The sequence below is a fragment of the Elaeis guineensis genome, chromosome 6, assembly GCF_000442705.2.
Source record: "Elaeis guineensis isolate ETL-2024a chromosome 6, EG11, whole genome shotgun sequence".
In the NCBI taxonomy this organism is placed as follows: Eukaryota; Viridiplantae; Streptophyta; class Magnoliopsida; order Arecales; family Arecaceae; genus Elaeis; species Elaeis guineensis.
This window is the reverse complement of record NC_025998.2, coordinates 123,814,871-123,886,959: the sequence shown is the minus strand read 5'-3', so window position 1 is coordinate 123,886,959 and position 72,089 is coordinate 123,814,871. Positions and strand designations below refer to the sequence as shown.

General features: G+C 36.8%; 2 protein-coding genes, 1 non-coding gene and 1 pseudogene across 5 annotated transcripts; 3 read left to right on the top strand and 1 right to left on the bottom strand.

Moving 5' to 3' along the window:
• The first annotated feature begins 14,133 nt into the window (after positions 1 to 14,133).
• Positions 14,134 to 18,344, top strand: LOC140858836 (uncharacterized; annotated as a pseudogene).
• A 3,713-nt stretch (positions 18,345 to 22,057) lies between these two features.
• On the top strand, positions 22,058 to 49,394 carry LOC105060043 (protein DA1-related 1). Of its 3 annotated transcripts, XM_029260462.2 has the most exons (13): positions 22,073 to 22,213; positions 22,532 to 22,710; positions 23,955 to 24,108; positions 25,621 to 25,708; positions 32,728 to 32,860; positions 34,264 to 34,384; positions 34,458 to 34,541; positions 45,468 to 45,587; positions 45,829 to 46,041; positions 46,152 to 46,214; positions 46,334 to 46,452; positions 46,797 to 46,855; positions 48,759 to 49,394. In XM_029260462.2, the coding sequence occupies exons 3-13, from the start codon at positions 23,998 to 24,000 to the stop codon at positions 49,076 to 49,078; spliced, it is 1,431 nt and encodes a 476-aa protein (XP_029116295.1). In that variant the 5' UTR covers positions 22,073 to 22,213; positions 22,532 to 22,710; positions 23,955 to 23,997; the 3' UTR covers positions 49,079 to 49,394. The 3 variants fall into 3 exon arrangements, with proteins under 3 accessions (XP_010941928.1, XP_029116295.1, XP_010941932.1); XM_010943626.3 differs by lacking the exon at positions 22,532 to 22,710 and having other exon boundaries at positions 22,058 to 22,213; XM_010943630.4 differs by lacking the exons at positions 22,073 to 22,213; positions 22,532 to 22,710; positions 25,621 to 25,708 and having other exon boundaries at positions 23,969 to 24,108.
• LOC140859016 (small nucleolar RNA R71) lies at positions 42,056 to 42,161 on the top strand. Its single transcript, XR_012142416.1, has one exon. It is a non-coding gene; the product is annotated as a small nucleolar RNA R71 (small nucleolar RNA).
• Positions 49,395 to 51,382: 1,988 nt separating the features above from the next.
• LOC105060044 (protein DETOXIFICATION 33) lies at positions 51,383 to 56,748 on the bottom strand. The gene is made up of 8 exons (XM_010943631.3): positions 56,377 to 56,748; positions 53,593 to 54,134; positions 53,413 to 53,499; positions 53,149 to 53,205; positions 52,812 to 53,050; positions 52,568 to 52,686; positions 52,337 to 52,423; positions 51,383 to 51,761 (listed from the first exon to the last, which is right to left on the bottom strand). Exons 1-8 carry the CDS (start codon positions 56,572 to 56,574, stop codon positions 51,672 to 51,674), a joined length of 1,419 nt encoding a protein of 472 aa, XP_010941933.1. The 5' UTR covers positions 56,575 to 56,748; the 3' UTR covers positions 51,383 to 51,671.
• Positions 56,749 to 72,089: the final 15,341 nt, after the last annotated feature.

The following is a 72,089-nucleotide window of genomic DNA, read 5'->3' as shown; positions in this document are numbered from 1 at the left end:
TAGGTTCTTGAATATTACCTTACGATAATTCAACCTATCCAGACGTCGAAAACCATTACTAGATGGTAACTTCGATTAGTACAGAAAATGATTCCCATGCTATCGGCTTAGTGTTCGAACCTATGGAGTCACGCACAAAGTCAAGAGATATAGAAAAGAATTGACCTAAGTCTATATATTTAATTTGAAAGTATGTGACTTGATTGAATAAATAGATTAACTTAATTGAGAATTAAGTTATGGATCATACGGGATTGAACAGTTGATTATGTCTAGCTAGCACTAGACATGAGGTTCAGGTGCAATTTCGAGGATAAATGAGATTTGATCTTTGAAGGAGTCTATGAGAGATTGAATTTAAGTACTAATTAATTTTAAATTAGATTTAATTAGGTTTATAAATTCAAGTTAGACTTGATCCTAAATCCTAAGTAGTTTGGGATTGACAGTCTATTCGAAATTGGTTCGAATCAAATTTGAATTGAATTCGAATTTATCCATATTTGGATTAGATCCTTAGAGTTTACTTTTACTGAAACTCTCTCTCCTCATGGCCGATCAAGCAGTGATGGGGTGCTGGTTGTTACCGTCCCACCCTTAGGTACAGGCGTGGGTGCATGAGAGCGTCTAGTTAGGTGCTAATCCTTTCTCCTTTAGGACTCCTTTTTTGATAAGATATGGATTAATTCAAAGCTCGTTTGAATTAAGAATCCAAATCTTATGGATCATGAAAAATTATCTATAAATAGAGAGGATCTCTAACTATCATGGTATAACAATTAAATTGTGTGCTAAGGTAAGAAAGAGAGAAAGAGGAGGCATGAAGAAGAGTGGGCATCCCTTGGCGTGTTCCACCCTTGGCATCCCATCTTCCCTTAGCATGAAAAGTTCTTGGGCATCCTCTTACTGGTGTGAGGCATCACACCAAGAGCCTCTCTCCCCTCCCTTGGTGCCTTGTGAAGGTGCTTCAATCCGAGGCTTCATCTCACTTTTCTGTGAAGTTTGACGTGCGCGTGAAGTAAAGGGTTTGTAGATTCAAACCTATGTGAGACTTTGGATTCAGAATCTTTAAAATTTGATTCAAATTTTTCCTGCATGTCAGATAAAAATTTGATCTTTATCAAGTTGTTATAAAAAATTTTTAGATGCACTCTGGCTATTCGCTATATTTCCTCAAAGAAATAGAATTTTTTTTCTTCATCATGTTGATTGATCTTGATTTAATCTGTATTTTATAATCCCTTGGTTGAGTCACTTAGATCAGACCCTTGGCTAGGAGATCTTGAATTATCAGATGTCCGAATAGCCTGATGGACCAACCATTCAATCTACAATTTTCTTTTCTTATGACTACAATAAAAATGGCCATTAGTGGCATTTTTAAGTATCATTATAAGTCAAAAAGAATGGCACAAATATTTTTATCGATATTTTTATGATATTTTTTTTATATACCATCTTAAGATTTATCAATATTTTTAGAAAAATATCGATAAAAATTTTTATTTTAGCGGCATATATAAGTACCTTTAAAATTTTAATGCCGATATATATCCTAGAATGGGATTTGAACTAATGACCTTTTATTTGAATAGCAAGCTTTTAACCACCAAATAATAACTTATATTATTTATATATAATTATAATTTATTTAACTTATTAACATTTATTCGTGTCATTAAATAAGTAATGTTAAGAATATATATGTATAATAACATATTTTATGAGGTCCGCATGACTAAATCAAGTCCTATATAAAATGTAATAATTTAAAATTTAGCAATAATTTTTTAAAATCTCATAAATTATGATATTATTTATCAGCACATTAATTAAATTTTATAATAGTAATTTTAGCTTTCTGTACTTCAAGTAATATGCCATAAAATATAAATTTATAGTGACATTAAAATAAAATATCACTAATAAAAAAATATTTATTGAAAGATAGTGGCATTTTTACCAAAATATAGCAAAAAAAATAGATTTTAACGATATATAATAAGAAATACCATAAGCAATTTATCATCAAAAATTATTTTTATTATAGTATAATTAAATTTATCAAATAAAAATTAATTATATTTTTAATATATTAAATAGGTTCAATAAATTTATCTAGCAAAGTTTGAAGGGCTACAGAAAAAGTAATCCCGACACTTCTTACTTATTTTCAAATTATCGGATGCTTTTAATGCTTAAGACTTTATAAAACATAAAAAGAATAGTTGACATTGATGATTCTGTATTTTTTTAAATTAAAGATCAAACATATAATATTATTGAAATCATGCATTGTCATGAAAAATATGATTTTATAGATATCCTAGTATTGACTATTTGTTTATGAACTATAAACCCTATATTTATGAATATCTGTATAGTTGTTATGAAAACACTAGTTTCATGATTATTTCACTTTATAGATTATGAACTTTATAAAGTTATTAAGTATCTTTCAATTTATTTATTTATGATGTAAGAATATATATTTTAAAAAAATATTATTTAAGAAGTGACTATAGACTTTCAGATAGCTATGTACGGTTCCACCAGTGGGTTCTAATAGTTAGCATACTGGCCTCACTAGGAGCTTATATTAGCTCAAAATATGACCCTCGTCAGTGGATTATAGTAGCTCAGCACACAATCCTTGTCAGGAGATTATAGTAGTTTAGCATTTGGCCCTTGCCATGGGATTAAAGTGGCTCAGCATATGGACATATGATCTTTGTCAGTGGGTTATAGTAGTTGATATAATTAATTACGATTTTATCACAAATATAAAGTGATCTTAACATTTAATCTGAAAGAATTATTAAAAATTATGATGTGATAAAAAATGACAGATGATTTATTACTTTATCTATAAAGTTAACATGATTTATAAATCTATTTATGCTATATATTGAAAACTATGTTTATATAAATTGTATGATTTATACATATACAAAAGCATCATTGATTTATAATATATTGTTACTATAAAAAATTTCATATTCTAATGATAATCATCTTCTTTAAATAATTTATTGATGCATGTATAAATTTATGCTTGATTCGATAAGATAGTGTACGGTTTACTTACTAAGCTGGTATAACTCATATCTCTTCATTTATTTTTTTCTTTTACAGAAAAATAATGTTAGGAATAATAGAGGATTTAAGTTTAGAGATTTGCGTAGCAAGCTTCAGAATTTTGGAGCTAAAACCTAGTTTATTGGATGATCATGGATTTGTAGATAATTATTTATGAATTATGAGATATGGGTTTGATATTTGATTTTGGATTTAAATGCTTTGAATTTAATCTGAATTTAATTACTTGATGAATGATGAAATTGAATCTTTTATTATATTTTATTTATGATAAATTTTAGCTAACTATGATTGATTGTCTTCATGTTATTGAGATCGGTGCCCTTCGATAGCATGGCTGTGTTATGTTTGGGATATGATATTTTATGGTATCAGAGTAATAAATTTGATCATGGATAGAACTTAAAGTTAAGAAATGAATAATTAGGTCTCATTTAGCTAGATCGTGTTTAATTGAATGGGAGTAAACAAGTTTTCTTAAAGTTTTGTTGCTCATTTAAAAAAGCTAAGGTTGATGGAACTTGGTCTAAAGTATGGTATAGATAATATGAAGATTAAGTATCCTCATTTGTTTGAAAATGAAGGAATGATAAGTTTCGAGGATGAAACTTATTTAAGAGATGGAGAATGAAATAACCCATATTGGTCTAGTTTGCCCAACTGAGCCAATCCCAACCCGACGAACGACAGAGGAAAGAAGTCTCCCCGAAGGAGTCTTCTTCTTTTTCATTTTCATTGGAGAAAATAAAGATCTAAGGCAATTAAAACCCTAGATCTCCTCTATAAAGAGCTCTCACCCCCCCCCCTCCCCATAGGCTCCACCCAAAACAATCGGTCCTCCTCTCTCTTCTTTCTCCCTCTCTTTTTTCTATTGAAGTTATGGACTACCCTCACCGTGTCTACCTAAAATCATCATCGAAGATGTCATCGAAGCTCGAGATAAGTCCCAGCTCTTCTTCCTCTCCTTCTTTCCCTTCTTCCCATGCTATTGTGCACGGCCACCGACCGTCGAGTTCATCGAAAAACCCACAAAGATCGATGCTCTATTTTTTTTTATTTTGGTCGAGCCTTTTTCTCCTTCTTTCGGCCACTGATGCCATCATTCTTGGTGTCACACCTTTGGATCATGACCTTCGACCTTCCTACCATCATATTCTGATAAGATCACGGCCATCGGTGAGTGGCCAATGATCAAAAATCCAAGAAAGGGTTCGGATCCCCAGTTTTCAAATCTTTTCCCATGATTTTCTTGTTGGCTAACCATGTGCCGCCAGCCATACCCCTACCCTACCACCGCCAGCTGCTTGTGTTGCTGCCCATCATCAAGCTTCTGGCAACTAGCCACCACCCCCTTCCATCCTCTATTCAACCAAAGAAAGAAAGAAAGAAGAAAAGGAGAGAAGAAAAGGAAAAAAAAAGGAAAAAGAGAGAGAAGGATTTTTTCTCTGTTCTCCCTGTCTCCTCTCTTATGTCTCTCTCTACCCTCTCTCTTTCTCTCCCTATCTGATCCATGAACCCCACTATAAACTTGAGATGATCTTTTTAAAGAGGCTCAGAATCACTTTGATATCTATATAGTTTGCTGCACCCTATCCCAACCATGTCAAGTACCTTTGAAATTTATTATTGATGAATCCTGTAGATTGATCTTGATCTTGATTTAATCTAGGTTTCATGATTCTTTGATCAGGTCGCTTAAATCTGACCCTCGATTAGGAGACCTTGAATTGCCTCGATGCCCAGATAGCCTGCTGGACCGACCATCCACTCTACAGTTTTCTTTTCTTATAATTGAATTTATTAAATAAAAAATAATTATATTTTAAATATGTTAAATAACTTCGATAAATTCATTTAGCGAAGTTTGAAGAACTAGGATGGAAGAGATAAATAACCTCGACACTTCTTAATTATTTTTGAATTATCAGATACTTTCAATGCTTAAGACTTTATGAAATATAAAAAAATATTTGACATCGATGATTCTATATTTTTTAAAATTGAGGATCAAGCATATGATATTATATAATTATGTATTGTCATGAAAAGTATAGTTTTATAGATATTCTAATGTTAATGGTTTGTTTGTTAACTATAAACCCTATATTTATTAAAATCTATATAGTTGTTATGAAAACACTAATTTCATAATTATTTCACTTTATAGATTATAAACTCTATAAAATTATTACATATCTTTCAACTTATTTATTTATAACGTAGGAATACATATTTTAAAAAAATATAATTTAAGAAGTATGACTATAGACTCTTAGACAATTATGTATGGCCCTGCTAATGGGTTCTAGTAGTTGGCATATGATCCTTGTCAGTAGATTATAGTAGCTCGGCATATGACCCTCGTCAGTGGGTTGTAGTAGCTTGACACACGATCCTCATCAGTAAGTTATAGTAGCTCGACATACGATCCTCACTAGTAAGTCATAGTAGTTCGTCACATGACCCTCACCAGGAGATCATAGTAGCTCAGTACATGACCCTCGCTAGTAGATTACAGTAGATCAATATGCGGCCCTTGCCAGTGGGTTATAGTAGTTGATATGATTGATTACGACCTTGTCATGGGGATAAAGTGACCTTAACATTTGTCTGAGAGAATTATTAAAAATTATGATGTGACAAAATGACAGATGATTCATGACTTTATCTATAAAATTAACATGATTTATGAATTTATTTATATTATGTATTAGAAATTAAGTTTATGTAAATTACATGATTTATGCATATGCAAGACCATCATTGATTTATGATATATTATTACTATGAAAGTTTTATATTCTAATGATAATCATCTTCTATAAATAATTTATTGATGCATGCACAAACTTATGCTTGATTCGATAAAATAGTGTAATGTTTACTTACTAAGCTGGTGTATCTCATATCTTTTCATTTAATTTTTTTCTTTTGTAGAAGAATAAGTTTAGGAACAACAGAGGATCCAGACTTGAAGATCTGTGTGACAAGCTTAAAAATTTTATAACTGAAACTTAGTTTATTGGATGATCATAGATTTGTAGTCAATTACTTATGAATTATGAGACATGAGTTTGATGTTTAATTTTAGATTTAAATGCTCTAAATCAATATTCTTGATTTAATTACTTGATGAATGATGGAATCAAATACTTTATTATATTTTATTTACGATGAATTTTAACTGACTATGATTGATCGGCTTCATATTATCTAAGATGCATCTCTCGATAGTATAGTCATGCTATATACCAGATTTGGGGCGTAATACTTTTTTTTCTTATTTTCTTCTTCTTCTCCTCGTTGGCAAGAGGATGGGTTCTTGGTGTTTTGAACCAAGTCGACGAGAGCTGGTTGCAGTGGTGGCTACCATTTGGAGGACAGCGATAAGAGGCCACCAATAGTGGCAGCATTGACAAGACGGCCAACAACAGAAAGAAAAAAAAAAGAATAAATACAAATAAGAATTTCGGCCGTTGGCTTATTCACATGATTCCTAATGATGTGGCTCCAACCATGGCCAAGAGTAGCAAAGAGGAACAAGTCCCCATCTTTGGTGACAAGCACCAGCAATAAAGAAACTCGAAAAAAGGTGGAAATAATAATAGATTCTTGGATCTAAAAATAGGGGATTGAACAAATCCTTTTATTCTTCAATTTTTTCTGGCGAATTCTCAATTGATGGCAAGGCTTATGATCCAGGAAGTGGAGAGAAGAAGAATGAAAGGTCTTACCTGAGATTCTGGGAAGTGGTTCATTGTGATTTCTGACAGCCACAATGAGTCTAAGCAGTCGGCAAATTAAGAGAGAAACAAAAAAGAAGAAAATGGTGCGGCTTTGGTGGTTTCTGGTGTGGAGGAACTAGGGGTCTTGGGCCTTTAAATAGTAGTGGAGGCTAGGATTTTCTAGCCTCTGGCGGACTTAATGGTGGAGGAGGATATTTGAACGGGGTTATGTCCCGTTGTGGAGCAGGAAATGGGCCTTCAGGTTTTTAGTGGGCCATGAGACCAAGCTAAGGGCTGAGCCTCACACATCAACTTGTGCTTCCACAACATCCTCGCTAAGGAGTCGTTGACCCTCGCAACCATCTAGTCCAACTAACATGCTAGGTTAGCCAGCTTGCCGGTCGCTTGGTTGTTTTCATGAAAAATATGAAGAAGAGGTAGTATAATATATAATTTTTAAAAATATTCATATTTTTATGATTTTAAAAATTATAGAATGTATGAGACTCCTAGGCTAGGTACAAGGGAGTCAAGACGTCTCAATTCGAGTGGCCATGTATTATATAATTTTTTAAGTATTTATATTTATAGTGATATTATATATTTTTAAATTTATATAAGATGGGGGATAATTAGACCATTGATTTGATTGGCTAAACTAGGAGAGATGAGTTGTTGCACAAAGGAGCCATAAACTATGGAGAAAAAGTCTAATCATTTAATATAAAGCCTAAAACCAAATAGCTTAGGCTTTCAATGGATCAGTAGGTTGGTTACGAGGAGACATTCTTTATGCACCATGGGTGGTGTAGAAAATCTGACATAGAGCGCACTATCTTATCTGATTCATCCACATAGCTATTATTTTTCAATGCACATTTAATATCTGTAGTTTTACTTTTTTATTTAAAATTTTGAATGACAAAAATATTTCTACTTTTTAGAAAAAATTATAACATCTTATGTTCATATTATGATATCCTATGTATACAAAATCATAATTTGACGCAGGATGTCATAATATATCATAGGATGTCATAATTTTTTTTTAAAGAGTAGGGATATTTTTATCATTTCAAATTTTTAAATAAAAAAATAAAACTGTAGGTATTAAATACGTATTAAAAAATGATTGGACAAAAATATCTCTCCCATATTATGACATCCTGTGTCATACTATGACATTTTGCATACAGGAGATCATAATTTGATGCAAGATATCATAATATGCCATAGGATGTCATAATTTTTTTAAAAAAAAAAGATATTTTCGTCATTCAAAATTTTAAACGAAAAAATAAAACTACAGACATTAAATGCGCGTTAGAAAGTGATTGGACAAAAATACTCTTTTTATATTATGACATCCTGGGGCTAAATTATGACTTCCTGTGCATGGAAAGTCATAATTTGACTACATCATGTCATAATATACCATAAAATATCATAATTTTTTAAAAAAGAAGGGATATTTTCATTATTCAAAATTTCAAATAAAAAAGTGAAACTATAGCCATTAAATATACGTTGGAAAGTAGTGGCTATGTAGACTAATCGAGCAAGACGGTGCACTCCACGTCGGATTTTCTACACTGCCCATGGTGCATAAAAAATTTCTTTAGTTATAAGTTGGTGAGTTGGCCATGGGTATCAGCATTCATTCTTGACCTCCTAGAAGGCCGTATCAGGTCTTGTAGGCCTTGTGGGTTTGTGGGCTAGTTGGTGAGTTTGGATATGCCAGGCCTTGTGGGCCTTGACAAATGAGATTGCCCTCCCTTGTTAACTTGTAAAAGGGGAAATTCTTTCTACACCATATCTGATATAGAAAAAACACATCATCCCACCTGATTGGACCGTATATCCATCACTTTTACATACACATTTAATGCCTATGATTTAATTTTTTATTTAAAATTTTGAATGATGAAAATACCCTCTCTCTTCTGAAAAAATTATGACATTCTATAGCCATATTATGACATCCTATGATTAAATTATGACTTGCATAAGATGTCATAATTTTTTTTAAAAAAATTATAAAGAGTGAAGGATATTTTTATCATTGAAAAATTTACTAAATTTTTCAATGACAAAAATACCCCTCCATTCTTTATGATATCCTATGGACAAATTATAATATCCTGTGCAAGAAGTCATAATTTGACCATAGGATGTCATAATATGACCACAGAATGTCATAATTTTTCTGAAAAAGAAGAATATTTTTTTCATTCAAAATTTTAAATAAAAAAATAAAACTGTAGATATTAAATATGTATAGAAAAGTAATAGCTATGTGGTCCAATTAGATGGGATGATACATTTTTTCTATTCCGAGCATGGTGTACAAAGAATTTCTCCTTGTAAACGATGTGCGGGGCAGGGCTTAAGAGTCAATGGAGTCCCAGGACAGTTGTTATGATTTGAAAACTCTTATAAAAAAAACAACATCGTCTAAAACTTAGTAAATTATGGCAAATTAATAATTGGATCTTCAAAAAACAATCATCTTAATATCCCATATATAATATTCTCTTTAATATGATATTATATTAAATAAATTATATTATTTAAAATAAACTATAACAGGTCAGAGATAGCCTTATCAGTTTGGAAAACAAGATAGTTGATCCCAACTTTCAGCTTACTCTAAAATGTTTTGCAACTAAACAAAGCTGGCATAAATATCGGACATAGCTTTGCCACCTAACATAACTTTCCTTATTCCCATTTTCAATTGATGCTCGAACCAGACGGTACTGGGAGTCCAATATGGGAGAAATGTATGACAGATGATAGGGTCCTCTTGGACGAAAGAGTATCCTGAGAGCAGGATCTTACCTCCAATGTCTTATGAGTAGGGGGAGAGTTATGTTATAAAGATAGTATTTAGGATAGAAAAGAGAGGGTTGGAGTATATTTGGTTGGAGAGAGTTGAACTCTATAATTGAAATGGGGATATGTGGTTTTTATTTCGATCGGCTTCATTTTTATTTTGACTATAGAACAAATAGAAATTATACTCTAATCTTCCTAAATTTAATTTCTACTATTTTCTAATATTCAAATTTCATTTCGATTTCGGTCATGAACCAAATACATTAGTAGATATGATCATATTTTGATTTTCATTCCTATTTATTTTAATTCGAATCGCAAAGCACATGCATACTTGATTTATGCAGATCGTAGCCGAGATGTGATGGGCTTCACAGTTGAATATTTTAAAATTTTTCATAAATTCTTCAATTTTCTAGGAACAACCACTCCTGATGAACCCTCAGATAGCGTTTGGTTGCCCAATTTAAGGTGGAATAAGAGGTTATTCCGCCTTATTCCCCCAAACACCATCAAATCTGATGGTAGGCCATCCTGGTTTACTAATTTCAATCGATCGTCCTTAACCCTCGAATACAAATTCCATGGTGGATAGTGGAATTGGGTATTCTATGGTCTTTTGTTCTCGGGATAGCCATGTCATTTATGAAAAATAAAAAGGAGGAGGTGGGGGGGTGAAACCCTATCTACTCAACTATTTTTGCTCCTTTGTCTTCATGCCGCGACCATTGCTCGTGCCCTTTCATCTTCTCAGTTGGTCGATCTCCATCCGCAACCCTCCTCCCCTCCATCATTTGCTGCCTCTGTCCTTTTCTCATTCTGCTCCACTCCGATGATCCTTCTATTTTGCTACTACAACCTTCGGTGTAGCATTCATGTCCTTCTTGCTTGATTGTACTATTTTATTGTGAGTAGATGCTGCTTTATGTCTGTTAATAAGACTTATAAATGTTGCCCTATATTTTCCTTCTTGATTTTTTTGGAATGTTGCTGTCATTTTTTTTTTTTTTTTGTACTATCCTCTTCTTGCACAGTATTCGTTCCTTCTTTAATATGTTGTATACTAAGTTATGTTTTATTTTTCCAAGCCATTTTTTCTCCTGTGAGAGCCAATGTGACATTTTCCCATGAGGGCTCCTGTGGTAGCATCATGTTCCCTCTTTGCTTTTATTTCTTTCTTGACTTTGAACTTGTGTTATGTACCTATTTTTTCATCTATATTAACTTTTATACTACTTTCTTTTTATTTTATTTTGGTAATGATGATAGGCTGTCTTAAGATTAAATATGACTGGGACACAAGGTTTAACTATATCATTAGTTTTTATATCTTGTAGCCGTGATGCTCCAATAACATTAACTTCGCATGTCCTGAGCCACCTTCTAATATTTTTTTTATATTTATAAATATTTATTATTTATCTTATATGTTGAGTGGATGTCTGACCAGGATACCACCTCTCAAGACCTTTTCAGTACCGCGCGATGCAGCAGGAAGAAAGAAGAAACAAAACAAAGCAATCAAAATACGTGGATCGGTCACAAAAGGGCTCGCCTCCACGAGGCATGCAAACTTCACTATAAAAAAAAAATTACAAGAGGAGATCTCACCCTCAACCCTCGTACACTCAATTTCTCTCTCACTTGAAATTCTCCTCACAAAACTCTCTCTCTTGAAAGTCCCCCTGAACCCCTGAAGCGACCGATGATCGGCATCCACTGTCCAAGAGCCTCCTGCACCTTCTCTCTCAGCGCTTCCGTCTCTCTTTCTTTTCTCGATTTCCGTATAACTCCGTACGTGCGTCCTCCGACAAAACCAGACCACACACCTCCTTCTTCACTGTTCAGGCCCTTTTATAGAGCTAAAACTCAATTAGATTAGGTTTAAGAGTCCTAATCAAACCAAATTAAGGACCTGGACCATTGGATCGAGAACCAAATCAACCCACACCCTCCAATCACACTCCGATCCATGGAATAGTACCATGGACCATGAGAAACGCGCTCCGTCGGTCCGCCGCCAGCCGTCGGCAGTCCTCTATCACCTCGGATCTCGTACCGACTTCAAAAGCTCGTATCTCCTCCATCCGAGCTCCGTTTGGGATGATTTTGGTCTCGTTGGACTTCATTTTTCACTGCGAACCTCGCTGTAGGCTCAATATGGGTTGAATCTCAAGACATCAAATTCTAACAATCTCCACCTCGATTTGATATTCGGCCTCCTCCAAACTTCGAGAGCTTATGGATCTTCTCTCTCCCATGCCCTAGGGCAATCGCCTGCTGATCATGGATGGGCAAACATGGGAGTCAAACCAGACTGCTCGATCCCATCTCCGTCGTATGCTGTGCTCCTCCTGACCTAAGACCTACTCGGGGTATTGTCCTGTGGTAATATGAATCTCACCTTGTGACGTCACCTCTCGTCCTCCCAAGTCTCCTGTCTCGTGTCTGATCCGCCTCCTGGAGCTCCATCTCGCTCTGAGCTCCATCTGGCTCCCGAAGCTCCACCTCGCACTAGGCTTCCTGCCAGATAATAATGTCCTATGCTTTCCTTCTTTTCCTCCAGCACAATCCTATCGCCGCGTAGCACCCTCAGGATTTCTCCATCAGCTACCGTCCTGTAGTCTCTCGAATTCAGTCTGCTAAGTAAGATAAAATTCTGCCTGAAATTGGATATGTATCGGACCTCCCCCAATCTCCTCACTACACCATCATGTGTCCTCCAGCTGACCATCTCGATGCCTCTGATCACACAGCTCGATCTATCCGGTAGATATACAGTGCCCTCACTGTTCTCTAGGGAGTCAAACTACTCTTCTCTACAACATACATGATAGGGACATGCAGAATCTAATATCCACTGCTGGAAAGAAGTAGATACCTCATCAGATATCTCTAGGACATCTCCATCTGATTCGCTGCCGGCCATCGCTACAGCAGCCACCATTCGATTTTTGAGTTGAGGACAATCTCTGGCTAGATGCCCCAACTCCTCACATCGGTAACACCTGATTTTGCTCAAGTCCCTCCTGGACTTGGATCGCCCTCGTTGCGATCTTCTGTCGCTCCATCTACCACCTCCTGCTCCTCCAAAAACCACCAAAGCTGAGCTACCACCACTTGAGCTCGAAGCTGGATTCTCCCTCCTGAGAACCTCGTTCTGGAGTATCACCACGGTGACCTCATCCATCTTGATGGCGCTCTTCCCCACTAGAAGAGCAGTCATCAAGGACTCGTACGAAAGGGGAACGACGCCAGCAAAACCAATGCCCTGGTCTTCTCCTCAACATTCTCGCCAACGCTGAGGAGGTCGGTGAGGATCTTCTGGAAGTGGCACAGATGCTCCTGCACATTCTATCCCTCAGTCATCCACAGTTGGTAGAACTGCCTTCAGAGGAAAAGAGTGTTGATGAGAGACTTCACCATGTACAACTCCTCGAGGTTCGATCACAGCACCGTCGAAAAAGTCTCGCTCAGCACATGGATCACCATCTCATCCGCTAGGTACATGCAGATGGTACTCACCGCCTGCATCTGTAGCCGTTTTCAATCCCGCACCTCCATGGTGGTCGGCTTCTCATCGCACAAGAGAGCATCGATCAACCCCTGTTGGATGAGCACGTCCTTCACCCTTGCCTGCCATAAGGAGAAATTGCTCTTATCATCAAATTTATTGATCCCCATCTTGATTGATCATGTCTTCTCCATCTTCAGTCTTGCTCACCACCGCTGCAATCTGCGTCCTTGTACCGTCTTGCTCTGATATCACTTGTTGCATGGATGTCTGGCTAGGACACCACCTTCCAAGATCTTTTCAGTACCACGCGATGCAGTAGGAAGAAAGAAGAAACAAAACAAAGTAATCAAAATACGTGGATCAGCCATAAAAAGGCTTGCCTCCACGGGATATGCAAACTTCACTATAAAAAAAAAATTTTACAAGAGGAGATCTCACCCTCAACCCTCATACACCCAATTTCTCTCTCATCTGAAGTTCTTCTCACAAAAACTCTCTCTCTTGGAAGACCCCTTTGAACCTCTGAAGCGACTGACATCCACTGTCCAGGAGCCTCCTGCTCCTTCTCTCTCAGCACTTCCACCTCTCTTTCTTCTCTCGGGTTCTGTACGATTCCGTACGCGCGTCCTCCGACAAAACCAGACCACACACCTCCTTCTTCACTGTTCAAGCCCTTTTATAGGGCTAAAACTCAATTAGATTAGGTTTAAGAGTCCTAATCAAATCCAATTAAGAACCTGGATCGTTGGATCGAGAACCAGATCAACCCATGCCCTCCGATCATGCTTCCATTCACGGAATAGTACCATGGACCGCGCGAAACGCATGGAAAATGCCCACGCGATCCATAGGCCCAGCCTTGGACCGCCCGGTCCATGATGGACTGGGGTACAGGCCCAAGTAGGGCACCTGGGCCTGGGCCGTTCTGCGCGCGCGGGCCTGGGCCGCGCTCGCATGCGGGCCCGCGTGCGGGCCCACGCACGTTTGGACCGCACGCTCGCTTGGGCCGCGCGCTCGCCTGGGCCGTGCGCCTGCCTGGGCCGCCCACCTGCCTGGGCCGTGCGTCTAGGTCGTGCATCCCACACGTTGGCCCCGCTTGGGCCACGCGCCACCGCCTATGGCCACGCCGCCGCTGCTCCACCGGCGGTCCTCCGCCGCCTCGGATCTCGTACAGACTTCAAAAGCTTGTATCTCCTCCATCCGAGCTTCGTTTTGGGTGATCTTAGTCTCGTTGGACTCCATTTTTTGTCACGAACCTTGGTATAGGCTCAATATGGGCTGAATCTCTAGATGTCAAATCCTAACATTATACAATCAAATTATAAATACTAAGTAGTGCAGCCCATTTTATGCTAGCAATTGATTGTCTCATATTTTTTGGTATCTTTCTTTTATTCTGTTTTGGTAATAATGATGGGCTGCCTTAAGATTGAGCATGGCTGGGAGACATGGTCCATCTATATTATTAGTTTTTGTATTTTATAGCCACGATGCTCCAATGATATTAACTTCACGTATCCCGAGCCACCTTCTAATATTTTTCTTATACTTATAAATATTTATTATTTATCTTATATAATCAAATTACACATGCTAAGTAGTGCAGCCCATTTTATGCTAGCAATTGATTGTCTCATATTTTTTGGTATCTTTCTTTTATTTTTTTCGGCAATGATGATGGGCTACCTTAAGATTGAGCATGGCTGGGAGACAAGGTCCATTTATGTCAATAGTTTTGGTAGCTTGTAGCTGCGATGCTCCAATAACATTAATTTTGCATGTCCTGAGCCACCTTCTAATATTTTTCTTATGCTTATAAATGTTTATTATTTATCTTATGCTATGAATTTATTGAGGCATATTTTTTGATATTTTTATATTTGACGTCTTTTTTTTATATAATGAGTTATGTTTTATTATTTAACTGCCCTTTTATTCTTGCCATTAGGCAGCCCTAAATTGCAATCAATTGTATCTTAATCTTATATTTCTGAAGTTTGAGTTAACATGTAGTTAACATGTCGAAAGCCCATACGTCCGACAACTCTAAATGTGGGAGTGTAGTACCATCACATAGGAGGGCTTCTAATTAGATTGACGCCCTTGATCTGCTCATGCTTGCCTTGATGAGGTAAGAAGATGACCAAGGCAATTGTCAAAATGGTACCTTCTCCTAAAAAATATGAAAGAAGATGACGAATATATTTAACAAGCAAACGAGGAAGATCTTCACCTATAGAAATCTCAAGAATTGATTGAAGGTCCTGATGAAGACCTTCAACCTGTATTATAATTTAGTAAATCAATCTAGATGGGGATGGGACTCTGTGCTCAAAGTTCCTATCCCTAGGGATGAACAAATGTGGGAAGAGGTGATCTCGGTGAGTGTTGGATAGTTGTTAATATCATAGCTAGCAAGAATATCAGCATATGACCATACTTATTTATTTGTATTCATAACAGGTAAATATGGAGTATACTCGCATTAAGGGTAAGCCCTTCCCTATCTATAATGACATTGGTATCCTTTTCTCAAAGAACACAGCCACTGGTAGGCATGGAGACACATCTGCTCTTCTTGAGGGAGATTTTAACAATGAGTACTCTGAGGATGAGGCAAATCGGATTGATGTAGAGTTCTTGAGTGCTAGGAATGGGCAACCTTCACAACCTAGTGGTCGAGTATTTGACTTGTCTTTTGAACAGAGTATGTCTGATGTACCCCCAGCCCAACTACCTATGCTTTGACACTATCCATCGATTGTTTTTCAGATCCATGTCTATCCTCCTCCATCGGAAAGAGGTCTAGGTCAAGCTCCATGACTCATATGGCACATAGGACTAGAATGAATACTGATGCAACTGATGCTCTCCCAGATCTGGTGGATCAAGGGAGAAAAAGATTAAAAATTACCAATGAGATTCTTAAGAGAGATAAGCTTGCTAGGCCTACACTGTATTCTATTGATGAGTGCATGGCGAAGCTAGAGAAGCTTTCTAGTCTTATGCCTGAATGCATCTTTGTTGCAGGAAAGGTATTTAAAAATGAGATGAATCGATGGTTCTTCATGCATTACGAGGGGCCATTATTGGAAGCTTGGCTTCAGAGACAAATAGCTGACTTCTACCATATCCTACCACTTATGGCAACCCCATCCAGATCATATATATTTTTCAAAAATATCCCTAATATTTTCATGCCTTCTCCCATACATGGTGTGAATCAAGGTAGTCATAATCCTTTCATGGAACAGTCCTTCAGGACTAGCACTTATGGTAGCCTTTCTTAAGGTAGTACTCAGCCTTCTCATACTTTTATAAGTGCCTCCTCGCAAGATGGCCCCCAGACATTCATTCCAAGTTCAGCTATACCTCCAACCCAGCCTGATAACTTTTAAAGCCATGGCTAATCTACATTTGTTATTTTTAAGGAGTCCATTTTGATGTACTTGTACTCTATGTTTTATAGTGTCCCTATAAATATTTTGAGAATTATACTTTATATTTAATCTCTATAAAGGAGATAGGTATTTGAGGCAGCCCTATTTTGGTTGTATATGTGAACACCTTTGTTACCTTATTGGGATGTACCTGTATACAATTTATATTATGAAGTAATGATATACCTTCTGACAGCCTTATGAAGGTTGCATGTTCTGTGTTTGTAATTTTTCCTGTCTATGTAATTTCTTGCTTCCTTGCTACTGGTATTAATTTTCTTAATCAGATTGTAGGTCTATTGAGTTGATTGCATAGGTGTAATCATGATTTATTGTACTTTTTTTTAGATGGATACGTTGTGTGAGCTGACGAACTTTTTGATTGACGAGGATAATTATATGTCTGATGTGATAACCACACTCTTAAGTAGTGAAATCATTCATGTCGAGGATTGTAGCATGGTTTTGAAGATGCCTTGTCAGACTCGTCCTTTCTCTGATCATGATCTCATAACAGACATGCTGAGTGGCCATCTAGATAGGGGTTATGATTACTTTAGAATGACAAACATAATATTTCTCTAGCTAGAACAGTTGCTTGTGTCAAATGGCCTATTAGCTAGCACCCGCCATTTGACGGCGCAGGAGCAATTAGCCTATTTTCTATCCTACATAGATCATGGTTTCACGAATAAAATTTTAGCTGAAACTTTCCAGCACTCAGAAGAGATGATTTCACGGTACTTTAACAATGTACTGAAAGCCATGTGTTCATTGAAGTAGGAGTTTATAGTTCAACCCGATGAAGATATAGGTGTGCACCCACGCATCCGTGAAAACAACTTATTCCATCCTTACTTCATTGTACCTCTGAACTTTTCTATGCTTGTTCATTAATTTTCATCTCATAGTTGATGTCTCTAACAAACCTAGATCGTATTACAGAATACTATCGATATGGTTGATGGTACGTACGTACTTGTACTGATCAATAAGAGTAAACAACCCAGCTTTCGCAATCGAAAGGACACTATTTTTCAAAACGTTATGACTGCAGCTCCATTCGATCACTCATTCCTTTTTGTTTGTACTGGATGGGAGGAATCCACAGCCGATATAAGAGTTCTCCATTGGTGTGTCGAGTTGGAGGGGTTCAAAGTGCTGGAAGGTATCCATATTATCTTAATTTTAGGATTTCAAATGTTCTATTCATTTTTAAGTCATTTTCACTTTGCATGATAGGATACAGAAAAATATTATCTTGTTGACTTAAGATACGCCAACACAGACAAGTTTCTTGCCCCTTATTGGGGTAACAGGTATCACCTAAGTAGCTTCAATAATCCTCGGACACGGCGATATTTTAATTCTCATTATCTATACAATTATCGATATGCACAATTGTAGAATTGTGTAGAGAAGGCCTTTGGTATTCTGAAGAAGCGGTTTAAAATTTTGAGAAGTCCCATCTTGTACCCCTTCAAGGTGCAGAAGCATATTGTTATGACTTGTTGCATCATTCACAACTTCATAAGATGCAACAAAGACAATGATAAATATTTCAACATATCATTGGAACCCTTACCTATGCACCTGGAGGAGGACGACATCGACCCCTTTTTGATTGTAGGAGATGATGAAACATATAGAGGCGAAGAACTGCGTAGTTCGATAACTAATAAGCTATGGGTTGCTCATAACCAGTGGAGTACATTTCCTGATTAGGGCCATATAACGAAGTTCATGTGTATACTAATTGTAGCATAGTTTATGTTATTATGTATAATTCTTTTGGTACTTGATTGCACATAAATATAAAAAATCGAGGGGGCATTCAGTGAGTTGTAGTGATGTACTAGAAAAGATTCTATATAATTTTTGAAGGACGTATATGAGAGATTTATGACTCCTAGGTTGAGTGTCCGTCAGAGATCTCTGGGTATAAACATGTCGTATACAAGAAGTATCTGACCAAAGACGAGACCATTGCTGTACTTAATAGCTATCTACAATCTTTCAATAATTCCTCTCGCAAACACATGCATGCCAATACGTTTAAAAAGGATAAAAATCTTGTTGGCAGCCCCATAAATCTATGTGCACGTGATGGTACTCTGCTTCTGGTTGTAGTTGCCTTTGTTGTAGACTTTTTTTTGGGGCTTGTGGTTGGACATCTTTAATTTATCTTATGTTGGATATCTTTGATATTCGATGCCCTCTTTGTGGGCTTTTACTCAAAGTATTCTATACTTTATTATGATATTTTTGGATTGTGATTTTTTTCAAAATTAATGATATATTTACACTTTAACTTGTTGGCAATGGGATGTAGTATTTTGATCTAGTATTGTGGTATTGTGGTTTTTGGCAGCCCCTTATGTGCTTTATCTTTTGCTTCATACAAAAGATATATACCTACTTACACGGACGATGATGTATCTTTTTATCCCAGATGATGTGCTTGTGCAATTACATACTGATGGAAATGATCCCTGCAAAGGCTCAGGTAAGTCATTCTGCTTATGTTAACTGGCATATTTATATTTCAGTTGATTTGAGACTTTATGATCTGCTGTGCCTTCTTTTCCATTTGGTACATTTATACTTCAGCTGGCTAAGCAGCTTAGACCAAGTTGCTTATGCTTTCTGGTTCTCAGATAAGATTTTAACTGATGGGTTATGTTACTCTACTATTTCTTTCCATCTGTTATGGGCTGTTCTTTGGCAGTTTATTTTCTTTCCATATGATGTGAGCCCTATGGTTGATACTGATGGAAGTTGGTCCTTGAAATCAAGGGTTTGATTTTCCTTAATCTGATGATGGTTTAATTGATTGGTTATGTAGGTCTACTACTTCTAACCATTTGTTATGGGCTGTTTCTTGGTATTTTATATTCCTCCTATATGATATTTTTGGATTACAGTTTTTGGCAAACTGATGATATATTTTCACTTACATTGTTGGTAGCCTGATGAAGCGTTGGCTTTATATTGTGTAGGGATTGCTTTTATCCTTAATATGTTTAATGCTGTCTTATCCTTTGGCTGCTATTGGGATTTAACTTGTTGGCAGTCCATTCTTTGCTATATTTGTAGTGGTTGGCAGCCCCTTATCAATTTATTTATGCAGCCTCTTACCCATATGATGTTCTTACCAATGGGTGTGGTATAGATAGGCAATTATTATGCATCGGGTATAGCATTTATCCTATTTCTTGTTTATGCAGATGGACCTACTATTCTTATTTTCTCCCAAATGATGTTTTATTTCCATTACAAGTAGTTGATGGGAAGGGTCCAGTTTATGTTTGCTTTTGTGCCGGCCTCTTTTTTCTGATGCAGCATTGTTTTTGGTTATCTAGTTGTCCAACAGATTGGGACTCATTGTAACCCATATAATGCTTGTACTGATGGGATTGACATTGATTGTCTCATATTACGCAGACGAGGCATATATCTTGTAGTCCTAATTATTTATACGGATCTACTTGCTTTTTTCTAATTATTCCAAATTATTGTTTCAGATCAATTATTTATCTCAGATGGGGTGGGTATCATTAGTTATTACTGTCTTTATTTCAACCCAAACGATGGTTCATTGTATCATATGACATTTGATGGGAAGGTCCCTATTATTGTTATTATTATTATTTCATAGCTTGAGCCCTTATGATCAAATGTCAGTTGCATATGTTGGAGATGTATATTAAATTTCTGGAACTCTTGTGAACTTCTATATTTTTCAAATAACAAGAGAAAGAGAATATAGGCTTTATATTTGTAGGTTTTTCAAATTTTTAGAATTCTTGCAAACTCTTCTAAACTCTTGGGAATTTCTATGTAGTGTTTCACCTTGGCTCAATTTTGCACTTGATAACTTTTGGTGCTTTTTGGTTCTTTAATGCTTGTCCAACTAATGTTCAGTCTCTTGGATGACTTTGAAAGAAAAGGATATTAGCATTTGTTAATCATTACTGATGTTCACATGGATTCTTGCTGTTGGTGGCATTGCTTTATTTTATTGATGGAATAGTTTTGTTGGTGGCATGGTATAAGGGTTCTTGGCGGCATTATCTGTTACCACTTATTTATTACATCATTTATTGAATAGTTGGATAGAAAGTATGTATTTTCTCTTCTACCGGTTGCAGCAATCATCCTATTGTACACCTGGAATGTTACTAATAGTGCAATGTGGAATTTGTTGTATATTTTACAGTTATAGTTAGAATGTTTTCAAAGTTTGGTGCTTTCATTTTTGCAGCCTGATCTGATGTCCATGAGATTGTTTTTAACTATAATCTGTAGATGTAGAAAATGGGAGAAGTTTCAAATGAGCAGAAGCAGCATTTCACCATCATTATAGGGGTATTTACTAAACTATCCAAGGGGTTATTTATTGAGTAGGTTATCTCTCAACTGTTTCTTGGCCATTTGGAGACCTCAAGAGAAATTTGATAGAAATTTTTTTCTATTGCCTTTCTATCAAAAATAATCAATTTTCTATTTTTATATATTAAATTTGGTCAAGAGTATTTTTAAATTTTTTGAAAAATTCATCATCTATTCCTCATGGAAAAGAGGCTTATTCCTAAATCAACTAAACAGCAATTGGAATAACACTGCATTAATTGTACTAGAATATCAGATTTTCAATCAAATAAAAATCTGGAATAATAAAGATGAATAATAATTTTTTAAAAATTTATATTTTTGTTTCAGAAATAAATTTGAGTATCCAAATGCTAGAATTCAAACTTGCCGTTGATCGAGATTTCTCTTCGGACCTTCTGGCTTCCTAAGGGATTTATCCGAGAAAGAAATGCTAAGGGCTCAAGGAATCCTTTTAATCGTTCCCCTACTCTTTATCTCAAGAGCTCCACGGTAATTTCTTGCCCCTCGTGGTGCCGAATAATATAGTAGGCTATACGCAAAAAAAAAAAAAAAAAAATGGTAGGAAAAAGATGGACTACCCTCTCTTTAAGTTTTTATCCTCCACTATGAGTCCTCTAGAGTAACCAATCCTTTCAAGAATAGCGAAAAGTAAGAAGACAGCCATGCAATCCAAAATCCAATGGCTCCAGCCTCGATCTCTTTCCCCTCTTCACGCTTTCACATTGGCTTTTTAACTTTTTTTTCTTGCCCAAAAAAAAAACTGGGCGGAGAGTGGGGGTAAATCACTCGCCACGTAACTCCAAACTTCGTGACAAAGACTCTGGACCCCAGAACCTGATTCTCCGGTAACCAAATCTTTTATTGGTTTGAGCTGACGATGTTGATGGCGGCCCGAGAGGACCGAGACAAAGTTGCAACATGTTCCTACTTTTGACCTTTACTTGTGCTGGAATAAAATATCCGGGATTTCCTTTCACTAAGTTTTGTTTTTATATTCCGGATGGCTTTTCCACGTGTCAAGAATAAATGATTCCAAGGTCACCACTGCTTCACTTTTAATCTTCCGGAGAGTCCAGACTGAGTAAAAGAGAAGAAAGGGAGTAGGATTCAGCCCTCGTCCGGGATTGCTTTTTGGTGATCGCCGGGTGATTTATGTGAATGGGGCCTTGATTTTATGGCAGTTTTGCACGTCGTTTGAGGTAGGAGACATACCGAGTTGGTATCAAATCTTTTAATTATATTGTTTTCAAGATATTTTGAGTTTTTGACAAGAGTTCCTACTTTGCTATAGTTTTGCTTATGGTAATTGATACTGGAATAGAGCCTCCTGATTGGAATTATTAAGTTTGATGCATGGATGGTTGAAGGGGCATAGCAAACATTACTGTTTTTCAGATGAAACATGGCAAACATTACTGTTCATGGATTTTTCTCCTGTTTATCCTTCTGATTTAGGACCGAGTTCTTCTCATTATGAAGTTAGAAGTTAAAATCTATCTACTTTGTCCCTTAATTAGGATGCTGGAGTGCATTAGCTACTTCACAAAAGTGCTGTACGGTGTTTCCACTGTCTATTTTCGAGGACTGTAGATGGTGATGATGCTTCTTTCTGTTATCAAGTTCTTTAGATGCAATATAAACAGCAACAATGATTGGTGGCTCCATGTCTTCATTATTAAATCAGTTGCAAAGAGTTGTGAGTGGACCGGGATTTGGAATTCGTTGTACCTGTCTATTTTGTTTTCCTTCTTCTACATATAAAGCTGTTAGACACTACAAGAATTTATGTTTACTTTTGCTCCTCATGACATGGAAGCAACTTAACTCAATATATGTTACTTCCTTGTCAATCATATAAGCAAAACCAGTGTGTATGGAAATCGCAGTCTAACACGGATTTCCTTTACCTTGAACTACTTACCAGTCAAAGAATTTTTTGCTTTTGATACTTATCTTCTTATATGGATGCTCCTTCAGAGTGTTGTATGATCATCACATGCATGTGATATTTGGCTTAGTGAGTGTTCCAGGGCAAATGTTAAATTAGCTTAGTATGTTGATCATCGTTTTTGGTCTTTTGAGAATCAATGCATCAACGCGATGAATTTTGAAAAGGGAAAGTTGGAAATTGTCATGAAAAGAATAGTCAAAGTTAAGGATTCAGTTGAAGGTCTGTAACTTGGCGATTGTGTCTATGAATCTGAAAGCTATTTATAAGTTTCTTTGCTGTCCAACTACTTAATTTGCCTTCTTCATGGTTCTGAGGCAACTAGTTATCCTATACCTTCATTTCTTCTTATCTGAATGGAAAACTGGCTTCGGCCCTGATATACAATCAATGTTGCACACTCCAAGTCCAGGTATGCACCTTCAAATTAATTTTGTGCTTCGCAGAGCCCTCTGTTGTTGATATCATACAACTCGAGAAGATGTAGTGTTATTAACCAATAAAAGAATGTATGCTGCTTATCCTGTTTTACACCTCTAATCATCTGTCAGAGACTAGAATTCTGATAATGTTCTCTGTCATCCAAATTGCACACAATATATTGCATATCAATTGTGAAAACATACTGAAGTGAGCAAACTTCAAGCATCTAATTGCATACAGTGGATGAAGCACAAACCTTGTTTCCAACCAGACATTGAGATGTAGAAGAAGGAAGATTCAACAACTATTAATAAGTTACATATGTGTAAGATATGCAAGCTGCCTTATGCCCCCGACCTCCTCTCTCCTCTTTTTGCATGCGGAGTATGAAGTTCCTTATCATATATAATCATTGAAGTCTTTTCAATGTGTAAATCTTAAATCTAGTCACCCAAAATTTAACATATGCTCATACAATCTTTATTATATTCTTGTATATATATTGTTCTGACACCCATTCTCTTAATTGTTTAAGTTTTATTCATTGAAATGTTCCTTTATTCATGCAGGAAAAAAGTTTTCTGGCCCTATTCAACGAACATTCCTAGCATTATGGGTTTGCTGAACAAAATTTTCAAAGGCTCCAGTCATAAAATATCTTGGGGCCAACACCATGGAAAAAATGCAGATGATGGGTTTTGGAATGAACCTTCTAGTTCATGGGTAATGACATTTGCTTGAATTTTCTCCCTTCTTCTTTATGAGATTTCTTTTTTTTTTTTTAGTCCCATAAACTATTATGCTATATTACAGGCAAATACTAACTATGATTCATCCGCCAAGAGCAGGATAAAGAAGTTAAGTTTACGTAAAACAATAATAATTTTCATATAAGACTACGATAATCAAGTCATCTTAGAATTATTAAGGAAGCTAGCTTCTATTCTCCTCAAAGATGTTACAAATTTCTAGTTAATGAGTTAGGCCTAGGAAAATCTCATTCAGATTTCTTGGATGCAACAAGTTCTTGGGATCTCTTTTTCAACCCTGTAATCTAACTAGTTTACATGATAATCTAATACATTTTTTTTGCTCTTTACCTGTTTACTTAGAACTAGCTTCAAGCATGGCTGATGCATTTGAATATTCTGTTGACAATATGGACAAATGGCCATCAAGTGTGAAGTGTTTTGTCTTCCACTACATGTCTCATATATGTTTCATCCAGCAGATAGTGTTATTATTTGCTTTAGAAGGAGTCCTAATGTTCATTGTGTCTTAGTGTCATTTTGTATGGGGATCCATGGGAATCTAAATTCTATGACCATATAGTCTTGTGAGTAAGGAGGTTCCTGTTCGATTCTAGATTACCTAGGTTGGCTACCTTATCCTTTTATAGAAAGAAAATACCAATATAAATTGAAGTCTGATCTTGTTATATAAAGTATAGGTTTATAGTGATGGTCAAAAATTAAGTCATTTTTCCATCATCTTCTTGAAGTAATGGTAAAAAGCCATTGATTCAGACCAACATGTTGTTTCATCATGAATTTGGGAGTAGAATAATTCATCATTTCTCTTTTGTGCTGTTAAAACTGCCACTATAATGCTTTTCATCTGAATTAATTTTTCTCATATCAGTGGTGCAATATTAAAATGTCATCTGCAGTAACTTGCTGACAGTCTGATGTTCCCCAAACAATTTTTTCTATTGATGATGAATGGTACCCCACAAACAAAGGAAATAGGGGAGTCCAATCAACAGATCTGTTTCCTCCCATTTTCAGATGCAAATTCAGGTTTCTAATCAAATAGAAACTGCCCATAAAAGCTATGGTCAAACTAAAGCAAAGAAAATTCTTCATCACTTTTCTATCATTCTCTTCCGGTGACTACAAATTTACAATAATTACATGAAGAACAAGAATTGATTTTTTTTTCTTTTTTTAATCTTTTGCACCAATATGACCTTAGATAACTATTCTGTTGTAAGATTCATCTGCATTTATAAGCTTCCCATTGTTTTTTCAATTATCTATTTCTGAATGGAAGCCTGTCATACTATTGCTGATTAGAAGGCAATGTATTATAGATATCAGGTATAAGTGATGGTATCTTCTTCCCCTTCCTTGACTGTGAATCTCTATAATGAAACATCTGCAAGTTATCAAGTGCAAGATATTGTCTTGTGTCTTGTTCCTGCAAATTTCATATTATGGGGAACTATGGATGTAGGGTGTCCAGTCAGATTCTGAAAATGAAGATATAGATCATGCTATTGCACTTTCACTATCAGAAGAACAAAATAAGGGAAAGGAGATTGGTGAGTATTTTTTTTAATCTTTTATTATATCTTTTGTTCTAAGATGTTTGCTTATGTGACTATGAAGTTGTCAGTCTTCTATCAATTCTTTCATTCTTCTAAATGGATCATGATGTGACTAGTACAGCCATCTAGGATCACAATCTAAGTTCTTATTTTAATTATTTTTTGGCACATTAATAGAGTTTGTTTAATTGTTAGATGCTAAATTCAGTATGATTTATTTATGAAATTATTTCTCACCCTTGGACTGACTGGTGGGAGCTCACTGCATGTAACTTTAGTGATAAATGGAAGGAATATACTTCAATCCAACACTGAAAATAATGCTCAGTTTGTTTTCCTCAGCATAAGAAAACATTTTGTAGTAATCAGGAACCAAAACAGAAGAAAAGATAACAACAATGACAACATGCTAGCCTGATGGTTTCCTCTGAGCAACACAGAGGTCAGGAGCAAGAATCAGCTGTTAATACGATCAAATACTGAAGCCCAGATGTTAGACATCTCAGCAGCTTCTTCAATGATATGGTTCTCCAACAACAACTTCATGCAGCAGTTTCCATGACATCAGTGGAAGTGGCATAATGAATCATCCAAATTCAAAGTCTTTTAGAATGGAATGGATATGGGACCACAGAAAAAGCTGCTTTGGCACATTTGCATCAATCCATTGCTATGGTAGATCCAAATTTCCACTTTCTAAATTCATCTCGAGCTAATTAGACCCTCTGGAAGTCATAAGATTTTGCTAGCTGACCAGCAAAAAGATATATCTTACCATTAGAAGATGAGAAAAGTGGCCTAGGACACCTTCCACAAATGGCATCATTGATCATTCTATGGGTATTTCAACTTTCTTAGGAAACCTTAATAAGTTTTCCACTGATCCATAACCTTTACCTTTTTGAAATTACAATATTACATCTTGTATGGCTTCGGGAAGAAATCTGCCACCTGGTCTCCACAATATTTGTTTAAGAATGGATTTTGCTACTGTTATTAGTAATAGTGATTGTTTTAATTGCATACATCCTCTCAAAGAAACAAAGGATATGAGAAATCTTCCATGCTAAAATTGAGGGCATTTGCAGTAGGTATAAGATGGGAGTGAACCCAAGGTCAAGGGTGCAAAGTCCTTGTTAAACAATTGATTTATCTCCATGCTCATAATCAATATATCAGATTACAAAAGTTCTTTATTATAGTTTGTTATCAATTTGGATATGTGGATGTCTTTTTTTTTTTTATTTATTCATATTTTAACAAAAATACAGTTTATATTGGTATGAAGTGATTTTTTTTGTATGCTTTAATAGTTTAAAAGTAAATTGCAAAATAATATCCAGAAGAAAAGTTACAAAATGATTAAGTTACAAAAGAGAAAACATCCTCGGAAACAAACTAAAAATGTATGAATCCTTTAATTTCTTTTTCTTCTTTTTGCTGTGATTCACTCTTAAATAAATATTAAGAAATAGAAACTTTGTTCCAAATATATACCAACTGATATTGTAGATGGGATTGAGATGAGAATCGGGATTTGGATCATGAAAATTTTTGTGGGCTTCCCAAAAGAGAAAGAAGTCTCTCATATAAGTGGAGCAGTGTGGATTACATGTTATGGTCAGTCCAGGTCAAAAGGATCTGAGTTCTAAATTGGATTATTGGACTTCTGTGTATAATCATCTGATTGGTGAAAGTTATTCTCTGAATGCTGAGTTAAAAATAATTTTCCATGATCTTCATGATAAAACCTAGGTTTTTCAAGCATGCCTGTTTCTCATGTATCTTCCCATGCCATAATAAGCCACTTGTGCACATGAGTTGAATTTTCCTATATGGAGGTGCTAGATTTGGCTTGAGCAAATCCAGAATGTAGACGATCATCTGTACAAGAGACTTTATGAAGTGCAGACTATGAAACCATAACCCTGTTGACATTTTAATGTCCAGCATGGAGTGTTTAGTTTTGAATTGCACATATACTAAAAAAGTCATCCGGTCAATAGGCAGGCTCCCTCCTGCATATTTTCTTTGGTCAGACAAGCCTTCCTATCAAATCTATATAGTTCATTTATGTGATGAAAGTTAGGTCATCTAATTGTGAGAACCTGCCATTGCGTGGAATCATGATGCTTGCCCAGAATATTTGGAATGTCTCAGAAAACCATCTGATGGACCTGAAACATGAATATAGGATTTTCTACTAACTGGTAACCAAGGAAAGCATCATAATATGTTGGAAAGGGGTATTTTGAAGGCACTGGGTCAGAATATGAAAAAGAAATAAATGAGTGACTTTATATGTTTCTGAAATTGTTTACAATTGGACATTTTTTACATGCTAGGAGCTTCTTCCTCCACATGAGTACCTTCACTTTCGTACTCTCTTTAAGAGAATCTCTGTTACTGGGGAACACTGGAATCTCATTTTGAAACATTCAACATGGGCCTAGAGCATGACATTGAGCAAATGATTTGCAGTATAGATTATGTCATCCATTGTGTTCATATGAGATGATTGTTGATTTATAAGTTCTTTTTAGGAAAAACATTGACCTATATGTTTTGATTGAATAAGTTCACAATCGTCAAACATGCAGCCAAGGTTCTGAAAACGGGTATCGGTGGCCATACTGGTCACCAGCCGGTTTGGTATGGTACTGGTTCGGTACCGTACCGACAGCATCGACACACGATCCAGTAGGCCGGCAAGCTAATTTTTTTTTTTTTTATTTTTTTTAGGGGTTGACCAATCAAATTTTTGTGGATTATTGAATGTTTTGAAGTCCAAATTGATATTTTTAGTGATGTTAATTAATATTCGTGTCATTCCGATACATCTTTCGTGTGATACGAATCTAAGTATGACATTATATTATTTAGCATTTTAAATAATCAATACATGGATTAGATATCATTGGATCCTAAAATGCTTAAATCAATTAAAAAATCTAAAAATACTCAATATGTGCCAATTATTAGAATTTGGTCGATTGTCAATGTCTATAAATAGCAGGATTATTTACATAGTGAGGAGGAACATTAGTCAATCCCTTGCCAAATAGCATTATAATTTTTTATTTCAAAAATATATTTTTAATTTAAAAAATTATATACTTAACGAAAATTAATGATTTTAGTGTCATTGTGTGGATCATCCTTAGATCTACAACATATATTAAAATCATGCCGAAAAATTTTTTTAACATGGTTTCCCCTTGTTTTTTCATTTTTCACAAATTTTCAAAAAAAAAAAAGAAGAGGGGAAGAGAGAAAAGAGAGCTAGGAAGGAGAAACATACATTTAATCAATATTTTTCTTTAATTTTCCTATTGCTCTCATTGCTAGGGAGTGAGAGAGAGATTGAGAAACATACAGAAGAAGCCTTTCGAGACTTCTTCTCTATGTCTTAGACATAAAAATAGCCCAACATGAGCCGAACTAGGTGGTTTGGCTCGAAACAGCTGTGTACCTCCTGGTTCCAGCCCAAACAATCCGATTCAGGCCCAAATCGGATGGTTCATAATATTTTTTTTTATTTTCAGATGTCGAAAATCAGGCCTGAACTGATCTAGTTTGGTGCCGGTACGGCTCGGTACCACCCGAATCGGGCAATTCGGGTTGGTTTTCAAAACCATTCATGCAGCCTTACATAAGAGGTGTAGACCTCTCATGAGGATTAACTTTTGTAATAATAATATTGAGTAGTAGATCTAGAAATCAACATTCTCATTTTCCATGGACGCTAAAGGTTCTTTAACTATAAGATTGGTGCCAAAGAATCTTGTTTAAGGGGACACAACTGATCTTTGTGGCCAACATGTTTGCACCTTACAATTATAGGATATCTAGTTGTAAGAAAGGTGTGGCTACAATTAGTGGAGACATGTACACCTTTTTGCGTACGTAGGGCCTTCATTTCGTTGCACTGAAGTGGCCTCTTTTGATTGTGATGTTAGTTTTGTTAAAATGAAACTTTGAGCATTTGGATTTTAGCAAGTGAATGCTAGAAAACTATAGTTTGACTTCTGAGACAATTGGCATTTGGTTGTCAGGAAGTGCTTGGAGCACTTCTAGCGAATTTTAATGTTTGGTTGTATTCGAAGTTGTGGGATGCAATTGCTCCTAAAGTAACTTGTAAATTTTTTCTTCTACAATGTGTCATATTCAATGTGTGTCGTATTAGTCGATACTTATGTATACTCCGACCATATCATATTGTATTGATATGTGGTACGATAGGTGTATCGAGTATCGATATGTCAAACTAGCTCCCATACCGAGTGTATGGACACAATAATAGGATGGCACTAATACAGGGCTTGATACCAAGATGGTGAACTTTGACTGTAATAGTATTAGAAAAAATTTATATAATCATATCTGAGGTTTGTTTTACCAATATTGGAGATAGTATTCGCTAGTGCATAGTTTGATACAATATTGGTTTGTACCTTATCGACCCAATATGTACCGGAACAAGAGAGAGAGGGGGAGGAGAGAGAGGGGACTCCACCAACTTGATGGAGGCACTGATCTGGTGGATAGATGTTGGAGGAAGTGGAGATGAGATGGTGGAGACTCTTTATCTTAGCTAAAAGAAGACATGATGGCAATATTCTTGCTCCGAGTTGGAAGCCTAACCCTAGCTATGATCATCGTTGCATTTGCTGGTTGAAGTCAATCAGGAGGTGGAGAGGGAGGGGAGACAGAGGAGGACTCGCTCGGCTTGATGGAGGTGCCAATCTGAAGGATAGGGGCTTGAGGTGGCAGAGTGAGATGGTAGAGAAAACAAAAAAGAATCTTCATCATAGCTAGAGGAGGAGGAGGTAGTGACATTCGTATGCCAATCCAGAATCCTAGCCCTAGCCATAGTCGTGGTCGCATCGGTGTTGGCATGGTTATAGCTGGTCGATATTGATTAAAGGGAGATAGAGGAAAAGAGAGAGGGGGACTCACCTACCTTGATGGAGGCAGTAATCCAAAGAAGGATAGGGGTTGAAGGTGGTGGAGATGAGATGGTGGAGGTGGTAGATGAGGACCTTCATCATGGCTAGAGGAGGCAACAACGTTCTTGCACCAACTTGGAATCCTAATCCTAGCTGCGGTCGTTATCGTGTTGATGTCAACATGATCATAGCTGGTCTAGTGGATCAGGAGAGAGGGAAGAAGGGAGAGGAAGATCGGGAGAGAAAGGGAGAATGGGGTGAGGAGAGATGGGAAAGGGATTGGAAGAGAAGGAGACAGAGGGGAGAGGATTCAAGAGAGATCGTGATGGAGGAGAGTGGCAAGGCAACTCAACTTTTAAATAAATGGGCTGGGATGACCTGTCGAACCATCTCGGTAGTCATTTGGTCTGGTTTAATAGATGGTGTTTTTATGTTTCTCACAGAATTAAAATATGAATCGACAAAGTAGAAAATATAAACATCATGGAGGAATTTACGTTGTATAATTCAACCATAATGCTTATGGAGGAATTATTTAACAACTTTCCTTTCTTCACAACTTTAAGTTGTATGTAAAGTGGTCATTAACCAATTTAAGTTGTATGTAAATCACACAACATGAACATGAATATGGATTGGTTTGCCTATTAATCTCAAGTTCTGGAATATTGCTCTCATGTTTGGATGAATGGACCTGAAAACATGTGATTCAAGCTATGCTAGATTAATTTTAAATGCAACATCTGCATCAAGATGGCCTAATTTTTAAATCTCTAACAAAATCTCAAGCTATGCTAGTTGAATCCTACCATAAGTGAGAGAACTAGAGAGCATTCAAGGGTGTATTAGTGGGATTAACTGATTAAGGCATTCAACGACAAAATTAATAAAAAATAAGGCCATACGTAAAGCTTTAACTTGGAATCCAATTGTAAAGCTTGAATCAATTTTAGGGGATTCAATAAATCTTTTTTTTTTTTTTTACTGTTTCTGTTTAGAAATAAGTAGATCATGCATTATAGCATAAATTAAATCCAGATCAAAGCCTAACATCCAGGAATCAAGGCATAGATTTTGAAAAAAGAAAATAATAATAAAATTGGAACCCAAAATGGAAGCATAAAAACAATACATTCGAGTCCACATAGCAGGAACCGAAGCTTAACGAAACAATCGACCATATAAATCCTAAACACAGCCATGTATATCTTATATATGTGTGTGTACTTATGCATCTATGAAAGGTTAAAGCCATAGCGGGCTTATATATTGTAGCATCAATTTCATAGATCCGGTTGGGAGGGTAGAGCATTGGAACCATGGGAACAAATTTAAGCATATAAACACTAAAAACCAGAAATGATCATATAATGACTTACAAGCGAGTAAAGATCCATCTGAATTCAGGAATTTTGTAGCAAGAATATCATTTAGAGGTTAATCAACATGTTGGAGCACTAAAGAAATTATAGATCTTTGTAGGTGAAAAAAAAAACCTAATTTTTTAGGGTTATGAGCTATTACCTTGAAGAGAGTAACTTTTGAGAGAGAGGATCAAAGGAATAGATCGCTGGAGAAGATTGTCGAAGAGGTCCACATCTGAAGAGGTCCATTCATGCAGATTACAGGGCACAAAGGGAAGATGCCAACACGGGTAGTGAGAGAACCACAGGAAGTGACCACAACAAGGGGGAAGATGCCAGCGAGCAACCCCTGTTAACTCACTCTTGATATTTCCGGGAACAACCCTGATATTAAATACTGAGTGTGGTATTATAATCTTCTTATTATTGATACTGAGTGACATTTATTTTCATGTAGTGACTCATGGTTTCTACTTCATTGTTTTCTGTCTTAGAAAGGTGGATACTCTATGGTTTTCTCTTGGCTTTCATTGTGTTTTCCCCTTTCTGTTATTTTAGTTTTCCCTCTGGTGCTAGACATTGTTGGTGAATAACTTGAATACAAGTATTAGTGGAGCTTTCTGTTGAAGATTTACACCCAATATATGGGTTTATGTTCCTTATGTTTTTCTTTAACCAGTTTATTATGTTTTTTTTTTAGATAACAAATCTTATGAGGAGGAAGATGAACAGCTCGCTAGGGCTTTGCAAGAAAGTTTGAATGCTGGTTCTCCTCCCCATTATAATGGCAGCATTTATCGACCACTGCCATTTTTCTTTCCCTCAGGATTCAGGTATTTCTATCCTGGACTTGGTTTATGGACTCTGTTTTATCATATCTTTAATATCTGCATATCAACTTTCTGATCAGAAATCAAGATGCATTGCTGAAGTAAACGTTCTTGGTTTGCTTCTTGTATTTTTGGAAATGGATTTTTTTGTTCGTACTGGTTAGTGTTATAAGGTGGAATATGCTGCCTAATAAGTTGTATATGCAAGCAAAATGAAAATGAAGGATTGACTGAGGTTTAAATCCTTCGAACAAAAAAAATGTTGTTAGTCAAAGTACATTGTGGATGGTGGATATCTAATCTGTTAATCTATAGTCCTCAATGCTAATGTTGATCTTCAAGCTTCATATTCATGCTTTTTCTGGGAATCTTTTGTTTGGATGCTGACATAAGAGATTGCCTTTGCTGAAGTTTAAGACCTGTGGCAAGTTTTACATGTATCAGAAAAGAATTGCAAAACAACACGTTGGATGTGATATATTGTTGCTGAATATAATTTTAATTTTTTTTAGTCATGATTTTACCTTTTGAAACCTCCTTTGTTTTTTGTTCATTTACATGAATTGACAAGTTACAAAATCTAAATAAGAAATGTTAGTAACTATTTTGCTCAAAAAATAGCTATTGAATATCATTAATCCTATTTTGAACTTCAGTTGTGAGAAATTTAGTGAACATTTTAATTTGGAGTCCCAAAGACTTAGGAAAACCATGGTGGGTGTTGATTATCAGGAACCAAGATCCTATCTTGGTAATTCCTTATAAAGGTGTGGCCAACCGGGCTTTGGTTCTACATTGCAGGATGTAATATCATGATACATCAATTATATCATCTCAAAGGAAAGGGAAAAAAACCAAGGAGCATGATTGAATTATCAATGTAAACCCCATTAACCAAGAAAGGTATTTTGTTCTACATCTGAAACTTTCCCAAAAGCCTGAAGTTGTGTATATGGAGCTGGCTTCATGGATCAAAGGATGATCAATTTAAGGCTGCTACATGTCAACCCTTTAAGGGCTATTGCCAATTTCATGGCCAAGGCAGCTTTAGACAAGTGGCTAGCCGAAATAGTCCATTAGCAATGAGGGAGACTGGTTACAACGTTTATGAAATTTGAGGTTATGCAACTAGGAAGCAAAATTACAAGGTTTTCCTTGAGTTGCAAAGTCATAATGAATCAAGAAGAAGGCATGGATTTGTTTAAAGAACACATTCACCTCTGAGGCACAGTATATAGCACAAAGAAGTAGCATCTCATTCCGGATTGAATCATATTGACCTATACGGCTATACCCTAGTGAAGAAAAGATGTCTTTTGTGTCATCAGTTGTGTAATCTTTCTTGTTCTCTTGTAACATTTAAGAAGCATCATATTAGATTTTATTGAAACAAAATCTGTGTCTAGGATATGTGCTGGATGCAAAAGGGAAATTGGTCATGGGCGCTATCTCAGTTGTATGGGCACTGTTTGGCATCCAGAGTGTTTTCGTTGCCATGCTTGCGATCAACCAATATCTGATTATGAGGTAAGGAAGCTAGTACACAGTGATTGTCGTTCTTGAAAAGCTTCAAGCTTATTGTTTCATTTTTTGGGTACAGTTCTCTATGCATGAGAATTTCCCATATCACAAGTCTTGCTACAGGGAACTTTATCACCCAAAATGTGATGTCTGCAAGCAATTTGTAAGTATTTATCTTTCCAAATTTATATTCAGCTATACTGCTTATTAAAATGCATATTTCTGTTATTTCTGTTATAGACCCTAAATTTATACATCTATTCAGCATTAAAGATTAATGCACGTGAATGGACTAATATTTCTGATTCTGCACCACACAGAATTCCTTTCGATGATTGTTATGTAAATATGTACAATATGGAATCTGAACAGTATGTGGGGATCATGTATGATAGAACATCTGCAACTACTTATGTCTTTGGATAAGTTTCATTCCCTCCTGTGGTGTTTGTACCAGTCTAATGATTTTCTTTTTTGTCCATGTTATTTATGATTCCCAAGGGGAAAAGGGAAAAAGCTGAAGGTGACAATCAACATTTTTAACGAACTATGCCATGGGCATCGTGTTTTGGGCCTAACTGATGCGTAGTCGTTGATAGCACCAAAAATAACTCTATTCACTACGTAGGTAGGATGAGTCGAGATCGTATCCTCAGGGACCTTGGGCTAAGTTGAGATTGCAAGATGAAAGAAAGAAACGTTGTTTTTGATTTAGAAAATAAATTATCTTAAAATTGAGGTAATTAGAAAATAAAGAGCTCGGGAGTTTTGAATTACTTTGCACTAGCAGAGTTGTATCTCTTTTTTTTTTAATTAAATGGATGCGATTAATCTTAGGAAAAATACCTGTCTTTCCTCGGCACGCTCCGTACCCGTAGATCATGGCGCGTCTCTGGAAAGTATTAGGTAAATAACTCTTCTTTCCTCGGCACGTCCCGTATTCGTAGATCACGGCGCGTCTCCAGAAAGTAAAAGTTGTTCCTAATATTAATCTAACAAGAAAGTATAAATAAAAACATATAAAGGAGAGCAAATAAAGAACTCATGACAATTTAAATAAAAAGCATAATCTTTATTGCATATAAAGAAATACAGGAAAGTTTAGAACAATAAACCATCTCTGTGTCGTTACAAAATTTCTTCTCCACTCCCGAGACTGCTAGCCTAGCTGCTCATGAAGTAGTCCCTTTCTATTCCTCTATGCAAGGCTCTAGAAGAATTTCTGGGCTCCCCCTCTAATGGGAGTACAAAAGCCTTTTTATAGGTATTAGGAGGGAGGAGTTTTACATGATTTTTCGATGTGGGACTAAAGAAAATACAAATCTTTCCTTTCAAAATATTTCTAAATATTAATTTTTTTTCTTTAATAAGCATCTGTTCGACCGCCATCAAAAATTCCTTGCGAACCCGTCTGCCGCGCGCCCACACCCGCGTGATGCCGCATCCACGCCGCGTCCACGCCTCACGCGCCTGTCCCGCGTCCGCGCGTTCATGCGCGGGCGTTCACGCGCACGCGTTCACGCGCGCCCAGATCCTTTCTTTTTTTTGAATTCACGTGAAACCTGCTTTTTATATTCCAAAAAGAAACAAAAGTTTCTTCACAATGACATCTATATCCTTTTGGATTCCTTGCATAGTATCTTCATTTTCTATAATACCGGATGCGTCTTTTTTTTATTTTAATTTTATTTTAAGTCCAATTTTCTTCAAACTTGAGTCTTTTTGATCTATGAATCGGACTCTTTGTATCGGCGATCACCTTTCCTGTAAAATATAGAAAGAAACATCAAATTCTTAATAAATAAGATAAATTAAATATAATTTTTTAATTTAAAATACTTAAATTAAGTGTTTATCACACCCCCCAACTTGAATTTTGCTCGTCCTCGAGTAAAATAGATATATCAGCATTGTGTACCGACTTGATTTTGAATAAAAAGTTAGGTTAGGCATCTCAAAAGGTAGGTGATACTTGGTCAGACCATTAAAGAGATATTTCATTGGATTATCAATTTGACCAAATTAGTGGCTGAGTATTAACTAAAGAAATTTCAAGAGCTTTTCTTTCTCCAACTCCCCACTTTACTCTTTAAATCCTCTAACTTAATGGGAAAGAGGTTTATTATCTTCTTACAATTTAGTCTTTTTTTTTTTTTTTTTTTTTTTTTAACATTGCCTACCTTTTTACGCGAACCACAACACTTACTTAGGCGAAAGGGCCCGGTTACTCAGTAGGAAACCAATGTTATTTTTCTTTTCTTTTTTTTTTTTTAAATAAATTTTAAGGAGAATTTTTTTTTTTGCATACCTCGACCTTTCCACTCAATTTCTCATGAAGCAGATTCTTTATTGAGATCAGTAAGAAGAGGTTTGTAGAATCACTCCTAAAATTTGGTTTAGTCTAAATCCTACCATTCATTGGGTTTTCTTAATAATTTATTCCTCAGTATCTCTAAAATTATCTTGACCATTAATCATTCATTGTTTAGGATGCCTAATTGACTCTTAATCAAAATAAAATTTGGACACACAAAACTAATTATTTCTGACCATACTCGAGGATTTGATTAATTTCCTCCCCCCTCAACTTAATCTATATTGTCCTCAATGAAGTAAGAAAGCAAAGAAAATAAAAGGAGAGAGTGCACCTGGGATAATTTTGCTTCGGAAGTTGAAGATAGCTTCATTGATTAATAGGCTCTTGTTCTAAATTTCTGCAGCTGCGAAAAAAATAAAATAAAATAAAAATAAAAATCAAATCGTTGGGTTGCCTCCCAACAAGCGCTAAGTTTTATGTCTTCAGCCAGACTGAATTGAGTCTTATGGCGGTTTTGGATCTACTAAATCAACAGATTCAATTAATTCTCCATCACTAATTCCATCTATGTAAGGTTTCAATCGCTGACCGTTCACTTTAAAAGTGTTCCCCTGTTTAGGATTTTTGAGTTCTATAGCTCCATGAGGAAATACCTGAGTTACAATGAAAGGTCCGTCCCAACGTGAGCGAAGTTTTTCAGGAAACAGACGCAACCTAGAATTGAAGAGCCAAACTTTTTGATTAGGCTCGAACGTTTTTCGTGCAATAAATTTATCATGGTATGCTTTAGTTCGAGCCTTATAAATTTTGACACTCTCATACGCTTCATTGCGTAGCTCTTCAAGTTCATTTAATTGGAGTCTCCTATTGGAACCTGCATTTTTCATATCAAAGTTAAATTGCCTTATGGCCCAAAATGCACGATGTTCCAATTCCACCGGCAAATGACAAACTTTTTTGAATACAAGTCGATAGGGAGACATTCCTATGGGTGTTTTAAAAGCAGTACGGTAAGCCCATAATGCATCGTCTAAGCGAAGAGACCAATCCTTTCTATCGGGCCTAACCGTCTTTTCTAGGATATGTTTAATCTCCCTATTTGACATCTCTACCTGACCATTAGTTTGGGGGTGATATGGTGTGGCCACTTTGTGTGAAATATTATATTTTTTCATAAGTGCTTCAAAATGTTTATTCGTAAAATGAGTCCCCCCATCACTAATGATCACCCTTGGGAAGCCAAATCGACTAATGATGTTTCGTTGGATAAAACTAATTACAATTTTATTATCATTAGTCCGTGTAGCTATTGCCTCCACCCATTTTGATACGTAATCAACTGCCACCAGAATATATTCAAATCCAAATGAGGCTGGAAAAGGTCCCATGAAATCAATCCCCCAAACATCGAAAATTTCTACTACTAAAATGGGGGTCAGCGGCATCATATCCTTCTTGGATAAATTTTCTGTTTGCTGACATCGCAGACAACTTCGGCCAAATTCATGTGCATCCTTGAAAAGCGTTGGCCAATAAAACCCACTCTGCAGTACTTTTGCTGCAGTTTTTCTTCCACTAAAATGTTCCCCACATGTCGAAGAATGGCAAAAAGTGAGAATGCTTTGGAATTCACTCTCGGGGACACAACGGCGAATAACTTGGTCAGGACAGTATTTGAATAGTTCAGGTTCTTCTCAGAAATAATGTTTAATTTGCGAGAAAAATCGATCCTTTTCTTGTTTTGTCCAGTGAGAAGGTACTTGTCCTGTTGACAAGTAATTGATAATATGGGCAAATCATGGAGGACGGCTAGAGGAGATTGCGAAAAGTTGTTCGTCAGAAAATTTTTCTTTGACCTCATCTATGCCTATCTTGTGTTCAACTAAGATCCTGGAGATGTGATCAGCTACCACATTCTCAGAACCCTTCTTATCTCGGATTTCCAGATCAAATTCTTGTAAAAGAATGATCTATCTGATCAAACGCGGTTTAGTATCTTTCTTTGAGAGGAGATGTTTCAGAGCCGCATGATCAGAGTAAACTAGAACCTTAGACTCTAACAGATATGAGCGAAATTTTTCAAGGGTGAACACTACTGCTAGTAGCTCTTTTTCTGTTGTGGTGTAGTTTAATTGGGCATCGGAAAGAGTCTTGCTAGCATAATAGATCACATGTGGCTCCTTATTGATTTTTTGGCCTAAGACGGCACCTATTGCAAAGTCAGAGGCATCACACATAATCTCACATGGAATGGACCAGTCAGGGGGTTTTATTATGGGTGCTGTTGTCAGGGCTGTTCGTAATGTGTTGAACGCTTTCAAACAGTCTTCATCAAAGACAAATGGTGTATCCTTGGCCAACAGATTGCACAAGGGTCTTGAAATCTTGCTAAAGTCTTTGATGAAGCGTCTATAAAATCCGGCATGACCTAAGAAAGATCGTATTTGTCAGACCGAAGTAGGGGGTGGTAGTTTTGAAATAACCTCAACTTTGGCTTTATCTACCTCGATCCCTTTTTCAGAAATAATATGTCCTAATACAATTTCTTTCCGCACCATGAAATGGCTCTTTTCCCAACTTAGGACAAGATTTGTCTCCATACACCGTTTAAGAACTTTGAAAAGATTATGGAGACAATCCTCAAAGGTGGTTCCAAACACAGAAAAATCATCCATAAAAACTTCAAGACATTTGTCCACCATATCCAAAAAAATGGCCAGTATGCACCGTTGAAATGTAGCGGGTGCATTGCAAAGCCCGAATGGCATACGCCGAAAAGCGAAAGTGCCATAGGGGCAGGTGAAGGTAGTTTTTTCTTGATCATCTGGAAATACAGGTACTTGATTATACCCTGCATAACCATCAAGAAAACAGTAGAAACTTTGTCCTGCTAACCGTTCTAGGATTTGGTCGATGAAGGGCAATGGAAAATGATCCTTCCTAGTAACGGCATTCAGTTTTCTATAATCTATGCATACTCGCCATCCAGATGATATGCGAGTTGGAAGTAGTTCACCTTCTTCGTTCTCCACCACAGTAATACCAGATTTCTTAGGTACTACTTGAGTGGGACTGACCCATTTACTATCGGATATGGGGTAGATGATTCCAGCATCTAACCACTTTACCACCTTTTTCTTTACTACTTCACGCATGTTTGGGTTCAATCTCCTCTGCATATCTCGATGGGGTTTGGCATGTTCCTCAAAATGAATATGGTGCATGCAAATGGAGGGGTCAATTTTTTTTAAATCGGCAATGGCCAACCGATAGCCTCTTTATGTTCCTTCAGAATACCAACCAATTGTGCTTCCTGATTAGGGGTCAAGTCTGATGCAATGATTGCCGGGAGGGTGTCATTGAGTCCTAGAAATACATACTTAAGCGTAGCAGGAAGAGGTTTCAATTCTAACGTAGGTGGTGATTCTAAAGATGGGACTATTGGTGAACTGGCTAATGTGGGCAATGGCTCATACTTGATTGTCCATGGAGGAGTGGTTTTATCATGTGGTGTATCTAACAAGATGTTAACTTCTTTCATATATTCCTCAAAGTCACACACTCCAAAGTGAGCCAAGCAAGTATCTAAGGGGTCTGGTGCTAGAATTATGGGTGTTGCATCTTCTATAATATCTTCTAGTGTATCTACTTCGAAGCAACTATCCATTGATGGTCCTTGGGAAGCACCAAACACATTCAGTCTTAGTTTCTTATTCCCAAATGATACGTCCATGACTCCTGTCCTACAATTAATGCATGCATTTGCCGTAGCTAGGAAGGGTCGTCCTAAGATAATGGAAATTTGTCTGGGGTTGCCACTTAATTCCATATCGAGAACCAGAAAATCAACTGGAAAGTAAAACTCATCTACCTTGACCAAGACATCCTCAAGCATTCCACGTGGTTCCTTAATTGATCTGTCGGCTAACTACAGTGTGACTGATGTGGGTTTCAGTTCTCCAAATCCAAAAAGTTCATACACCGAACTAGGTAAAAGATTCACACTTGTCCCTAAATCCAGAAGAGCTTTTTCAATGTGATAATCTCCTATAACACAGGAAATAATGGGGGCTCCTAGGTCCTTAAGCTTTGGAGGAGTGGCATGCTGGAAGACAGAACTAGCCTGTTCAGTGAGACGTACTTTCTTTGGGATTTATGATCTAGATTTACATTTTTGGGTGCACAAATCCTTCAAAAATTTGGCATAAGCAGGGATCTGTTTGATTGCGTCTAGAAGGGGAAGATTAATTTGGACTTGCTTAAACAATTCCAACATCTCATCAAGTTTTTCTCCCTTCTTATCTGCAGGAATAGGGGCTTTCATGGCATCCGAAAATGGAGCTTTAGGCAAGTAAGATGATTCCAGTGCAGTTGGTTCCTTCTCTATTTTCAGGTCCTCCTTGTTCTTGGGTGATTTGGATTCGGTTAGAGGTTTAGGGTCGGTCTCATTGGTTTTACTAGTGTGTTCAATGACCTTCCCATTTCTCAGAGTCATGATTGATTTGGCATGTTCAGAAAAAGCTTCTGGGGTATTAGAACTATCTATCACAAATTGTCCTCTTGGGTTGCTCTCGGGTTGGCTAGGTAATTTTCCTCCTTCCCTCCTACTGAATGCAGTTGCTAGTTGACCTATTTGGGTCTCTAGCTTAGCAATGGATTGTGTGTGGGAGTTAAGGGTCTGAGTGTTGACTTCTAATCGTTCTAGTGCTTTCAGGACTTTTTCCTCAAAAGCTGAGCTGTGACCAGTAGTAGACGGTTGAGGAACATTTTGAAATTGATGGTATGGTCCATGCCTATATGTTGGGTCTTGATATTGAGGTCGAGGTGTGGCAGGACCAACCACTAATTGTGGTCTCCAGGAAAAATTTGGATGGTTTCTCCAACCGGGGTTATAAGTGTTCGAATATGGATCGTTTCCTGGTCTGCGAGCTTGTTGGACTTGAGCTTGCTGAACCTGCTCGTGCACAAACTCAGGAAATTGAGGTGCGGCTGGGCATTCACTAACAAAATGGTTCGGACTTGCACACAATGCACAAACTTCTTGGATTGGGTTAGATGGAATCGGGGATTGTCCAGTATTTAGAAGACGATCTAATTTTTGGGACAGTTCATCTACCTTTTGATGGATATCTATGGTATTTCCTACTTCATATATTCCACCTCTTTTTGGGTTTAACATGGGTTTATCTCTAATAGAGGCAGACATATGATGTAATGAATTTTCACTTAAAATTTCAAACAGTTGCCATGCCTCATCCTCACTTTTCAGCATGAATGTCCCACCGCATGATGATCGACCATTTGTCGATGTCTTTCAGAGAGTCCATCATAAAAATATTGGATTAACTGCCACTTGGGTACAGCATGGTGGGGACATTTTCTAATAAGGTCCTTTAATCTCTCCCATGTTTCATGAAATATTTCTCCATCTAATTGGGAAAAACTGGTTATGGCTTTCCTTATTTGATTAGTTTTTCCTATGGAAAAATATTTCTTGAGAAACTCTCTTTGCAGCTGGTCCCAGGTTGATATAGTCATGGAATCCAAAGTATGTAGCCAGTATTTGGCTTTGTCCTTAAGTGAAAAAGGGAATAATTTTAACCTAAGAGCATCATCGGAGAAGTTGTGAATTTTGACAGTTGAGCATATCTCAAGAAATTCTTCAAGATGTTTATAAGGGTCCTCATTACTAAGTCCATAAAATGAAGGTAACATTTGGATTATACTGGACTTAATTTCATATTGAGTGGCCTCCACAGGGGGCATTTGAATACAAGGAGAGTAGGTATATGTGGAAGGAGTAAAGTACTCCTTCAATTGCTTGGGTGGATCATTCTCCTGATTTCGGTCCATATTTTTACGTCTGTTGGCTCTAAAGGTTCTTTCTATTTCTGGATCAAAAGGTTGGATTTCTGGTCGTAACGATCTACGGCCAAGCATACACCTTACAATTATACTGTAGACCAAACACAGAAAATTTTTCTTTTTATAATATATATTTTTATAATAAAGTGAGAAAATAATGAAGAAAATCTAAAGAGAAGAATCTAAGAATCTTAAATCTATGAAAAGGGAGAAATTAGTTAATGTTTAGATGTTAATTGCAATCAACTTAAACAATCATAGACTCTCTATCCTAAGGTTAACTTAGATCTAGACAGCTCCTAACTTTCAAGACCGCCTTTGAGCACTCCAAGCTCAAGACTGACTAACTGACTCGGCCAGGTAAGCGTAAGATGTGGGAGGTTCCCTGCTCGTTGCTTTCCTTAGACACCAACTAAGTTGGCCAGGTCAGTCAACGGAACCAATTGAAAACCACTTTCTTTAACCACTTGCCTTAGACACCGAGCAATTAACCAATCCGCACTTGGTTCAACTCTAGAGCTTTCTTATCCTATTGAGCTCGAAATTCCTAGGGCTGACGTCTAGTTGATTTTAAATTAAGGTCTAGGTTATGCAAATAAACAAGGTGTCCAATCAAGTTAGAAATTTTTATATTTGAGGTTACGCTATTTTAGTTAAGTGTTATGAAATGTCAGTGGCTTTTTTTTTTAATTTATAATTTTATCTTTTTATATATATTTTTTTTAATTTTTTTTTTTTGCAAGAAAATAAATTTAAGTGATTAAGTCTAAAAAGCAATAAATCACTAGGCTATAAAAAGTAGCAAATTATTCTAAGCAGCAAAATTCCTAAGTAGTAAATTAGTTATGCAAGGTAATTCTGTAATTATGCAAATAAGATTATCTAGCTAGAAAGCACTGAAAAAAAATTTTAAAACGAGAAATAAAAACTGAAAAGTATATATATATATATATATTTTTTTTAATTTTTTTTTCAATTTTTTAATTCAATCGTGCCAAGATCCCCGGCAACGGCGCCAAAATTTGATGCGTAGTCGTTGATAGCACCAAAAATAACTCTATTCACTACGTAGGTAGGATGAGTCGAGATCGTATCCTCAGGGACCTTGGGCTAAGTTGAGATTGCAAGATGAAAGAAAGAAACGTTGTTTTTGATTTAGAAAATAAATTATCTTAAAATTGAGGTAATTAGAAAATAAAGAGCTCGGGAGTTTTGAATTACTTTGCACTAGCAGAGTTGTATCTCTTTTTTTTTTAATTAAATGGATGCGATTAATCTTAGAAAAAATACCTGTCTTTCCTCGGCACGCTCCGTACCCGTAGATCACGGCGCGTCTCCGAAAAGTATTAGGTAAATAACTCTTCTTTCCTCGGCACGCCCCGTATCCGTAGATCACGGCGCGTCTCCGAAAAGTAAAAGTTGTTCCTAATATTAATCTAACAAGAAAGTATAAATAAAAACATATAAAGGAGAGCAAATAAAGAACTCATGACAATTTAAATAAAAAGCATAATCTTTATTACATATAAAGAAATACAGGAAAGTTTAGAACAATAAACCATCTCTGTGTCGTTACAAAATTTCTTCTCCACTCCCGAGACTGCTAGCCTAGTTGCTCATGAAGTAGTCCCTTTCTATTCCTCTATGCAAGGCTCTAGAAGAATTTCTGGGCTCCCCCTCTAATGGGAGTACAAAAGCCTTTTTATAGGTATTAGGAGGGAGGAGTTTTACATGATTTTCCGATGTGGGACTAAAGAAAATACAAATCTTTCCTTTCAAAATATTTCTAAATATTAATTTTTTTTCTTTAATAAGCATCTGTTCGACCGCCATCAAAAATTCCTTGCGAACCCGTCTGCCTCGCGCCCACACCCGCGTGACGCCGCATCCACGCCGCGTCCACGCCTCACGCGTCCGTCCTGCGTCCACGCACGTCCCGCGTCCGTCCCGCGTCCGCGCCCGTCCCGCGTCCGCGCGTTCATGCGCGGGCGTTCACGCGCGCCCAGATCTTTTCTTTTTTTTGAATTCACGTGAAACCTGCTTTTTATATTCCAAAAAGAAACAAAAGTTTCTTCACAATGACATCTATATCCTTTTGGATTCCTTGCATAGTATCTTCATTTTCTATAATACCGGATGCGTCTTTCTTTTATTTTAATTTTATTTTAAGTCCAATTTTCTTCAAACTTGAGTCTTTTTGATCTATGAATCGGACTCTTTGTATCGGCGATCACCTTTCCTGTAAAACATAGAAAGAAACATCAAATTCTTAATAAATAAGATAAATTAAATATAATTTTTTAATTTAAAATACTTAAATTAAGTGTTTATCACTAACCATGTGCACAATTGCTTCCGCATAATTTTTCTATAACTATATTAAATAATTGCTCTAGCTTGTGTAGCTTATCTTTTTAGCATATGATAGAAGTACTACCAATTTTACAAATCTTACATTGTCCATTAGATGGTTTTTTCCCCTAACTTATTTTCATTTTGAGAGGCAATTCATGGATTTTGATTGGGAAGCGCATGGAGCTAAATGCTCTGAAAAGCATTCCAGCCTCTCTCTCTCTCTCTCTCTCATTATATATGTATGTATGTATGTATTAAGTGGAAACATGATTAGGTGAATAAAAGCTACCAGGTTTCACTATTTGTATTCCTCAACAATATATAACATTACTGCCATATTTATCCCTGTATGGGCGTTTTGTTCTGACTTGTCATTGTAATCTATCACTTATATACTCTCTGCAGAAACTTTTTGAGGTTGCATATGTGTTATTTCAATGTTTCAATGTTGCATTCTTCTTAAATTTAGTGATATTACTTATGTGTAGTCAGTTTGTTTTAACCCTTTAAAATTTGTGTTTTATCAACTTATCATGATGATCATTCTTGCAGATTCCAACAAATAGAAGCGGCCTTGTTGAATATCGGGCTCACCCTTTCTGGATGCAAAAGTATTGTCCCTCACACGAGCGTGATGGTACTCCTAGGTGTTGCAGTTGTGAACGGATGGAGGTTGGTACAAATAATAATTCCAAGACCGCTCATCGGGTCTTAGATAATTGATGTCACATATCAAGTTATATATTGATTATTTGAACTGATTTAGTATAAATTTGATATTCTGAATCATTTTCTTATGGCTTATTTGCCTTAACTGTGTTAGCGTTCCCTGCTGAACTGGCTCATGTGACATCTTCTGTTTGATGATGTATATTCTGCTCATTTATCCTGTTTTTATCTTTCAAAATTTCAGCCAAGAGATACAAAATACGTGACTCTGGATGATGGACGAAAACTCTGCCTGGAGTGTCTGAATTCTGCAATAATGGATAACAGCGAGTGCCAACCTCTTTACCTTGATATACAAGAATTCTATGAAGGTTTAAATATGAAAGTGGAACAGCAGATTCCATTGCTTTTAGTTGAAAGACAAGCCCTAAATGAAGCCAGGGAAGGAGAAAAGAATGTGAGACATTTTACAATTTAATTACAGAACATGTAATATGCTTAGCTTAGAATTTATTTGTTACATGTTGCTCTTAATCTCTTCTTCTTGTTTCCTATCCTGGAGAGCAGGGGCATCATGACGTCTCTGAAACCAGAGGTCTCTGTCTTTCGGAAGAGCAGATTGTTACCCGTGTAAGATTTTTTAAGCATTATCATATTAAAATGTGGTTACAGTGATTTTTGAAAGAAATAAGGTAGTTTTGTATGAGTATTCATTATTTAGAATCACTGATGAGAAAAATCTCAATCAGATTTTACGAAGGCCGATTATTGGGCCCGGATACAGAATTATGGATATCATAACAGGGCCCTACAGACTGGTTCGGCAGTGTGATGTAACAGCCATTCTTGTATTGTATGGGCTCCCAAGGTATTGTTTATTAGCTTTCACTTTCCTGCAGTGGTGGAAGCTTCATTCACTACTGAGCCGGCCTTTTACTTGTTTCATCTAGTGTCATTATGACTCTATTACTATTTGTATTTTGTAAAATTTCATCTTCTTTTGCAGTGGACTTGTGCATATTTAACTCTAAAAACTACATTTTTTTTCTAAACTGAAAATTGGCTCAGCATCTTTCAGCAAGATGGAGTGAGAGATTATTACTTGACATATTCTGTGTAATGCAAATTTTCGATCATTTCAGTATGAACAGTAGGCAGCGATGTCTTCTATGGTTGCAAATGTTGCTGTAATACTTGATTTTCTGTGTGCAGATTACTGACAGGGTCAATACTGGCTCATGAGATGATGCATGCATGGCTTCGGCTTAAAGGTAACCTTATCCAGTGGCCATTGGTTTCTGTTCCCATTTAGTTTCCTTTTGTTTTGGTTGATCCTTAGTGTGGAACAACTTGGGCTAGTTTTCTTATGGTTACTCATTGAAACCATTCATGCATGAGAAGGAATCATCCAGGGGAGAGGATTTCTACTTTGTGTCCTATCCTCCTATCCTTGATATGAAACCTGACATAACTGTGGGTTTTTTTGAAAAAGGAAACAAATGCATGGTATATCCCTTTTCCAATGCCTAAAGCCACCTGACTCTTCAACCCAAGTGAGAAGGAAATTTGCCCGGCTATATCGACTGATTTTGCCCGGCTTTATCGACTGATTTTGCCCATCTTCTCGATGGTTCCAAAAAAAAGCTTTACTATATCATACCTGACGTACTGTACCGTACTGGGTGTATCATACCATATCATCACAAACTGGTATGTCATCTCGTATCATACGGACATGTGGTATACCTCACCATCTCGTACCATACTGCATACCGACATTATAGTAGGATGGTACCAGTACAGGGCTCAGTACCAAGATAGCAAACATTGGTTTCGAACATCTTTAGATAAATAATTGATTTCACGTTGGCATGAAACTAACTCTTTTACCAGAAATTCAATAGGAAAAGGTCACTAGAACAGGAAGAATGTCATCCATCATTAGTAGCTTCTCAGACATGTATCTATGGCTAAGAGAAGGGTTATCTGCCTCATCTTTTGGCTTGACTTAGTAGATACCTAGCTGACTCAAGTAATCAGCTGATCCACCAGTGACTTGACTAATTTAACTAAATCTCTCTCTCTATCTCGCATCCTTGCTCCCTCTGTCCCTCTGTAATTTTTTATTACTTTGAGCAATGACAGATTTTTTACATGTACTGTCCCTATTTCCAAATAAGATGAGTTATTTCTATGGACAATCTCTTACTTTAAGAGTTGAGCACACCTACAATTCCACCTTCCTTTTGGAAGCAAGATAAGATCAGGGAGCCAATTGGTTGTAAGATAGTTCCACTTAAGTGGCTTATTTCTAATATCGGATCTTTTAAAATACATTGTGAAGAGAAGTGCTTGAATCCTGGTAATTGTGTGATGTTCATGAACTGCTGAGCTAATCTTTTGCTGCAGATGAATGGCTTTTTGTGCATTGAACTAAATCTAGAATGGCCATCAGCCAGTTTCTTAGTTAGTAACAAGATAATGATTTTCACGAATAATTTTGGAAAGAAGTAGCTTATGGTATTGATGCAAAGTTTACCAAAATGGATTTCTATGCCTCAGAAAAGAAGAAATTGATGCCAAGTTCCTTTAGTAGCTTATGTTATTTAGGATGTGAAGCATGGCTTTAAGCCCATAAGCATACGTTTTGATGTTATTAGAGCTCAGATGGTACAAGATTCTAGTGAAATGGAAGTATCTTATTTCATTTTGCCCCTTTTCTACTGTTGCACATGCTGTGTTTCTGGAGCACTGGTCAACCATGTAGACTAGTTGGTTGACTTACACATGGCTTAAATAGAGAGAGTATTCTATGTAACTGAGAATTTTATTCTTTTAAATTCTAATTCCTTCTTATTATTGTTATTATGATTTCTTTCGCAACTTATGAAAAATCTTTTTACTTTTTAAAAAATTGTCACAAAAACAGTAACTAGGCATGAAGTACAAATGTATCAGCAAATGTAATTGATCGTGTTCTATATAAAAGATGCATTATTCTTTGTTGTGAGGAATCTTGCTTCCTTCTTGTTGTAACCTCAAAGAATGCAAAGAAGATATGCCTTTTGAGTGGACTATTTTTTAACTCAAAAGGGTGTATATATGTTTCCAAGTCTTTCATCATAACAAAATCAGTGTATATGAGTTTCTAGTTTCTATATATTATGCTTTCAGGATTTCGAGCCCTTAGTCCAGTAGTTGAAGAAGGCATCTGCCAGGTGCTGGCTCATATGTGGCTGGACTCAGAAATCATCTCGGGAACTGGCACTAATGTTGCATCGAGCTCATCATCCTCTTCATCCTCGACTTCATCTAAAAAAGGCCCAAGGTCTCAGTTTGAGAGAAAACTCGGAGAATTCTTCAAACACCAGATTGAATCGGATACTTCATCAGCATATGGTGATGGCTTCAGAGCTGGTAACCAGGCAGTTCTTCGGTATGGCCTCAGACGCACCCTCGACCATATTAAATATACAGGAACTTTCCCATACTGACTGTGGACAAGGGCACTCTGAAACTTAGATGATGTTTGTTTCTTTGCCCTGGCCCTCATACAGAAAAGATCGACAATTATATATATAGTAAAAGATAATCAATGGAGAAAGGATAACACAAATTAGTTGCCATACCCGTCAAGTTGTAATTCCTTGAGCAGCCACTTTTTTTGTTGCAGACCATACCTCCACTTTAAAAACAAAGAATCCAGTTATGTACTCAATCTAATCTTTGTTAAACTGCAAAAACGGTATTCTGTAAGTTGTATATGCACATGATGGCATGATAGTGGCATTGCTTGCACAACTTAGATAATCTAGTTGATAATGTCTGCGACATACAACCTTTTTGATTTTTAAAAACAAAAGTAACCTCTGTGATTCTTTTCAGCTCAAATTGATTAAGAATTCGTTTGTAGTTTTATGCTATTGTCTATCACCAAAGTTTACCTTTTTAGTACAAAGAATGGGTCATGTTAAAAAATTAACCATCTTTACTATATTTTTCAGTCTATACATGTGGAGCGAAATGCATGGAGTATGGTGTCTCATCATAAGAGTTGCTGTGCTAATAAAGATTTGCAAACATATAAGATTTTTCTTCATCGAGGGCATCTTCGGTTGCCATTTTAGATATGTTGTTAAGTCATTTTAGGTATTTGGTTGTTCTTTGGCCATTTCCATATTTGGTTTTCCAGTCAGCCAAACTGACCAGTAGTGTCTGATGAGCCCCAAGCCATCCCCTTGCGGGCGACCAAAACCAAACATGTGGCCTAACGCTTTCTAAGATCTAAAGCTGTGTGCCTTGTCAACTTGATCTAGATGAACTCTGGCTTGTGGAGGAGAGGGAAGTTTCTTCACAGGGTATGGGCAGCTGTATGGATATTGGCGGTCTCTTTAAAGATCCTATCTAAGAAGTGAAGCTTCTAGATAGGATCTTAATATAATATCAGAGTCCACGAATCCTTCTTGCCTATTGAAACTTTTGCACTCTCACTTACTAATCGCACATTGGATAGGTTAAGAATTTTGTGGTATTTATATACTCTTGAGCTCATCCATTGCAAATCCTGGGTTTTTAGGTAGGATCTTGGTAGTCTCCACTTTGTGCCTCAATTTGTAACCTCCTCCTCTGTCTTTTCCTCTTATTACTTGTTGCAAAATTTTTTTAAAAAAAAAATTTAAATATATAATTAATTGCACCTAAGGGCACCAAGTGGCAACAAGTTGTTCCTAAAATATGTTGAACTGTTTACAGTTGTGCTAAACCATGCTGACCTTAGGATTAAGCTGCACAGATCTATGACTTGTGGGAATGTAACCACTGTAAGAAACCCGCATCGTGTGCTGAAACCAGGAAAAATTTTGCACTATCGCATTGAAAATTGGTCCATTCTATTCCTCTGAAGCCTAAATAATGTTTTCGGGTAAATGTGGTTCACAATGTTTTTTGTTACATGGCGTTGAATATGGGAGCTCAAGAACTCACAGATTACTTACCGTTCGCAAAGAGAACCGGTTAACTTTATCATTAACCATGCTGTAAAAACTTTTTGGTAATAGTATTTATCAGCTACAACTGAGACCTGCTCCATTGGTTCACACGCTTTGATTAGTAATCAAAGGCTTTAGGTTAGATTGTACATTTCCAAAAATCTGCACTCGGCACTAGTATAGTGTGAGGAGGTCTCCCTCCCAATTCTCTTAAAAATTATTATTGAAAATTAGTAAGATATTTTATAAAAATATTTAAAACTAATCTGAAATTATCCCACTTAATTCTACCATTGGTAACTGAATCTCCCAGGTGGGGGAAAAGAAATAGAAAGGAAAACTCACCACCTTTCTCCTTTAACTCTTTCCTCTACAAACTCATTTGCAAAATCCTATTCCTCATTGCATGATTCAAAGTTAATTATCCAAGTCGGTACACCAACTAGACTTAGCTTAATCGATATGCCTCTCCACTTAAAGATCCAGATCTGAAGGCTGGTAGTGATGTCTCCACCGTGTTTCTTATTTTTATAACAAAAAACGTGGTCACTCGCAACATTAACATGTGCCCGTTATTGTTAGGATAGAAAAATAGCAACTAGCTTGGTGAATTTTAGGAGACATCAGTGGCTGTTTTGGTAGGAAGTGGGATTCCTTCATAGTTCCACTGGTGACTGTTTCAGGGGGCATCTGTTCTACTTTATATAGGAATTAGGATAGACGCAAAACATGTATTGAAGAACGGGCAACTGTTCTACAGTTCTACTTTATATAAGTTTGAATCGCTAAGACCGCAATGATAATTATAAATTCTCTCTTCATTTGTTGCAAGATTAAGAAAATGATATAGATCACTCCTTGCTTAATGTGCCTCATTAGGCAAAATGTAGTCATCAAATTACTCGCCCTGCAGGAGCAAGAGTCAAGAACAACAGGATACAATTAATTGATAATAGCTCACTGGCTTGATGTAGTTCCTCTTTTGCAGCTTCTAATGAGAAGTAGGAATTTGGCCTTGAGACATTGTGGTATGGGCATTTCATGCTGTTGAAGGTTGCACTTTTAAGGTGCTATAAACTTATGGGACAAAGGATCATCTTCATAGAGCTTGTGCCTCTTGTGCGCATGAAGCTGATTGAGACTCATGTTGTCCTCCCCATGTCCTGATGCGCTCCTCTGCTTGCATAGCCTGCATATCATTTCAAAACTTATCATAACCACATAGCCAAAAGGGGAGGCAGGGGCAGCCAATCTGCAAAATTCAGAATATATCATATTGTGATTTGAAACTGGCCTTGCAAGTTGCATCTAGTTTAATTGACACATAAAAAGCCATCAGGAGCCTCTTTTTGCAAGGACAAACTTGTGGCAATGGATGTGTAAACTCTCATTTGAAATGACTTGATGAAAAGCATTTTCCTAGAAAACTAGTTCCTTGTGTAAGCTAAGTTAGATAGATTCTAGTAAATGCTATTCCCTTTATCATATTAGTTGTGATCTTTTACCACCCCCATCATCCCAAGTACTGCATCCCCTGTCAGTCCCATTTTGCATATGATAACTTTTAAGATGAATACAGTAAAATCATTATCTGTGTAGACAATTATAAATTCCATCCATGAAGGCTCTTTCAAGGCTCTACTGTTTATGTTCACTTGGGTCCTTTGTTCTACCATCATTTCACATGAATCTGTTCATACAAAAAATGCATTCAATTCAAGGGACCATCCGCGAAAATTTCATAAGTAATATTATCTGAACTACCTCTTTTTCCCATTTAGTTCTGAATGTAATCAGTAGCAGAATAACTGTTTGCACCAGAGTCCCCATTAACATCCCCACCCAAATGCCCTGCATCACATAAATGAATTAGTAAATATAATGCACATACATACTCTTTTCACCATCACCTCATTCTAATGGTCCACATGAGGTCATCCTTATAATTATAAATAAAAGTAGAAGAAACATAGAGTCATCTGCTTGGTGTCTTACTAGTTCATTAAGCTTGAACTTGAAGCCAAGAACGGCTCCCAGGGGCAACCCAAGAAGGTAGTAACATGCTACATTTATAAAGGCAACCGAGGTTTGCCAACCTGCTCCTATTGCCACTCCTGCAAATTTTAGTAAGACTCCTCGGATTAAAGCATTGGTGAGATTGCTGAAGAACCTCAAGTATCTATCATTGACCATCCAAATACCAATGCCTTGTTTTTCAGTGTTGTTAGAGAGAAGGTACCAGATAGAACAGGCTGAACACTGTTCAGAAGGATTGTAGCACCCAGAAGATATACCAGTTTAGATGTTTCTCTTATCAGTTCAGGTACATCTGTGAAAACCTTTGGTATGTGCTTTCTGGAGATGAGAACTATGGCCATAAAAATGAACCCAAAGAAGAGTGATGTGGAAACAGAAACAATTACAGCAAACTTCGCCGCTTTCGGGTGATTTGCTCCAAGTTCATTAGATACTCGTACACTGTGAAGTAAGTAACAAAAAACAAAATATGAACTCACTTGTGGCAGCAGTTCTTTGATGCCAGGAGCTGCAAACAATTTAAAATATATGAAGCCTACCTCACTGCAGCATTAAGACCCAGAGCTACCATCAATGTCCAAAGTTGATAGTTCATGCTGACAGACAGAACGAAACAATTGATCAGCTAGAGGCAATTTTATGTTCGATCATTTGAAGATAGAACAACTCCTATGCCAACACAACTAAATTGGTATGCATTTTAATGGAAAATCAGAGGATTTTTAATGTTGTTTTAGATATTAGTAAGGTTCTTAGAGCTCGTATCTTCGATGATGGACAGGTGAAAGGATGGAACATCAAACCAGATAGAAATAGCGCCGACAGCAATTTGTGGATTTTTTAAGCAACCCACCAGAATAATAACAGCAGTATAATACCAAAGCTCCAAGCTGTCATCAAAGTGCTGCAGTTAAAGATATAGAATTTGGACATTTCAAAACAATAGTCCCATTATTTTGTCTATTTTGGAGCTTAGAACTTACCATAACATTACTGCTGATGCAAGTGACAGTTTGACGAAAGCTGCCAGGTTTTGGAATGCTAACATAGAAAAGCCTTTCCATGCTTCAGGGAAAAAGCCAGATACAAGATAAGCCATCTGACCCAAATTTATAAGCCACCAAGAAACGTTCCCAATGATTGCTGTAGCCAGCAACCCATGACCCATTTTTGTTACAAAAATCCAATTTAGCAGAGCATGGATGCCCAGAACCACACCATTAATCGCAGCCATGACCCATACTTTGCTCTGAGATTGGAAAAACTTCTGCAGAGGAAAGTTCATGGCATAGGCAAACAATTGAGGGATTACCCATATAGTATATCTGCCTGCAACCTCTGATATATCTTTGGACTGTCGAAGTAGCTTTAAGATGGGTGATGCGAACACATAGACTGGTGATAGAACCAATGCTGTGACTTCAGTAATAACCCATGATCGTTGCATGTAAACTCCTAGCATGTGAAGTTGTCCAGCACCAACAGCTTGACCACAGAGCGTTTCCAATGCACTCCCCATGCCTAGCTGCAGAGGAATGATGAGAAATAATTAACAGTTGGTAGTCAGAAAACAAAAGGTTAGCATCGCTCAGATTATGATTTCTTTTTCAATAGAGCCATATGGCATTCCTCTGTTAAATCTCCATTATGGTATGACTTCATTTTTTTCCCCACTTTAATATAAATCCATGGTTTTCCACTGTTGAAGTTTTCATGATAGCATGAGTTTTACTGGATGTATAAAGGATGGATAGATAATTCTTCGGACGTGAGAGTGAATGATGTATTTAACGTTTGATTCCAAACATGCACATAAACAGGTTGAGATTGCGTGAATACATTGAAATATACAAGTACAGTGACAATCAAATGAGAATACCTACTATAATGCCTTGTTTAGTTTCTATAAGTGTCTTGAAAGAACTGCAGATATTCTTTATCATTTGCCTGACAGTTTTATCCTTTTAGCACCTGTTTGGTTGGGGTGCATCAGGTTACGAGATAATTTAATAATTTTTATAAATTATTTATCAAAAAAAATAATTATAAAAAAAAAATTTATTATATCTGATTGATAAAAAAATTACTCCTGAATATGATATTGAAAAAGATCACTATGTTTGGTTGGAGATAAATATAGAGCTGAACACAGATCGGATTGGATCCAGTTGAGAAAAAAATTTGATCCGACTGAACCCAATCGGATTGAAAAAAATCCAACCCGCTGCTGACCGTTTATCATATATAAACTATTTGAAACCGAAGTTAACGGTTTATAGCGAGTTCGGATGGGTTGTGTCCGTTTGGGCTTCAATATTGATCCAATATTGATTTTAAACATCACAAACCAATACACCATTCAATTCATATAAAAATTAGGATATAATAATGTTATAACATCCATAAGTTAGTATATAACATATCATAATGATCAAATTTCAATTCTCCAAATAGCCTAAGTATTGAAAATACTATATCGGTCAGTCAGATTCGGTTTCATATGGGTTAAAAATATGAAAACTGAATCCGACCGTAATTAATTAAATTTTTTACAAATCACAATCCGATTCAAGTTCGATTTCATACGGATCGGATTGGATGGATTTTTTTGGGTTTCAATTATTTGCTTAGCCCTAGATAAATCTATATAGAAATATAATCAAATTTATAAACATATCCTTCAACATAAAATAATTTTTTAATATTAAAATATATATTAAATAAATTTAATGATTACATATACAGTTTTATTCAGAGTATTTCTGTAAGTATAGGTTATCACCACTCGGAATCTACCAAATACCAACCCCATCATAGTATTTATTTTATATTCTCTCTCCAAAAAATAAATATGGAGCTAATTAATTTTTTTTCCCTATCTCTCTTCCAATTGTTATATTAAATATGGTAATCTGACGTGGAGTTTATTTTTCTATGCCAGATTTTTTCCAGCCAAATGGACCCTTAGCAGTTTTAATGCTTTTGATAGAGGTCAAAAGATTCACAAGATAGATTATAAACATATTCTAATTGCTCTTGTATATATATATTTTTTCCTATTGTTTTACCTTTTATTCATTTTGTTTTCATATTTTTGCTTTTACTACCTTTCCAGAATTGTAGAAAATGCTATGAACGTTTCTACGTAATTTGCTGAGTAAGTTGCAACAGAGGTATACACATGGCTTAGAAAAGTAAAAGCCCAGGGGAGTAGGTGACGGACCAACTTCTAAGAAAGAGACAAATAACTTCTTCTGGTCCTACGTAAAATCAGATGATTACGAACATTTCAAAATTTTATGATCTCATATTACTGCAATTAATATATGCATGATTCCGCAAAATTCCAGATAATATATCCATAAAATAAGATCGAACTTTATATTATCAAATCGCAACAGCTTCTCTACTGTGCCTCAAGTGATGATGCTTCAATCATCATGCAATTTCAGATGCACAGAGTTGGTGGATTTGCATGTTTAAGTGCCAGGATATTTTCCTTGGGCCATGGATTATGTGCAAGTAATACATGAAATTATGGAAGAACAATTACTTGGAATTTTAACCACAACCATGAAATTTATGGTTGATAAATAATGAAACCTATCTTGCATCTAGATGAAGGGGAATGATGAGCTTGACTCAAGTTATAAACTCATCTGACAAAATTGAAACAAGAGAGAAGTTTATAGATGCGAAACTACAAGAATTATATGAAATAATCATAACACTAACTGAGCCTCTGAAGTTATCAGTGGATCAATTACCAGAATCCCAAAAGCGAAGGTTTCGATGACGCTCAGTGCGATCGAAACCCCAGCAAGCTCGACATCTCCCAGATGCCCAACAAAGGCCACAGTGACAAACCCAACGGAGAACTGGAACACTCCTGTAAGTATTGCAGGCCCTCCTATGTGCCACATCTTCTTGGACTCATCCCAGCTCTTGGCAACTAGCCTTCCCATGATCCAACACCTCAACAGTGCCCTGTCCTACAAACTTCTATACTCTTCCCAAGGGAGCTCTCTAGCCTGCTAGACTTGTTTATATAGACCCTCTCAGTTCACCTACCATACATAGCCCTCAACTTCCCATTCTACTCCTGCTAAAGAACAAGAATTAGAACATATCCTCCCACCTCCCACTTCCTCTACAAATTGCAGCGCTAAAGACGCATGCACGCCTACCAAAAAAAAAAAAAGACTGGCATGCACCGGGTGATCTGTCGCTTTAAGATAATGAAACGTGGCAGTCTCATAGTAGTTTACTTGCCATCTTTTATAGTGGTGCTAGGGGCACCCGTTCAGGTCACAGGAAAAGTTCCTCTTGCCACACGGCAGGAGGAGATTGGGATGGCTCGAGAGAATTAGATTATGAGTTCCCACACGTGTGTCACCTCAGGCTGTAGGAACATTTTGTGTGGTCTACCGGCGCCCCTGTCTTCTATTATGGTTCGCAGTGATATGAGCTCATACAAGTAGTTGGGTCTCAGGCTGGACGGGAGATTTGTTGCGCCTTTCGGTATTTCTTTTGGGTCTGGTGTCAGCTTCTGAGATGATAAAAACTGAACATAAGCGAAGTTAGAAGGTCAAGCAAGCACCATGTTTCAGAACAGACAAGGACAAAATATATTGATCTATTTATCTATTATCTAATTTGAACAAAATAAAAGGCATAAATGGATGAAGCATTCTTATTGCTTGATATGGTGGATTTGGACTAAAAGAGAACTGCAATAATTTTTGCATTACTAAAAAATGACTCAAATTGAGCTTGAGGTGGATTTACCCAAAGCAGAAGCATTAAATAACTCCAACAAGCTGCGAAATCCCTGCTTTAGTATCTTTTCCATTTTGTTCTAGAGCTATAGGTGCGTTATTCGCTTGGTGATCCTTTTGAAAACGAAAGGGCACTAAAAAGATAATGTGTTTTTATGAAAAATTTTTTATACATTATTTACAATATAAAAAATCTGATATGAAGTGCACCATCTTATTCGATTAGACACGTAATCACCACTTTTCAATGTACATTTAATACCCATAATTTTATTTTTTTATTTAAAATTTTAAATAATAAAAATATTTTTTGAAAAAATATGACATTCTGTATTAAAATTATGACTTTCAAAATAGGATGTTATAAATTTTTTATAGAATATCATAATTTGATATTTTATATTTTTATCATTTAAAAATTTTATAAATTTTTTATGCCAAAAATATTTTTTTTCTTTATGATATTTTGTAAAAAAAATAATGATATTTTATATAAAAAATAATAATTTCAACACAAAATATCATAATATCAGCATTTGGTGTCATAATTTTTTTTAAAAAAAATATTTTTATTATTCAAAATTTAAAAAATATATAAAATTATGAATATTAAATATATATTGAAAAATAATAATTATTTAACGCTCCAAATCGAATTTTCTAGGCCGTTGGTGGTGTACAAAGAATTTTGCGTGTTTTCATTTAGCATTTGCCATTTGCCAAATCAGTTATTTTTATTTTTTTTTCTTTTATTTCTGTTAAAGCAGCTTGTAACAAATGGCCACTTAAAATATAATATTATTAAAAAAAAAAAAAGGGTACAGGGACTCTGGTTTTCTTGCTCAGAGTTTTTTTTGGATCACGTGTCGTATTTTTGCCGTCTTGAACAAGAAAAAGTTACTTTGAGAATTCCGTCCTTTTTTTATGCTAGACAAGAAGCCTGTCCTTTTGGGAGAGTTCAAAGGTTCATCCTTCATTGGCCGATAAATTTTAGGTGGTTTGGTAAGAGGGGTCTCGTTCGATTAGAAGATATTATTTGTGTTAAGGGCAAACCCTCATCCAAAGCAAAATATTTCACGATGGTATCTGCAAACCCTCATCCAAAGCAAAATATGTCACGATGGTGGCTAATAGATGCCACATTCAATTTATATGTTGTGTCCCTGTCGAATCTTTCAACCTCCTTCTCCCGTTACTTTCTGGCCTCCAAATAGAGTTTAGCACTTTTTACCCAAAAAAAAAAAAAGTTTAGTACATCAAGTTTTTTGTCAACGTATCATTGTGTTATGACAGCTATTGATGTAGCTTGGGTCACATTCAACCTGACGCCGTCTGCCCGACTCATCATTCTGGGTCAAGATTTTATAAATTTATATTGGATCTGGGCTAAAAGATTGAAACCCTAGATAGGCTTGGGTTGGGACTGGCCTTTAACCCAACTTGGACTCGGTCCTAATTCATCTCTGGTCCAAAACTACTCAAACTAGAATGATATATAGATATATATATTAATAAATAATTCTTATATGCTTTAATTTTATATTTATGTTTCATATAGGTTACCCATATGTTTATATAATTTTATCCTTGATCTTATTAGATTATGTCTAAGTTTTCTTGAAATTGATAGATAATTGAGGCCTTAATTCTACAACTATTAATCTAAAAAAAATATTCCATTGTTGACGCTGTGGTATTGTGATGGGATGTAATAGACATGGTGGTTTATTGTACCCGAAAGTAGGATGTGCTACAATTTTTTTATCATGATTTGTGTCTGAAAAACATGTCATGCCTATATTAAGCTACATGAATAGGATAGAGGTCTTGAAATAGGCAGACAGGTTGATTGACATACATACATGCATACGTGTATATATATATTTGGCTATACTCTAGTGCATATTCGATCAAATCTACATTAGATAACGAGTCTCACATTGCTAATTTGAGTCATTGGATAAAAACATATACAATATAATATTATTTAGGCTATCTATTTTTGATGTATAGGCTAGAGATAGTGGATCAAACCTGATGACTTGAATCATTGAGAGAACTTCTATCATCTAATTCAGATCTAACAAAAAAAATTCGCTAATAATAGACAAAACTCGAGATCGACTTAACTAAACTCGTATATCAATCAAACTATACTCAAACTCAAATTCGACCTTGAGATCAAGTTTTAGTCTATTAATAATATATGTTGGTGCGCTAAATCAACCCCAAACCACGTCGCATAATCACACGAGATCAAGGGATCATCGATCTCGAAGTATTGAACAACTATACATCAGGTTGCTTATTAGTGATAAAGTCGGGTTATTATCAGCCTAAAGTAAAGTACCTCGATGTCCCGTATATCTGGGACGTTGGAAAACTCAAGTGATAACGACTGAGCTGCTTTATCTTATATTAGTATTCCATCGAGGTCAACCACTACGGCGACAATCACCTTGTGGAAGTCCCCCGCAGCCTCCACAGCTAGGCCACAATCTTGCATACAGTTAGCCACGATCCCATATACAGTTAGCTAATATAACTAAGTATGACCTCACTTTCAGTTAGTACGTACAGCTGTATTCCAGCTCACTTACAGGTAGCTCTAACTATCTAATAAACCCCTCTAATGGCCTAACAAACTCTGTAATGGCCTCATCAGCCCCTCTATGAATAGAGGGCCAAGGATCCTTCAAAGATAAGTTCACAATTCCAAAACTATGGGAGACTCTGTTGGTGAAAATTCTGTCAGTTCTCAAACAAGAGCTCTAGTTCTCATTCAATCCGACTTTTTTAATTCCACACAAATCCTCTTCTTGTACTCTTCTACTCTTTTCCACCCAATGTTCTTGAGCTCAAAGCTGACTTAAGCATCGGAGGGTCAAAAATTGAAGGATTTTCATCCGATTTTTGACTTATCTTACAGGTCTTCTTCAAGCCATTCCAGATCGGATTGCTAGCTTCTAGCTTGGTTTCATCCAATCCACTCCAATCTGAGATTTTGAACCTCACAGCAATAGATTTGCACTAGAAGGAGGGAGGCCTTTGATTTTTCTTATGAAAAAGATGGTCAAGGCATGAGCACAGTAACCCTCTCTGTCCTCTCTCGAAGGAGTACCGGAGGCACCACAACAACAATCAGTTACTGTTGATCTTCAATAGTTTAACTTCTTGATTCAGCAAGTTTAAGTTCTGACAGCAGCTATTCAACAGCTTCAAAAGAAGGAACAACAGCAAGAAAAAGCTCCTCCTTTAAAAGCTATATCTCAGCATAGCCATCAACCTGTCCATCAAGATGAACACTATATTGATGATGAGGCTGACGGTGAATCTGTCCCCAATTATACAAAGTCTTAGAGAGGGGATGATCTGAAGCACATGATCCAAGATCTTGAGAAGCATCTGGTGGAGATTCAGGTAGGAGGTTGATCCCAATATAAAGATAGCTATAATCTTCGATCTCCTCTCTCTCAAGAAATCCTGAGTGAGTCGATTTCAAATCGGTTCAAGATGTTGACAATGAGCCCTTTGATGGCTTTACTGATCCGATGGATCATATTGAGGGTTATAAAGCCCTCATGGCCTTATAAGGGACTTCTGATGCCCTACTATACATTGCCTTTCCTACTATTCTCAAGAAGGCAGCGAGGGTATATTTTTTCAAACTCCCATAGGGATCCATGCTTCTTTCGAGCAATTTAGGAGGCTATTTGTTACATATTTCGATATTAACCGACCTCATCTGAGGTACATAGATAGTCTATTTTCTGTTTAGCAACAGGAGAGCGAAGACCTCTGAAAGTATGTGGCTCGCTTCAACGTAGCCATCCTGAAAGTAAAAAATTTCAATGAAGCAATTGTCATGTCTACTTTGAAGAGGAGACTTTGGAGCAATCACTTGATCTTCTCTCTGAATAAAAATTTTTCAAATACTTATGATGAGATGCTCGATCGAGTACGGAAGTATACTCAAACCAAGGAAGAAGAAGCTATTATCAGGCAAGCCAAGAAAAATAATAAAAATGAGAAGAAATAGTCGAGAGAAGATGATGGAGCTCAATAGGATAGAGGCTCTAACTGACCTCAGAAAAATCCAAGATCAAGAAGCCCACCTTGATGTTTTAATTCCTACGCTCCTTTGACCGCCCTCCGAGTGCAGATCTTCATGAAAATCGAAAGGGAAGAATACCTCTAAAAATCTGATCCTATGAAAGCTCCCCAAAAAAAAAGGGACAAAAAGAAGTATTGCCATTTCCACCGGGATCATAACCATGATCTCGAGGAATGCAGGCAACTGCGGGATAAAATAGAAATCTTGGTGCACCGAGGTTACCTCGATAAATATGTGAGGTCGAGCAAAGCCATTGAGTATTGGCTTCAGATAGAAGATAGCTCTGAGGATCATAATCGACCAACAATCGGAGTCATACACATGATATCCAGTGTCCCACAGAGCATTAGTGATCCATCCCCCAACAGTCAAAAGATAGAAGAAATTATCTCTCTTTCTGAGAATGATGTAAAGGGGATTCAAACCCCATATAACGATACTATTGTCATCTCCATGACCATAGCAAAATATGATATAAAAAAAATTTTGGTTGATAATAGAAGCTCTGCCAAGGTATTATTCTATAATGTATTCTCAAAAATAAATTTAGCAGGCCAGCTGAACTAGGTCAGTACCTGTCTCGTTGGATTCTCAAAAAATTTAGTTGCTGTGAAGGAAAAATTACTTTATCGATCACAACAGGATAGAAACCAAGGCAGTCAATAGTACAGCTTACCTTTCTCATGGTAAAATTTTATCTGCTTATAATGCTATTCTTGGCCAACCTGGTCTCAATGCTCTTAAAGCTATCATCTCCACGTATCACCTACTAGTGCGATTTTCGACTAAAGAAGAAACAGGAGAAATGTGGGGAGATCAAGCAGTAGCTCGACAATGCTTCTTGATCACCTCTAAGATGAAACAATCCTCAAAAAATATATCAGTTGATATACCAGATCCAATAGACGAGGTCGGGAAGGACCGTGGTAAACCTGCTAAAAAGCTGGAAACCATTCCTTTAGGCAATGACCCAGGAAAAATAGTTCAAATCGGGTGGAATCTTAAATCTAACTTGAGAGATAAAATGATCAGGTTTCTTCAGGCAAATGCCAACATATTCACTTGGTCAACCTCTGACATGCTTGGTATTCCTGCCGATGTGATCATTCATAAATTAAATATCGACCCAAGCTTCTAGTCAGTTCAGCAAAAGAAGCGAAGTTTTGCTCCAGAAAGGCAAAAGGCCATTGATGAAGAAGCTGATAAGCTTCTAAAAGTAGAATTTATCAGAGAAGCTCATTATCCGAAGTAGATAGCAAATGTTGTTATGATCAAAAAAGCTAATGGTAAGTGGATGATATGTATTGACTACACCGACCTCAACGAAATCTGTCCAAATGATAGTTTTCCTCTACCGAGAATTGATCAGCTAGTGGATATCACTTCAGATCATAAACTTTCTAGTTTTATGGATGCTTTCGCAAGATATAACCAGATCAAAATGACTCCCGAAGATGAAGAAAATATGGCCTTGGTCATCGAAAGAGATTTATACTATTATAAAATGACATCTTTTGGTCTTAAAAATGTAGGTGCGACATACCAGCATCTCGTCAATAAGATCTTCAAGCATCAGATCAGTTGGAATATTGAGGTTTATGTTGATGATATGCTAGTGAAGAGCATCGAGAAAGATCGGCACATCATCGATCTGAAAGAAGCATTTGGAGAACTCAGGAAGCACCAAATGAAGCTGAATCCAAACAAGTATGCTTTTAGAGTGATCTCGGATAAGTTTTTTGATTTTCTCATAAATTAAAGAGGAATAGAGGCCAATCCCAAAAAAATTCATGCATTGTTGGAGATGAAGTGTCGGACTACCACCAGAGAAATTCAGCAACTCACTGGATGGGTAGCCACTCTCAGTCGATTCATCTCTAGATCGGCTGAAAGGTGTCTTCCATTCTTCAAGACGCTCAGGCAAATTAAAAATTTTGACTGGATAGAAGAATGCCAAAATACTTTTGATGATTTAAAGAGATATCTGGACTCTACACCTCTTCTCTTAAAGCCAGTTGAGGGTGAGGAGTTGTTTATGTATATATCAGTCTCACCAAATGTCGTCAGCTCAATTCTTGTCTGAGAGAAATGAAAATTCAAAGGTCTATCTATTATATAAGTTATTGTGGGATGCTGAAACTCGATATCAGAAAGCTAAAAAAATGATATATGCTCCAATCACATCAGCTCGACGGCTTCGACCTTACTTTCAAGCTTATATGGTTATAGTATTGACCGATCAGTCACTGAGATTGATATTACAAAGAGTTAACACGTCAGATCAGATTGCTAAATGGACCATAGAACTCAGCTAGTTTGATATTCAGTATCAACCTCGATCTGTAGTAAAAGATTAGGTATTAACTATTTTATTGTGGAGTGCACTATTCCTGATGGTGGATCAACTCTAAAAAATCTTGATGATTATGGTTCATTTTGGGTTCTGCATGTGGATGGAGCTTCAAATTCTTAAGAAAGTAGTGCTGGTTTAATTCCGACAAATTCCAAAAGATTTATTACCAAACAAATCCTAAGGTTCAACTTTAACACTTTCAATAATGGTGTCGAATATGAAACCTCGACTGCAGGATTAAAGATGGCAAAAGAGCTCAGAGTCAAAAAGCTAAAGATTTTTACCAACTCGTAGCTTGTCGTCAGACAGGTATGAGGTCAGTTTGAGGCTAAAGACCCCATAGTGGCCCGTTATTTGCAGAATATAAAAGAACTGACTCAAAATTTTGAGGAGCTAGAAGTCCTACAAATTTCAAGGTTGGAGAATGCCCGAGTTGATGCTTTGTCACATCTTGGTACATCGAGATTTCTCGAGCTTAATCAAAAGGTTCTGATCGAATAATTAGAAAAATCCAGCATTGAAATTCTTTCTATATTTTAGGTCAGTCATGAACTGAGCTGGATTGATTCCCTCGTGGATTATATAACAAAAAGAATCCCATCTGATGATTCAATTAAAGCTAGAATCATCAAAAGATAGGCTCCATGGTATGTCCTTTAGGGGGATCAACTATACAAAAGGTCTTATTCACTTCCTCTTCCTCTACTTTGATGCTTGAGACCATCCAAGATTGATTATGCACTTCGGGAGGTACATAAAGGAATACGTAGAAATCACCTGGGAGGCAGATCACTTGCTTACAAAGTAATTCGGCAAGATTATTATTGGCCTACCATCCAAAAAGATGTAATCGATCTTGTTAACAAATACGACCAGTGCCAAAAATATGCTAACATCTAACATTAACCTACTGCCGAACTCATTTCTATTACCACACCATGACCCTTTGCAATTTGAAAAATGGATATATTAGGACCTTTCCCAATGGCAACAGGTCAAAAAAAAAATTTGATAGTTGCTATCGAGTACTTCACTAAGTGGGTGGAGGCAAAACCTCTGACTCAAATTACTAAGAAAAAGATGCAGAATTTTATATAAAAATCAATAATATATCAATTTGGTTTATCTCGAATAATTATTACTGATAATAACCGATAGCTTAACAACCCCAAGTTTAAAGAATTCTATTTCAAATTTCATATTGATCATCGGTTGATCTCTGTTGGGCATTCACAGTCGAATGGTGAAGCTGAAGTCACAACAGGAGTATTCTCCAAGGATTAAAGATAAGGCTCATAGAAGCAGAGGGATTATAGGCTAAAGAACTTTACAGTGTTCTATGGACTTACAGAACCACATATCGGATTTCTACTAGAGAAACTTTTTTTAAACTCACTTATGGAGCCGAAGCTGTGATTTTAGTTGAAATCGACCTATCATCCGATGGAGTCAGAAATTTTTACAAGGCAACGAATTTTGATCGGTTGAGAATTGACCTAAATTTTCTTGAGAAAATAAGAGAGCAGGCCCATGTTAAAATGGCAGCATATAAGTAAAGAGTCACCAAGTACTATAATACTCAGGTAAAATCAAAATCATTTCAGAAAGGTAATCTCATCCTAAGATGAGCTGAAGTTTCTAAGCCCAACAAACAAGACAAACTTGCTCCAAATTGGAAAAGACCTTATCTAATCATTGATGTCATTTGCCCAGGAGCCTATAGAATTAAAAAAATTGGATGGATCTTGTATTCCTCGCATATGAAATTTTAAAAATCTCAAAAAATATTATCTACAAAAATGCTCCAAGGAGGTCATTTTTGTACATCACATGTTGTATGAGTAATGAAAATTTGATCTCCGAATCGGTAAAGCCTCAATGGGCCAAAAAAGAAAAAATCTCTCGATCTATGAAAATTCGATCTCCGATTCGATTAAGCCCCGATGGATTGAAAAGGAGATAAAATCTTTCGATCTCTGAAATCTGATCTCTGGATCAGTAAAGTCCTAATGGGTCAAAAAGAAAATAAGATCTCCTGATCTATGAAAATTCGATCTCTGAATCGATTAAGCCTCGATGGGCCAGAAAGGAGATGAAATCTCCTGATCTATGAAAATTCGATCTCCGAATCCGTTAAGCCCTGATGGATTGAAAAGGAGATGAAATCTTTTGATCTATGAAAATCCATTCTTTGGATCAGTAAAGTCTCGATGGGCCGAAAAGGAGATAAGATCTTCCGATCTATGAAAATTCGATCTCTGAATCTGTTAAGCCCCGATGGGCCAAAAAGGAGATAAAATCTTTCGATCTATAAAAATCTAATCTCTGGATCGATAAAGCCCCGATGGGTCAGAAAGGAGATAAAATCTTCCACTCTATGAAAATCCAATCTCCAGATCAGTAAAGCCCCAATGGGCCAAAAAAACAAAAATCTCCTAATCTATAAAAATCTAATCTCCGGATCGGTAAAGCCCCGAAGGGCCAAAGGAGACAAGATCCCTCGATCTATAAAAACTCGATCTTCGGATTGGTGCAACCTTGAAAGGCAGAGATGATCTCACGATTATTGAAAACATCGACCTCTCGAGGTTATCTTATTGAAAATACTGATCTCTGGATCAAGGTTGTCTTAAAGTTCTATCGAGAATCTATAGATCTTCGGATCTTATTGCAAAAGTCTGACTCATCTAATGCTGCATTGGGCAAAGGTACATCTAAATTTTGACCTTAAATCGGTTGTTAACTGGTAAGGTTGAAATTGTTAATTCTTTAGTTTTGTTGAAATATGGTCCTATGAAACATTTATAGTTACTTTACCTTGAAAGGTCATGAAAATTGTTTAGTAGTATGGATGCACACGTCAGATCAAGACACATCAAAAATTTTACTTTCATTAATTTTGAAAGAAATACATTAAGGAAAGAAGAAAAAGACCCACATTGGGTCATTACAGTTCAAAAGGACCCATACTGTATCGATACATCAAAAGAAAAAAAAAAAGCAACAGGTCACGGGATCACAACAGGAGCCTCAGAGTTCTTTGGAGCTGACTCTTCTTTGACTCGCTCTAGCTCCTTGACGACCTCAACAGTTGCAAGGGGCTCCATAAATGCAACCTCAGCATTAGAGGCTTTGACCGGAAGCACTATGGTGATTGGCTCTGCAGTAATAACCTTGATATTATTCACCACAGTTTCCTCCCAATCTGCCACCTTAGTTGGTTCTGCGAACATTTCGACTGGCAATTCGAGCTGCCCCTTTAGACCCATATCAATGGCAATCTTTGGAGTCATCTTGGAGATATCGACTTTAGGATACAGTTTTTTAATCAGATTCAGACATTGATAGAACCCGTAGTCATATTCCCTCTCCGAGCTTTCAGCTACTTTCTCCTCAAATTCTTCGGAGGCTTTGTACAGCTCCACTACCTTGGCTGCCCTATCCCGTTCCTGCTTGACTTTGTCTTGTTCCTACTTGACCTGCTTCCTAAGGGCCTCTATGGCCTTCTCATGAGCCTCATTGGCCTTCACTGCTTCCTGCAGCCTCAGCTCTAGCTCCTTATTTTTTTCGGTCTGTATGTGCAGGTCGAATATGCACATCTCCTGCTCATTTATTTTTCGCTAGAGATCCAGGAGATTCTGGTTCTTCTCTTTCAGCAATGTCAACTTCTTCTCGAGTTGAATCTTGAGGTTGCCAGCCAGTTCGGACTCCTTCTTAGCTTTTTCTTCAGCTGCCTTCTTTTTCTCTTGGAGGATTATCAAGTTGGTGTCTATGACTTCTTTATTTTTTAGTAGATAGGCCATATTTTTGTACATAACCTGAAAGTCAATAGTGACCTACAAAATGAAAGTTCAGATCAATCATATATCAAAAAAAAAAGAGAGAGATACGTGCGTGAGATGATCGCAGCTATGATTTGTGATCTCCTCCAGTTTATTCTTTCGACATACCTCCAGATCAACTATCGACAGCACTGAATTGAGAAGATCGTGACCCAACCGAGGTCGCTTCAAAAATGACACACTACAACAAAACATATTATTAGCGATGAAAAAATTCATTGCTAATAACCTATTTTCGTCGCTAATAGTTAGTCACAAATAATCGCATCATTGATAATATTTTATGATAGAAAAAAATTTCATCGCAAATAATGGATATTATCGACAAAAAATTTTCAATATTAAAAAAATTAATTTTTTTGAAAACTATTTACGATGAAAAATTTTAGTCATAAAAAAAATTATTTATGATGAAATTTAATGTCACTAATAAATAATAAATTAATAATGATGAAAATATTTTTATCACTATTAATTTAATTAAAAATTTTTAAAAAATTTTAGCGATAAAAAATTTTCATCGTCAATACGATTATTTACGATAAAAATATTTCATCACTATTAATTTAATTAGAAATTTTTATTAAAATTAAATTTATAAAAATATTAGTGACATAAATTTTTTATCATAAATAAAATTATTAGCAATGAAAATATTTTTATCGCTATTAATTTAATTATAAATTTTTATAAAAATTAAATTTAAATAATATTAGCGACATAAAACTTACGTCATAAATATAGTAATTTTTGATGTAAATTTTTATTGCTAATAAAATATTAATTATTTACAATAAAAATATTTTTATCACTATTAATTTAATATAAAATTTTAATATCTTTAAATTTATTAAAATTTTATTTACGATCAATTTTTTTATCACTAATATATTTTTTGATGATCAATATTTTATCAGAAATAATTCCATCGCTAATAATTTACACATATTTTTAAAAAAAATAATTTATGAATATATATTTTTAATTTATATTTATAATTTTTTTTATAAATTAAAAATTAAAAATTAAAAAAAAATTAACATAATAAATCTATAAATAAATTTTATTATTTTATTATATTAAATTAAAATTATAAGAGATTTAAAATAAAAATAGAAAACTACATAAAAAAGCCATCAAGTGTCAGCATCTGTAGAAGGAGAACAAGCTGGAGAAGGAGAGCACTCGGAAGAGCTCGGACCTGCTTGCTGCTGCTTCATCAGCTGTATCATCTGCTTCATCTATGTCATTTGCTCCATTATCTGGATTTGAAACAGCTGATACTCATCGACGCATGCAGCCAACTCATCAACTCGATGCTCAGCCTGCTGTCGATCCTCAGTAGCCTATCTCTGCACCTCCACTAGCTGAGCATCGCAGGCAGCATGGATGTTAGCCCTAGACGAGCGTGAGGATGAGAAAGCAGTGATCTCATACCCTAGACCTCTAATATAATAAGGTTTCGTACCAAGCACCTGCTCATAGATCTCATCATCTGTGGGTGCGGTCGAGCTCTCAGAGGTAGGCTAGGATCTGATGCCTATCATACGATCCTGAAAATTAAAATTATAGCTATTTTAATTTTATACTGAAAATCAAACTGTAAATAAAAAAATAATTAAAAAAACTTACAAAGAGCTCCTGGCTCCCCATCGTCCACTCTCCTGACCATCGCTGGTGGGTCCGTTGGTAGATATCGATCCTATCAGGAAGCTCGCCACTCTCAGCATCTCTCTATAATTTAAAAATAATTAATTAAAAAATTTTAAATAGTTAAAAAATTATATATTAATTAAAAATTACTTACTATCTGTTCCATGTGACGAGTGAACGACCTCAAACCCCGACAATACGGTACGACCTGTCTAGCCTGATTCACGGTATTCTGGACACATCTTCTCTGTACAGTTAGCAGTCAAATTAGTAGGTAACAAACTAAATTTAAGAATAAATAATTTAATTATTAAATTTTAAAAAAAAAATTGGATGTGTAACCTGAGATGTCGGATTCTCGTAATGCCAGTATATGACAATCCAATTATCCATAGTAATACTGTCATAGAGCCACTGTCGCGCTGCCTCCACCCCATGATCCTGCATCATATGGTACCAATGCTGATGGATGTGATGGCAATATTCTTTGAAACGCAAAGATAAATGAGTGTCCACAGCTCACCGCACACGATCCTTCTCAAAATCAATAATATTAAATACACCCTACCAATAATAAATATTAGAAGAATATCGTGCTAATTAAATATTCATAATATAATTTATTTTATCTATAATTGGAAGTAGAAAACTTTTTTTTGAGATAGTACAATGTGACGCCAATCGAAAAGCATCACAAGGACATAGCTGCGGCATATGATGCCCAGCTCAGTCTGCCACAGCTCGCACCATCTCCTAATGGGCCTAGTATAGCCGGATGGTATCTCGATACAGAGACACTATCTCGGATGCTCGCATCTCTAACGCTCTAGAGTGAGGTTCTTCGATGGGCCTCGCCCCCACCTCACTATCGGTGAAGATTGATCGAAAATAATAATAAATAAATCATTAATATGATAGCTATCTAAATAAAAAAAAATTAAATTTTATTATTTAAAAATAATAATAATATCACTCGGACCTACCTCACTCAAATCCATCTCATTGAGACCTGTCAGTGCAGGACCCTCTAATGACGGAGCTAGTGCGGCAGTAGAAATCAGTGAAGGCGCCTCAGCCTTCGAGGTAGACAGCGAATGCGAACGTCATCGTCTATCTCTTGGTGCCATACCTGCAATTCTTGACATATAAATAAATATAATATTAAATAACAATAACGAAAACTATAAGCAGTTGAGCATGCAATAAATATAAAATAAATTTATGCAATAAATATAAAATAAACTATAAGCAGTTGAGCATGCAAAATAATATTAGTGTAAAATAATAACACGAAATCTAATCCCGAGGACTCGATGATTTTTTATTTTTTTTAAATATTTTTCATCTAAAAATTATAAATATTTTTTTTTATTTTTTTAAAAATATTTTTTACCTAAAAAGATTTTTTTCTAAATAATTTTTTCTCTAAACAAGCTTCAAACTCGGCCTCCTACGGCCCCTACTCCCACAGTACCGGTGCCGTCACACACCCGATGCCGTTTGGACTCGACCCTCGCGACCCTCGCTCCCACGACGCTGGCGTCAGTGCCGTCACACACCCCACGCCACTCAGACTCGGCCCCTGCTCCCACGGTGCCGGCACTATCACACACCCTGCGCTGTCTGGATCAGATCCCGATCTGGATCCCAATCCGAATCAGGATCTCGACCCGAATTCCGACCTCGATCTAATTCAGATCGTGATTCAGATTTTATTTTTATTAATCAAATAAAATATTTGATTAATATTTTTTTTATTTTTTATTTTTTTTCTTTCTTTTTTTCTTTCTTTTTCCCCTCCTCTTTCTCTTTCCTTCCTCTCCACCGTCACCCACCCCTCCCCGGCCGACCCCCTCCCTGTTTTGCCATCGGTCGCCCCCTTCCCGGCATCGTCCCCCTCGACCGAACCCCTCTCCATTCCCATGGAACCGACGGCCACCTAAGGCCCCCTCCCCGCCCCCGTCTCGCCCCCAACCGCCCATGGACCCCATCCTGCCCTCATTTCGCCCCCAACTGTCGGCCGCCCCCTCTCCGGCCCCATCTCCAGCCCCCGACCCCATCCCCGGCCTTGTGGCACCACCGGCCGCCCACGGCCCCCTCCCCACCCCCGTCTCACCCCCGGCCACCCATGGACCCCATCCCACCCCTGTTTCACCACCGGCCGCCCCCTCCCAGACTAGGTCTCCGCCCCCCGACCCCCTCCCCGGCCCTGTGGCACCACTGGCCGACCCCCTCCCCTCCTCGCCCCCGTCTCACCCCCGTTTCACCCCCTGAACCCATCCCGCCCCCGTTTCGCCCCCAGCCGCCCCTTCACCACCTCCCCGCTGGCCGACCCCCTCTCCGGCCTTGTGGCACCGTCGGCCGGTATCGGCCCCCCCCCATACATCCCCCTCCGCCTCTCGGTGGCTCGATCAATACAAAAAAAAAGGGGTTCAAAGAACCTTACCTCCGGCGGGTGGCGACGGCAACGGCAACGATGGCACGAACGATGGACGGCGGCGGTGACGGGCTCACCAGCGGGAAGAGAGGGGGGGAGAGCACGGAGAGGGAGACGGGAGAGGGAGAGAGGAGAGGGGAGATGGGAGAGTTCAGGGAGAGCACAAGGAGGGAGAGGGGAGAGGAAAAAAAGATAGGAGAGAGGAGAGAGGGGAGGGGGGAAGTGGGTTTGGCGCGATGGGACGTTGAGTTGATAGAAACTATTAGTGGCAGAAATTTTCATCACTAATACCATTATTAGCGA

Excerpts from the sequence above, each read along its gene's own strand:
- LOC105060043 (XM_010943626.3), top strand. The coding sequence starts at position 23,998 with ATGGGTTTGCTGAACAAAATTTTCAAAGGCTCCAGTCATAAAATATCT. Across the intron at positions 32,861-34,263 it reads TTCTTTCCCTCAGGATTCAG|GATATGTGCTGGATGCAAAA; the intron begins GTATTTCTATCC and ends ATCTGTGTCTAG. Across the intron at positions 34,542-45,467 it reads GTGATGTCTGCAAGCAATTT|ATTCCAACAAATAGAAGCGG; the intron begins GTAAGTATTTAT and ends TCATTCTTGCAG.
- LOC105060044 (XM_010943631.3), bottom strand. The coding sequence starts at position 56,574 with ATGGGAAGGCTAGTTGCCAAGAGCTGGGATGAGTCCAAGAAGATGTGG. Across the intron at positions 54,135-56,376 it reads CCTTCGCTTTTGGGATTCTG|CTAGGCATGGGGAGTGCATT; the intron begins GTAATTGATCCA and ends ATTCCTCTGCAG. Across the intron at positions 53,051-53,148 it reads GGTCTTAATGCTGCAGTGAG|TGTACGAGTATCTAATGAAC; the intron begins GTAGGCTTCATA and ends CTTACTTCACAG.